The sequence below is a fragment of the Chiloscyllium punctatum genome, chromosome 36 (assembly GCF_047496795.1).
Source record: "Chiloscyllium punctatum isolate Juve2018m chromosome 36, sChiPun1.3, whole genome shotgun sequence".
Classification (NCBI taxonomy): Eukaryota; Metazoa; Chordata; class Chondrichthyes; order Orectolobiformes; family Hemiscylliidae; genus Chiloscyllium; species Chiloscyllium punctatum.
The window spans coordinates 71,296,460-71,368,548 of record NC_092774.1 but is presented as its reverse complement, the minus strand read 5'-3'; the positions used below and the strand labels follow the sequence as shown (position 1 = coordinate 71,368,548).

At 45.2% G+C, this 72,089-nt stretch overlaps 1 protein-coding gene, 1 long non-coding RNA gene and 1 other non-coding gene across 3 annotated transcripts; 1 reads left to right on the top strand and 2 right to left on the bottom strand.

Annotated features, from left to right (window-relative positions):
• Window positions 1-16,676: 16,676 nt before the first annotated feature.
• LOC140460694 (uncharacterized) lies at window positions 16,677-23,715 on the bottom strand. Its single transcript, XR_011954291.1, has 2 exons — window positions 23,335-23,715; window positions 16,677-18,621 (listed from the first exon to the last, which is right to left on the bottom strand). It is a non-coding gene; the product is annotated as an uncharacterized lncRNA (long non-coding RNA).
• Window positions 23,716-30,348: 6,633 nt separating this feature from the next.
• Window positions 30,349-41,481, bottom strand: LOC140460127 (uncharacterized). Its single transcript, XM_072554525.1, has 2 exons — window positions 40,579-41,481; window positions 30,349-31,734 (listed from the first exon to the last, which is right to left on the bottom strand). Exons 1-2 carry the CDS (start codon window positions 41,479-41,481, stop codon window positions 30,886-30,888), a joined length of 1,752 nt encoding a protein of 583 aa, XP_072410626.1. The 3' UTR covers window positions 30,349-30,885.
• Window positions 41,482-68,133: 26,652 nt separating this feature from the next.
• trnaw-cca (transfer RNA tryptophan (anticodon CCA)) lies at window positions 68,134-68,205 on the top strand. Its single transcript has one exon. It is a non-coding gene; the product is annotated as a tRNA-Trp (tRNA).
• Window positions 68,206-72,089: the final 3,884 nt, after the last annotated feature.

Sequence of the window (72,089 nt, the reverse complement as noted above, 5' to 3'; positions counted from 1 at the left end):
TTGGGTGAGTGTCTGTGTGAAGTTTGGCATGTTCTCCCCCTTGTGTCTGTGTTGGTTACCTCTGGGTGTTTTGGTTTCCTCCCACATTCCAAAGATCTGCACTTTAGGGTGGATCAGCTGTGCTAAGGTGTGCAGATGAGCTTGCCTCTTGGATGACCATGTTAGTTTTGGTTCCTTCATTTGTAAATCCCAGAACTTTTTTAAACTTACATTCTCAAGATAGCTTTTAACAATAGGTGTCATCTCAGCTCAGATAATGGATTGAAGGTGAGACATTGAAGTCTGTCTGTGTCCCAATGTTAGGTGAAACTGATTGTATTTCTTAAGTGGGAGCTACAGAATCTTACATGGATTTATGCAGTTTTTGAGTAATTCGGAATAAATGGACTTCTGCAAGGAAGTGTACAAACAACTGACCAGGAACACGACAGGAAACTACCAGCTGATCTGACCAAAGAGCACGATCGTGAACTGACAGCATTCATCAAGACTTCTGATCCAATCCTTCCAGAAGCTCAGCATCCATGGACTAGTTGAATCCGTGGATGTGTCAGTACTCTCCACCAGCATTCCTCATGATGATGGCATCACAGTAACAGCTTCAGTACTCAATACCAACAACTGACAATCTCTGAGCACTGTCCTACAACTCATCTGCTTCATTCTCAACCACATTTTCACCTTTGGCAACCAGTTCTTCATCCAGACACATAGAACAGCCATGGGGACCAAACCTTCACCCCAGTATGCCAACAGTTTCACGCAGGGGTTCGAACAAGGCTTCTTTTCTGCACAGGACCTCCAACCAACACTATACACCAGATATATTGATGACATTTCTTCCTCTGGACCCATGGTGAGGAGTCACTGAAACAACGATACTGTGATATTAACAAGTTTCATCCCACCATCACACTCGCCACACTCTTTAGTATCTGTCTCATTTTTGAACACATGCAGCTCTATCAAGGATGGATAGCTCAGCACTTCTCTGTACCGCAAACACACGGATAACCTGACAGTGCTACACTTCTCTACTGAAACATATTAAAACAGCCACCCCCTCTGGACAAGCCCTTCACATACATAGGATCTGTTCAGGTGAGGAGGAACATGGCAGACACTTGGAAGTACACAAGCATACTCTCATAAGAACGGGATACAATGTTCAACTCATCAACTGCCACTTCCAATGTGTCACAGCAAGAAACTGGAATGACTTCCTTTGGGAGACAGACACGAGCTGCAACCAAAATGTTACCATTTGTTGTCCAGTACTTCTCAGGAGCCGAAACACTACGCCATGTTCTTCACAACCTGCAACACATTATTGATGAGAATGAGCACCTCGCCAAGACCTTCCCCACGCCTCCACTTCTCGCCTTCAAACAACCGCCAAACTTTAAACAGATAATTGTTCTCAGAAAACTGCCTGGCCTTCAGGACAACACAATACAACTCTGTCACGGCAGATGATGAAAGACGTATCAGAGTGTTGACACGATTACCACCATTACACGTGGGGACACCACCCACCATGAGTGCAGCAGGTACTCATGTGACTCAGCCAACATTGTTTTATCTCATACGCTGCAGGCAATGATGCCCTGAGTCTTGGTATATTGGCGAGACCGAGCAGAGGCGACAGCAACAGATGAATGGACACTGCACAACAATCACCAGCCAGGAGTGTTCCCTCCTAGTCGGGGAACACTACAGCGGTCCGGGACATTCAGCCTTGGACCTTCGGATGACCATCCTTCAAGGTAGGCTTCAGGATAGGCAACAACGGAAAGTGGCTGGGCAGAGGCTGATAGCCAAGTTCAATACCCATGCAGATGGCCTCAACTAGGACCTTGTGTTCATGTCACACTACAGGTGACCCCACTATGCTATACATTTTCTCTCTCTCTCTCTCTCTCTCTCTCTCTGTCTGTCTGTCTGTGTGTCTCTCTCTCACACACACACACACACAAGCATGCATTCACACAAATACGTGCTCCTCCAAACCAACACACTCACACAGACTCTCTCTCATACACATGCGCTCTCTCAAATGCTCTCTCTCACACACACCCTCTCACAGACTTATACCCCATTACACTCTCTCACACACACATGATCACTCGGTTTCTCCTGCACACACTCACACACATAAGTTTGTGGGTTGAATTAGTACTTGCAGAATCGCATTGTATTTTGCTCAAAAACTCAGACACGTAAGATTCTGTAATATCACGATAGAAATAGAATCCGTCTGACCTAACATTGGGACACAGACAGACTTGAACTTAACACCTTCAATGCATTATCTGATTGAGATGACACCTATTGTTAAAAGCTATTTTGAGAACGTAACTTTTGAAAAGTTCTGGAATTTACATGTGAAGGAATCAAAACGAACATGGTCATTCTAAAAGATGGTAGAGGTCAGCTAAAGTTGTTTGATATTCCATTCCATGACACTGCAATTCTGTTGCTATAAAGTCTGTGTGTTATGATTCTGCTCCACAACCAACCGATGAAGGAGCAGCGCTTCGAAAAATAGTGATTCCAAATAAACCTGTTGGGCGACAACGTGGCATTGTGTGATTTTTAACTTTGAAAATCTGTCAGTAGTGCCAACATTTCCATACTGCGCATGCTACTTGGTGTCAGCAACGCAATGTGCATGTGCCAGGGTGTCAGCAAAACATTACGCATGCTCACGCAACAAGCGGAAACACTCCGTTACCTTGTTATGATGGACCAATGAGAAGCTCTGGAGGACTGGATGGAGACTGGTCCTCCTGCCAATCACAGCAAACCCATCGTCTGGATGCGGAAGTAGGACCATGAACTTCTGAAATTGCTGCTGCTGCTCCTCTCTCTCTGAATGACGATTGAGCTTTACCCCAGACTGCAACTTCCGTCCTCTGTCCAACATCTGTGAGTACAACACACTTTTGTCAACCCCTTTTCCATTCTGGGGTTGAGCTGTTGACTTGCAGGAACTGAAGGGAAACGGAGTGAATCCAGGGAGAGGACAGACTGTGGGAAAGTTATTCCAGGTCTTTTTTCAATGGCAAATACAGGAGAATTGACATTTCAGGCTCGAGCCTTTCATCAGTAATGATGTGTGGATGAACAAAGGGGCCTCTGCGTCCTTCTAATCCAGTCAGTGTAAATTGTCAGACAGGTGAAGCAAGTAGTGAGTAAAGCAAGTGGTATATTAGCAAGAGGAATTGAGTTCAGAAGTGGGGACGCCTTCCTGCAGTTAGGGCGTAACTGAATATATCCAAGGTTGAGTTCATCTGATTTTTGAACAAAGAAGTGATGGTTATGGGGGAAGGCAAGACCAATACAGATCAGTTATAGAAACAGACCCTTCAGTCCAACTAGTCCATGCTGAATATGTTCTCAAACTAAACTGGACCCACCTGCCTGTGTTTAACCTCTGAACCTTTTATATTGGAGTCCTAGAGATGTACAGCACAGAAACAGACCCTTCGGTCCAATTTGCCCATGCCTACCAGTTATCCCAATTTAGTGTATTTGCCAGTCCTGGGCCCATATCCCTCGAACCCCTTCTATTATAGACCAATCCAAATGCCTTTTAAATTCTGTAATTATACCAGTCTCCACCACTTCCTCTGGCTGGTCATTTCATACATGCACTACTCTGTGTGAAAAGGCTCCCCTTAGATCTCTTATGTCTCTCCCAGTTCGCCCAAAACCTTTAGTTCTGCACTCCCCCACCCCAGGAGAAGACTTTGTCTATTTACCCTATCCATGCCTCTCATGATTTTACAAACTCTAAGGTCATCCCTCAGCCTCCGACGCTCCAGCCCCAGCCTATTCAGCCTTTCCCGAGAGCTATTTTTTTTCAAATCTGGCAACATGCTGGTAAATCTTTTCTGAACCCTTTCAAGTTTCACACCGTCCTTCTGATGTGCAGGAGACCAGAGTTGCACGTAATATTCCAAATGTGGCCTCACCAATGTCCTGTAGAGCTGCAACATCACCTACCTCCCAACTCCTTTACTCAGTGCTGTAACCGATAAAGGAAAGCATACCAAATGCTACCTTCGCTATCCTATCTACCTGGAACTCTACCTTCAAGGAACGATGAACCTGCACTCCAAGGTCTCTTTGTTCAGCAACACTCCCCAGGACCTTACCATAAAGTGTATATGTCCTGCTTTGATTTGTTTTTCCAAAATCCAGCACTTCACACTTATTTAAATTAAACTTCATCATTCATGTACTAATACAAATGTCTTCTAAATGTTCTAACTGTATCTGCATCCACCCCTTTGTCTGGAAATTCATTCCACACGCAAACCGCATTCGGTGGGGGGCGGGGAATGGCGACCGTCATGTCCTTTCAAAATCTTTCTCCTCTCTCTTTCAAAATTTGGTCCGTAGTCTTGAACCCCCAGCCTAGAGAAAGGATTTTAGCTGTTCACCTCATCTATACCTCTCACTATTTTATAATCCTCCTCTGCTCCAGTGGAAAAATTTCGAGCCTATTAACCTGAATGTAGGTATATTCATGGCAGGTGAGGCAGCATCCGAGGAGCTCCCTGACCTGCAGTGCTTTTCCAGCACCACTCTAATCTAGACTCTGCAGTCCTTGTTTTTACCTTTTACGTCGGTATACTCAGATCTACTTATGATCTGGTCAATGCTGGTGCAAGCTCGACAGGCTAAATGGCCTATTCCTGCTCCCAATTTGCACACTCCTAGTCCAGGACAGCAAGAGACCATAAAACACAGGAGCAGAAATTAGGCCTCTCAGCCCATCAGGGCTGCTCCACTATTAAGTTCTGGCTGATAAGTTTCTCAATCCCATTCTCCCACTTTCTCCCTGTAACCCTCGATCCCCTTGATACTTAAGAACCTATCTATCTCCATCTTAAATCTACTCAGTGACCTGGCCTCCACAGCCTTCTGTAGCAATGAATTCCACATATTCACCACTCACCGGCTGAAAATGTTTCACCTTATCTTTGTTCTAAAAGATATTCCTTTTACTCTGATGCTGTGCCCTCGGGTCCTAGACTCTTCTACCAATAGGAACATCTTCCCCATGTGCACTCTGTCCAGGCCATTCAGAATTCTGTCTGTTTCAATTAAATCTCACCCCTCCCCGAGTGTGGGCCTGTTAATCAGCATGAACCACACCCTTCAGGATGAGTTACAGCAGGAATGAGGTTCAGCAAAGTCAGAATGGAGGAAGTGTGTGTGGGATGGAGATTCTCAGCTTTTAGGGGATGAGAGAGGAAACAAATTTCAATATAAATTAGAATTGATCGGATGGGCTGATGGGCCAAGGAGTGGCAAAATGAGTTTAATTCAGATAAATGTGAGGTGTTACGTTTTGTAAGGCAAATCAGGGCACGACTTACATAGTTAATGGGAAGTGTTGCTAAACAAAGTGTCCTTGCAGGTTCATAATTCCTTGAAAGTGGAATTGCAGGGAGACAGGATTGTGAAGAAGGCATTTGGTACGCTTTCCTTTATTGGTCAGAGCACTGAGGACAGGGGTTGGGAGGTCATGTTTGGCCACTTTTGGAAAATTGTGTGCAATTCCAGTTGCCCTCCTCTGGAAGAATGTTGTGAAACTTAAAAGGGTTCAGAAAAGATTAACAAAGTTGTAGGCAGAGTTGGAGGTTTTGAGCGATAGGATGATAGGATAATTTCCCTGGAGCATTGGAGGCTGATGGGTGACCTTACAGAGGTTTATAAGGGGTATAGATAGGTTGGACAGCCAAACTCTTTTCCCCATGGTAGGCGACTCCAAACCTAGAGCAGCACGGTGGCACAGTGGTTAGCACTGCTGCCTCACAGCTCCAGCGATCTGGGTTCATTTTCAGCCTCAGGCGACTGACTGTGTGGAGTTTGCACGTTCTCCCCGTGTCTGCGTGGATTTCCTCCGGGTGCTCCGGTTTCCTCCCACAGTCACAAAGATGTGCAGGTTAGGTGAATTTTCCATACTAAATTGCCTGTAGTGTTAGGTAATGGGTAAATGTAGGGGTAGGGGTAGGGGTATGGGTGGGTTGCGCTTCGGCGGGTCGGTGTGGACTTGTTGGGCCGAAGGGCCTGTTTCCACACTGTAATCTCATCTAGAGGGCATAGGTTTCACGTGAAAGGGGAAAGATTTAAAATGGACCTGAGGGGCAACTTTTTCACACAGAAGGGTAGTGCATATTTGGAATGAGCTGCCAGAGGAAGTAGTGGAGGCTACTACAATTAAAACATTTGAAAGGCATCTGGATGGTACGTGAATAAGAAGGATTTAGAGGGGTACAGGCCAAATGCTGGCAAATGGTATTAGATGAGTTTAGGATATCTGATCGGCATGGATGAGTTGGACCGAAGGCTGTGTTTCTGTGCTGTATGACTTTAATCATCTTGCGTGAAAGCAGAAGTGTTGTTGTGAAGACTGCACTTTCAGAGCAGCTTTCAAAGATGTTTTGCCTTTACTGGAAGCAGAAGAAGTGACAATGAAGTATTTCATTGGTGAGACAGCAACTGAGTACGTGCGTACATCTAGGATTTGGGTGGAAAGTGGGAATTCATTGCACTGTGGGGGTGAAGTGCTTTAAGGCTTCCCAGCAGGAAGGACAGTGTGCTGATTGGGGTGCCCAGTGAAGGGTTAGGTGGATTTTTGAGTTAAACTGCTCATTTCTGCCAGCCTCCAACATTGTATTTCCAATGCTGTCCATCAGAAGGAGCTGTGTATAAGTGGTATTTTTAGAAGCCTTTGGGTTTTCAGCCCTGCAGGAATGGCATTGTTTCATTAGCATTGTAAAGGTTACTGGCAGCAGCGGGAGGTGTGGGCTGTGTTCACTAGAAACGATTAAGCGTTCAGATAACATACGTACGAGAGGGCAGGGTGCGATTTGTCTTTCGATTTGCAGAAGATGGGAGATTCTGGGAGCTGTGATCTGAGGCAAACAACTGCGGTAAATCATAGAAGCCTTACAGTGTGGAAGCAGGCTATTCAGCCCATCAAGTCCATTCTGACCCCTCTGATGAGCATCCTGCCCATACACCCCTCCCACTCCCACCCCCAATTCTTAGGGAATCAGGGGTTCGGGATAATGCAAGTAAGAAGAGCTGAGATGATGGATAGATCAGCCACGATCTTAATAAATGGTGAAGCAGGCTCAACAGTACAAATGGCCTACTCCTGCTTCTATTACTATGAAACTATAACCCTGCATTTCCCATTGGCTAACCCACCTAACCTGTACATCCCTGGCCACTATGGGCAATTCAGCATGGCCAATCCAAATCAAGGCAGGTGAGCAATGTAGTGATGTGGAAAATGAATGTCAGAGAACAATAGAAAGGAACAAGGAGAATAAAATTACCAGAAATTAAAACTTGATTCAAAAGATTACAAACAATAAAACTAAAAGGTCAGTATCTGAATGTGTGCTTGTTATGAAGGGGTAGAGGTACTGTACCTTTAAGCGAGTTACAAATTCGAGCAGAACAAAGTGTTCTAAACAAGATGAGATTGTAATATTTGGTCAATACAAATACAGCAACTGGGTTGCCATGAGGCACAAACTAATTCACATTTGGCCAATCCGTTTAAATTTTGCCCCAAAATACCGAAGTCCAATCAAGTTTGAATTAAGTATTTTGATAATATTAACACCAATAAAATGATCCGATGTTTTGAACTATAAAACCAGGCATTTTTGTGAGTTTTAATACTCTGTGTTGGACATAAAGAGTAAAGTTGTTAATTTTTACTTTAAATATTTACCTCTGGGATAGTTCTTTGCCTCTCAAACTTTTACATATTACTGCATGGGGTGAATCATTTCTGTGTTGATGGTTTAATTTAGCAGAGGGGGTTACCCCGTGTCGTAACAGTGCTGCAACATAACAAAAGTGAATGAATTGACTGCACACATTGAAGAGAATGATTTTGATCTGGGACTCCTTACAGAGACATGGCTTCAGGATGACAAGGATTGGATCCTAAATATTGAGGGGAGATGTGGCATTCAAGTCGAATGGGAAGCTAGGTAAAGGTAGAGGGTTGACACTGCTAATCAAAGCACTGATCACAGGGTCGTCTAGTGTCAGCTCGGATTTCAGGTCCTGGTTTCTTTGTCCTCTATTGATCTCCCTGTTCCCACACAGTTGTTGTCTGTTCTCAGCTCTGCTTCATTTCTGCTGAAGCTTTAACCTCCTTTGACACCTTCTGGAACAATAAATCATTCAGTCAATCAAAGTCCAACCCACAGTCTCCCAGCCTGTCAACCATCCAGACACAGAGTATCATACCAGAAAATATAACAAAAAAGATGAAAAGTTAGAATTAAATAGGTGCTTGTGTCTGTTCATTGGCAAGTAAACTAGAAATAGGGTTCTGCCAGGATTCTTATAGTGTCCTAATTGAAGAATTTTCTCTCCCTGACATCTATGTATTAGTACCCAGCTATGATTTATAACAATATTTACATCAACAGAAATAAAGCATTTTGCTCACATTTTGCTCGAAAAATGCACAATCTGCAGGCAGAAAAGACATGGAATATTTTATAAATTCTACTTTGGAAATAGAACCAGTCTGACTCAAAAACTGGGATACAGACAGACTCTGGCCTCACACCTTTAATGCATTGTCTGAGCTGAGTTGTCATCTTTTCTAATAAAACCTTAAGTTATCTCGAGTAGGTGTCTTATAAGAAGTTCTGGGGTTTACATATTAATGATACCAGCAACTCATTCTAAAAGATGAAAGACTTTATAATCCAGGTTTCTTCAATGTATCATTTCAATGGCATGACTCTGTAATGTTTTGCTGTAAACTCAGTGTCTTATGATCTTATACTCCACAACCACCTGATGAAGGAGCAGCGCTCCGAAAGCTACTGCTTCCAAATAAACCTGTTGGACTGGCATCATGTGATTTTTATCTTTGCCCAGGTTAGGGTGGATTGGCCCTGCTAAATTACCCAAAGTGCTCAGGGTTTTGCAGGTGTGGGAGAATTGTTAGAAGCGATTTGATTCGACCTTCGCGTGACTGTGAGAACTTTGGCATGTTCTCCCTCTTCTGTAAGCATGGGTTACCTCTGGGTGCTCCGGTTTCCTCCCACAGTCAAAGGATCTGCAGTTTCAGATGGATCGGCTGTGCTAAAGATTCCAGGGATGTGCAGGTTAAAAGTGGGTTAGCCATGGGGAACTGCAGGACTGCAGAGTAAGTGGATGAGTCTGGGTGGGATGCCGTGTGGAAGGTCGGTGTGCCAATCGGATATCCTAAATTAATCTCGGCCCATTTGCCAGCTCTTGGCCCATATCCCTCCAAACCTTCCTGTTCATATACCAATCCAGATGCCTTTTGAATATTGTAATTGTACCAGCCTCCACCACTTCTTCTGGGAGCTCATTCAATCCACGCAGCACCCGCTGCGTGAAATAGTTGCCCTTTAGGTCCCTTTTAATCCTTTCCCCTCTCACCCTAATATAAATCAATTGATGCTTTTTCTGAACAGGCTCAGTGGCTGGCACTGCTGCCTTATAGCGCTAGGGACCCGGGTTTGATCTCAGTCTCTGGTAACTGTCTGAGTGGAGTTTGCACCTTCTCTGCGTGGGATTCCTTTGGATGCTCCGGTTTCTTCCCACAATCCAAAGATGTGCAGGTTTGGAGAGGGCACTTCTTGAGGGGAATTAACTTTCACACTTTTTTTCTACTCCTTAGGTCCCTTTTAAATCTTTCCCCTCTCATCCTCAACCTATGCCCTCCAGTTTGGGAGTCCCCTACCCTGAGGAAAAGAAGAGTAGTCAAATAAAATGCAAAAGGAATAAAATGTCGAGTCGCAGGATAAATATAAAATGTGGCTCCAGCCTTTTTTGTCTCCGATTGTCATTTGGGCACAAAACCTGTCAGTAACACCAGCAACTTCACAGAGCGTCTTGCGCATGCTCTTCGGTGACAATACACACTGCGCATGTTCGCCGGTGTCAGCAAAACCTGCGCGTGCTCCTGGTTGTCCGCGGAAATTGCGCGTGATCTTCTTTTGTTGGGCCAATAGGAAGCCCTGGAAGACCGGAAGGAGGGTGGTCCTCCTGCTAATCAGAGACACCCCTATTGTGTCTATCTCTCTCTCAGTCACAATTTATGGAGGGGACAGATTCTGGAAAAGTTGGAGCAGGTCTGTGTCTCAGTTGGCAAACTCATGGAAAATGCAGTACCACGATGTGAAGTGATAGCATTCCCTGTTGGGGGGTAAACAACAGAAAGGAGATGCATTGTTTAAATGGTGATATATTGGGATGTGGAGAAAGTGAGGACTGCAAATGTTGGAGATCAGAGTCAAAAAGTGTGGTGCTCGAAAAGCACAGCAGATGAGCAGCATCCGAGGAGCCGGAGAGTCAGCGTTACAGGCACGAGCCCTTCATCAGGAATGTGTATAAAGGGGCCTCAGCATCCTTCCATACCAGTCAATGCCAGTTGTCAGATAGGTAGGAGCAGCAAGCAATGAGCAAAGCAGGTGTTATATTAGCAAGAGGAATTGAGTCCAGAAGTGGGGATGTCTTCCTGCAGTTATGGGATCATTGAATATATTCAAGGCTGAGTTCATCTGAGTTTGGAACAACAAAGAAGTGGATGTTTATGGGGGAAGGCAAGAAAATGGTTTTCAGACCATTGCAGAACAGTTACCGAGTCAAACAACACAGAAACAGTCTCTTCAGTCCAACTACTCCATGCTATGTTCTCAAACTAATCTAATCCCACCTGCCAGTGTTTGGCCGATATCCCTCTGTCACAAAGCTGGTCCTTTTACTAAAAGCTGGTCCTTCTCAAGGATGCTGTGTCCTTAGTTTTTTTTATCAGAGGGGTGGTAAAAAGGCCCGGGCTCTGAAGCGACTGGTTTAGCACAGAGATGAAAAACGGTATTGGGAGGCATTTTTGGTTATATGTGAACAGATGAGACTTGAGGCCCAAGTTTTTGTTTTAGAAGTGACCTGTACAATGAAAGGGGAGTGGTCAGTCCTGAAAGCTGAAGTCTCGTTTGGGTGAGTTAAGCAGTGGTCTATGTGGAGAAAGGCTGCTAATACTGTCTCCTTCTGCCCTTCTAACTTCAACTGTAAGCCTCTGTTTCAGTTTTACTTTGTTTAAGGGGTTTTTGTTTGGTACTGTTGTGTACCAGCAATGCGAAGAGTATTAAGAGTTTCTCCACAGCTTGTACTGTACTTAATAAAGTTTGGTTGTTCACAGAAGTTGGCGTATTGCAGTGTCAGAAGCTCAAACAAAAGAACTTAACAAAGGAACCTAAGGGATAAGTCTTTCTTGCAGAAAGTGGCGTGATTAAGGAAAGAGCTGTCAGAGGAAGTGGTGGGTGCTGGTACAATTATGACATTAAAAGGCATCTGGATGGGTATACGATTAGGAAGGGTTTAGACGATATGGGCCAAATACTGGCAAATCGGCCGAGATTAGGTTAAGTTATCTAGTTGGCACGGATGAATTAGACTAAAGGGTCTGTTTCTGTGCCTAATATCTCTATCACTCTGGCTTGCCACAAACATTTGCCACATCTGTGCAGTTTCTCTCTGGTGTCAGTGTCAATGCCTTGATATCTCATTCTTAACCAGACTGGCAGTGATGACTTTTGCAATCTTTTCTTACAGACTATCTGAAGACAGAAGTTTCAAAGTCAACAGATAAAGGGCTTATGTCCAAAATGTTGATTCTCCTGCTTCTCTGATGCTGCTTGCTGTGCTGCACTTTTCCAGCGATGCAGTTTTTGACTGACTCTCCAGCATCTCCAGTCCTCCCTTTCACGTCAGTGTCTGACAGTTACTCAGTCCATCAGGACCACAACAATTTTCAACTATGATTCTGTGAGAAGGAGCAAAGCTTTCTTTTTGGTTCCTCTTTGAGTCCGGGGGCACTGGTTGAAAGACCCTACTGTTGCAGCGCACTGAGTGTGGAGCCTGAAACAACTCTACTGCCTGGAAAGAAGAATTCATGGCGGGGTTGTACACATGTGTGTGCAGCTGAAGCTTCGGCCATGGAGAAACCCGAGGAAACACAACCTGTTGAGAAACCATGGAAGTGTGGCGACTGTGGGAAGGGCTTCCGTGTCCCATCTGTCCTGGCGGCTCATCAGTGCAATCACACTGGGAAGAGGCCGTTCTCCTGCCCCGAGCGGGCGAAGGGCTTTACCTGCTCTGGTGTCCTGCTGGCCCACCAGCATATACACACTGGTGAGAGGACGTTTTACTGCTCAGTGTGTGGGAAAGGGTTCACTTGGGTGGACAACCTCCAGACCCACCAGCAATTCCACACAGGGGAGAGGATCTTCAGTTGCCACGAGTGCGGGAAAGCCTTCAGCAATTCCTCCGACCTGCTGAAGCACCGGCGAGTCCACACGGGGGAGAGGCCATTCAGCTGCCCCGAATGCGGGAAGGCCTTCAGCGACTCCTCCAACCTGCTGAGGCACCGGCGGGTCCACACTGGGGAGTGGCCCTTCAGCTGCCCAGAGTGCGGGAAGTCCTTTAGCAATTCCTCCGACCTGCTTAGACACTGGCGAATCCACACGGGGGAGAGGCCATTCACCTGCCCTGAGTGTGGTAAGGCCTTCAGCAATTCCTCTGACCTGTTGTCCCACCGGCGGGTCCACAGCAGGGAAAGGCCATTCAGCTTCCCCGAGTGTGGGAAGGGGTTCACCCACTCCTCCAAACTGCTGGCCCACCAATGGGTCCACACCGGGGAGAGGCCGTTTGCCTGCCCTGATTGTGGGCAGAGGTTCACATTATCCTGCAACTTGCGGAGGCACCAGCGGGGGCACCAGTGCATCCAACAATCAGATTCCACCAGTGACGCTGCAGTGGGTCACCCCCAGGGCTGAACCTCCTGCCAATTCTGACAGTGAGAGTAGTGGGCTTTTTTTTTGTTTTGTGCTGGACTCACAATCCCACCCCCACCCCCGCCCCGCCAAGCCCATCTATGTGGCTCAGGGGTGGCATTGTGACTCAGTAGTTAGTACCACTGCCTCACGATGCTGACCTGGGTTCAATTCCACCCTCGGGATGACAGTCTGTGTGTAGCTTTCACGATGCCCCCCCCCCCACGTCTGTATGGGTTACCTCTGAGTGCTCCGGTTTCCTTCCCCGGTCTAAAGATGTGCAGGTTAGGATGGATGGATTGGCCCATCTAAATTGTCCCATAGTGCTCAGGGATGTGTAGGTGTGGTGCATTAGTTGGGGTAAATGTAGAAGAATAGGGATAGGGGAATGGGTCTGGCTGGGTTACTCTGCGAGGGCCAGTTTGAACTTGTTGGGCCAAAGGATCTGTTTCCATACTGTCGGGAATCTAATCTTAAAAAAAAGATTTCCTCCAAACGATACTGATAAAATATGCCGAGTTGGACAAAGTATCCCATCAAGTTTGAGACAAACCCAGGGCTGAAAAAGTTGGAAGTCACATGACACCATGTTACAGTGCAACAAGTTTATTTGAAATCACAAGCTTTAGGAGCATTGCTCTTTCATGAGTGCTGCTCCTTCATCACTTCATCTGGTGCCGTGTGACTTCTGACCTTATCCACCCCAATTCAACACCAGCACCTCTGCATCAGAGTTGACGAATGAGATTGGATTTTATTCGGCCTGATTTAGTGAGATGTTCATTTGGAAACTCAAAACTGTTGGACCAACAAAGAGACGCGAATCATAGAGTCCTACAGCAGGAGACAGGCCCTTTGGCCCGACATGGTCCATGCTGACCAAACTGTCCATTAACACTAAGCCCATTTCCCTGCACTTGGCCCATTTCCTTCCATACCTTTCCTATCCACATATTTGTCCAAATGCCTTTTAAATGTTGTTCATGTACCCACCTCAACCACTTCCGCTGGCATTTCATTCCATATGTGTACCACCGTCTGCATAATAAAAAAAGTTGCCCCTCACATTCCCTTTTATTCTTTTTCCTCTAACCTTAAACTGATGCCCTTTAGCTCTCACTTCCCCAACCCTGGAGTAAAAGTCTGAGTGCATTCACCCTCTCACGATCTCTTCACTTCTCTAAGGGCCTTTCTCAGTCTCTAATGCTCTAAATAAAAATAACTTAGCTTGTCCAATCCCTCCCTTTTACACAGACCCTTGAGTCCTGGCAACATCCATGTGTATGTCTTCAGCACTCTTCCAAGTTTAATAACATTTTTGTTATAGACACTGCCCTGTCTACATATTTTATTGGAAATATAGGACCTAATCCAAACTGGATAATCTGGCTGATGGGACAGGAAACCACTTCCTTTCTTGAGACAAGTCTCCTGGAGAGAACTGGCTGGCTGACTGATCTACTGACCCTCACAGTGCCCCACTGCCCTCCGTTATCTGGATTGATTCCACACATTTGCCTCAGGTGGTGCTTGAAACCTTTATCATCTTTGGGATGGATCCCCATTCATTCCGTGCTATGGAGTCATGCAGCCTGGAAACAGACCCTTCAGACCAACCAGTCCATGATCCCCAACTAAACTAGTGCCACCCATCTGCTCCTGGCCTGTATCCAGTTTGTTAATAGTTTTGTTCATTTGTTCACCATGAGAGTTGGATAAATAAATTGCTGATTGTTGATTTTAAAGTGTTGGGGATTTATTCTTATCACGAGAGCAGGTTACACCACTTTTCATGCTAATTTTACAGATTATTGGGCGACATGATCCTTTGGGTGTTTCTGTTTGAGAAAGGTGGTGCTGTCAGCCTTCGTTTTATAAGAGTATTGACGTGATGTACTGCTGAATGCAATGGAGTCAACATGAATCCCAGCCTCTCACTGTGATTGTGGGTGAATCGCCTTAATTTGGCTCTGAACTCAGAAACTGCACACAATTAACTGCTGAAACAATGATTTACATTGTATTCTATGCAGCAACCAAAAATAATACTCCTCAAGAAACCACGTTCAACCTCACTCACAACTTGGTTATCTCCCAATTGATGGCAGAATTTAACTGAGTTTCCACCAACAGTTTATGTTTCTGGAAGTGTCAGGGATTCAATGCAGCAGTCTTCTTCCAAGTACTGCTGCTACATCATTCTGGAGTTGAATTCTGGTGGAGATTCCTCGCTTTCAAATCTGTGATGTGATGCTTCTTTCGATTCTAACACCACCTCCCCACACTTCCGGAGATCTCCGGTCTGTAGCTTACCTTCTTATCCTCGAGGTTTTGTGGTTTGTTTGATACAGCCTTTCCTGCAAAAAACCCCTTTAAGTCAGGGCCTTCCTTCCACAGACAAACTGAATTGTTCTTTTGTCATGAGGTTATTAAACACTTAGCTCATCTGTCCCAGGAAACAGCTTGTTGTTTTGCGTCCTCCTTCCCAAGGATGGTTAACTAGCAGAAATTAAGCCATTCCGTCTGCTCCACTATTCAATCATGGCTGATACGTTTCTCAACCCAATTCTCGCCGTAACCCTTGATACTTAAGAATGATTGAATGGTGGAGCAGACTCAATGAGCTGACTGGTCTAATTTCTGCCTCTGAGGTCTTCTGATGTAGCAGTTTCTCAGTGGCTCTTTTGTTTCTTAGTCCAGAAAGAGTTCCTGCTGACTCGGAATTTGGAAAGTTCTGCAGTTTATAGGACCACCCCACATTCCCCTCTGCCTGCTCCTGAGATAGTGGCAATTCCCAAGATCTTTTGGTATCCCTGAAAACAATCGAAGTGTCTGGAAATCTCGGCTGCTACTCTGGAACAGAAGGATTATGGGGAGAAAATTCAGAAATCTGATGTGCAAATGACTATGGAGTTCTACTCCAGGATTCTGTCAAGGTAAACTTGCAGATTGAGTCAGTGGTTAGGAAGACAAATGCAATGAAGGCATTTATTTTGATCAGACTTGAATATAAAAGCAGGGATGTACTTCTGAGGCTGTGTAAGGCTCTGGTCAGGCCACAATTGGAGTACTGCATGTAGATTTGGGCCCCATATCTCTGGAAGGATGTACTGGCCCTGGAACATGTTCAGAGGTGGTTCACAAGAATGGTCAAGGAATGAAAAATTTAACATATGAAGAACATTAGAGGACTCAAGGTTTATACTTCATGGAGTTCATAAGGAAGGCGGGGGGCGGGGGGGGGTTCTAATTGAAACCTACAGAATAATGAACGGTGTGGATGTTGTGAAGATGTTTCCATTGGTAGGACAGACCAGAACCTGAGGGCTCAGCTTTCCTGTCAAGGGAAGACCCTTTAGAACAGAGCGGAGAGAAACTTCTTCATCCAGAGTATGGTGAATCTATGGAATTCACCGCCACAGAAGGCTGCGGAGGCAGAGTTACTGAGTATATTTAAGACTGAGATAGGGTCTCGAGTATCAAGGGGATCAAGGATTACGGGGAGAATGGGGTTGAGAAACGTATCAGCCATGATTGAATGGCGAAGCAGACTCAATGGGCTGAATGGCCGAATTTCTGCTCCTCTGGTCTTATGATATGCTGATGTGTGGAGGGGTGAGGAGGGGGAAAAAGAGATGAAGAGAGAAAGACAGTTAAGGTGAAGCTCGATAGAGATGAAGGGAATATAAGAATTGTATGATTAATGGCAGAACACATAGGAGCACTGGCATACAGAGGGGTCTGGGCGTATAGATCCGTGGAAGTGGTAATGCAGGTGGGCACGGTGGTCAAGAAGGTACACAGCACGCTTCCTTGAGTGTAAGAGTTACATTACAGCTGTTTATTCTGGCCACATTCGGAATATTGTGTGCAGTTCTGGTCACTGTGCTACTGGAAGTATGTGGGTACTCTGGCTGAGGATACAGACAAGGTGCACCAGGACGTTGCCTAGTCTGGAGGGCTCTCGTTACGAGCAGAGGAGGCATAAACCTGGATTGTTTTCTTTGGAAAAACAGAGGCTGAGAAGAGATCTCGACAAAATGATGAGAGACACAGATTGGCTGGACAGGGGTGGCAGGGTAGCTCAGCGGTTCGCACTGACACCTCACAGTGCCAGGGACCTGCGTTCGATTTTAGTGTCAGGCAACTAGCTGTGTGGAGTTGGCACATTATCCCTGCACCCCACCTCCCGTGTCTGCGTGGGCTTCCTCTGGTTGCTCCGGCTTCCTCCTACAATCCAAACATGTTTCGGTTAGGGTGGATTAGTGATGCTAAATTACCCATAGTGTCCAGTGAGAGGCAGGTTAAGTTCGATTGTCTGTGTGTAAATTGCCCCAATGTTCAGGGATGTGTAAGTTCGGTGCATTAGTCAGGAGTAAATGTAGATAATAGGGGTAAGGGAACGGGTCTCCGTGTGTTAATCTTTAGAGGGCTGGTGTTGACTTTTTGGGCTGAATGGTCTGTTTCCACACTGGAGGGATTCTGTGATAGTCAGAGGCGTTTTTTCCCCCTCCAAAGTGGAAAGGTCAACTAAGAGGGCACAGGTTCAAGGTGAGAGGGGGACTGTTTGGGGGAGAAGTGGTGGGGATGGGGAATCACACAGAGGGGTGGTGGGGGTTCCTGGAACGCACTGTCAGTGGAGGTAGTGGAAGCAGGCACCTTAACAACGTTTAAGGTGTATCTTGATAGACACATGAACGGGAGGTGAACAGAGGAACAGAAACCACACGTGGGCAATAAATAGCAGATCTAAGTAAGGATTAATAATTAGCACAGGCTAATTGAGGGTGTGTGTGTGCCTAAACCAAGTGAGAAGGGTCTGAGACTGTGCTGTATTGTATTGATACAGCTTTCCCCCACTATTTGAAAGTAGAGAGTTCCTTTCATAAGCCGAATGGCCTAAATCAAAGAAGCAATCACCATGAATTAATTTATATTATGTCTTTCTTTGTAAAAACGACAATCCTCTTCAGATTTCTTTCGGTTTGTGAGAGCAGGTATTAATGTAGGTCTTTTGTAAAAGTGAAGTAGTGTAAAGTGAACTTTGGAAAAGTGGGGGATACCTTTATGCTGATGGAGGGGAGATGGGGGGCAATGACGAGGGGTGGATGGAGGCTCAGGTGGAGAATAAACACAGACCAATTGAGCAGCTTGGCCTGGCCCTGGCCCTGGAGACTCAATGGGACAGAGACAAATGTATCTATTTCAGGTATACCTTCAGAATGCTCCATTCAGGATAAAAAATGTCCTTCATCTGCTTCAGCATACAGGGCAGATGAGCAGTTTCTCCCTGGTGTGGACTAAGAGGTGATGCGACTGAGTGAAGCCTTTCCCGTGCTGAATGCAGGTGAATGGCCGCTGCCCGGTGTATAAATGCTGTTGAATATTGGGCAGGCGGGGAAAGGAAATCGTTCCTACACTCCCTGCATTTTCCTTGTATTTCTCCAGGTTCAACAATCAGTTGAAACTCGCTCACTCTTACAGCATGGGTGTGGTGTCACTGGTGAACCCTCTGATAATTGCAGGACTCTCATTCAGTCTGTAAAGCATGTTCCAGTCACTACTCTGGTGTGTGGGTATGTGAGACTCTGAGTTTCCAGTCACACCGACATTTAAAACCTAACTAAGTAGACAGACCTTCTCCCCTTTGTTTTCAAGGCCATCAATATCCAAGTCCTGGTGAATCAATCGACTGTCCGACTTCGATGTGATGTTTGGTCTGAGATTTCTGCCTCCAAATTCTTCTCTTGTAATATTCCTGTGGAAAGAGATTGCAAAGGTCATCGCTGTCAGTCCACAATAGAAAATCAGAACACACAATTCTAATTTCTGTGGATCATTCTTTCCTCTCTTAATACCCAAGATCTTTGTGCTGATCTATACGTAAATGTATACAGCAGAGTAATGTGGTAGATTGCATACTCCATGAAGAGTTCACTCAAGTTGCTGAATGAACATCTACTGTGTGGTATTGATGTTCTTACTGAAGAGAAACAATATTCTGCAGTACAATATTGAGAGTTATAAGGTAGCCCGGAAGGACCTGAAGAGAGAGCTAAGAGCAGCAAGGAGGGGACATGAAAGGTCCTTAGTTGGTAGGATTAGGGAAAACCCTAAGGCTTTCTATAGGTATGTTAGGAATAAAAGAATGACTAGGGAAGGAATAGGTCCAATCAAGGATAGTAATGGGAACTTGCGTGTGGAGGCTGAAGAGATTGGGGAGGCACTGAATGAATACTTTTCGTCAGTATTCACTCAGGAACAGGACATTGTTGTCGATATGAATACTGAGGCACGAATAAGTAGAATGGATGGCTTTGAGATATGTAGGGAAGAGGTGTTGGAAATTCTGGAAAGGGTGAAAATAGATAAGTCCCCTGGGCCTGATGGCATTTATCCTAGGATTCTCTGGGAAGCAAGGGAGGAGATTGCAGAGCCATTGGCCTTGATTTTTGTGTCCTCTTTGTCTACAGGAGTAGTGCCAGAGGACTGGAGGCTAGCAAACGTGGTTCCCTTGTTCAAGAAGGGGAGTAGGGATAATCCTAGTAACTATAGGCCAGTGAGTCTCACTTCTGTTGTGGGCAAAGTCTTAGAGAGAATTGTAAGGGATAGGATTTATGCACATCTGGATAAGAATGATGTGATCAAGGATAGTCAGCATGGTTTTGTGAAGGGCAGGTCGTGCCTCACAAACCTTATTGAATTCTTTGAGAAGGTGACTAAGGAGGTAGATGAGGGGAAAGCGGTAGATGTGGTATATATGGATTTTAGTAAGGCGTTTGATAAGGTCCCCCATGGTAGGCTACTGCAGAAAATACAGAGATATGGCATTGAGGGGGAGTTGGAGGTTTGGATTAGGAATTGGCTGGCTGGAAGAAGACAGAGGGTAGTAGTTGATGGCAAAGGCTCATCTTGGAGTGCCGTCACTAGCGGTGTTCCGCAAGGATCTGTTTTGGGACCATTGCTGTTTGTCATTTTTATAAATGACCTGGAGGAAGGGTTAGAAGGTTGGGTGAGCAAGTTTGCGGATGATACGAAAGTCGGAGGAGTTGTAGACAGTGAGGAAGGATATGGCAGGTTACAGCGGGATATAGAGAAGCTGCGGAGCTGGGCAGAAAGGTGGCAAATGGAGTTCAATGTAGCTAAGTGTGAGGTGATTCACTTTGGTAAGAGTAATAAAAAGATGGGGTACTGGGCTAATGGTCGGATACTTGGTAGTGTGGAAGAGCAGAGGGATCTTGGTGTCCATGTACACAGATCTCTGAAAGTTGCCACCCAGGTAAATAGTGCAGTGAAGAAGGCATATGGCGTACTGGCTTTTATTGGTAGAGGAATTGAGTTCCAGAGTCCTGAGGTCATGCTGCAGTTGTATAAGACTCTGGTGCGGCCGCATCTGGAATATTGTGTGCAGTTTTGGTCGCCATACTATAGGAAGGATGTGGAGGCACTGGAACGGGTGCAGAGGAAGTTTACCAGGATGTTGCCTGGTATGGTAGGAAGATCCTATGAGGAAAGGCTGAGGCACTTGGGGTTGTTTTCATTGGAGAAAAGAAGGTTTAGGGGTGACTTGATAGAGGTGTACAAGATGATTAGGGGGTTAGATAGGGTTGACAGTGAGAACCTTTTTCCACGTATGGAGTCAGCTATTACAAGGGGGCATAGATTTAAATTAAGGGGGGGTAGATATAGGACTGATGTTAGGGGTAGGTTCTTCACTCAGCGAGTCGTAAGTTCATGGAATGCCCTGCCAGTAGCAGTAGTGGACTCTCCCTCTTTATGGGCATTTAAACGGGCATTGGATAGGTATATGGAGGATAGTGGGTTAGTGTAGGTTAGGTGGGCTTTGATCGGCGCAACATCGAGGGCCGAAGGGCCTGTACTGCGCTGTATTCTTCTATGTTCTATGTTCTATAATATTATGAGCCCAGAAACAACTGCAAATCAGGCTTTTACAGCCATAAACATTCCATCAAATATGTAACATACACCCCAGACTTATCTGTCTTATATTAACGCACGGTTGTCTTACATTTCCAGAAGACTCAGATTTAAGTTTTAAGTGTGACTTTTTGTAAAAGAAGCCATCTTTTGGACTCCTTCCATGCTATACTGACTCTATTACCGGAAATACATCCATACAACCTGGATTCATGGATCAATGACGTGAGGCTTATCTTTACCCTCTTATAATTTTCTGTTGCATAAATGTTTTGACGAATGCCAACGCTTTTCACCAGTCATAGAGTCAGAGACATAAAGCACAGAAACAGATCCTTCGATCTAACTTGTCCATGTCGACCAGATATCCAAAATTAGTCTAGTTCCATTTGCCATCACTTGGTCCATATCACCCTAAACCCTTCCTATTCATATACCCATCCAGATGCCTCCACCACTTCCTCTGGCAGCTCATTCCATAGACTAATCATCCTCTGCAAAGAAAAGGTTGACTGCAAGGTCCCTTTTAAATTTTTCCCCTCTCGCCCTAAACCTATACCCTCTAGTTCTGCACTCCCCCTATCCCAGGGAAAAGACCTTGTCTCTTCACCCCATCCACACCTAAGTTTTTATAAGCCTCTTTAAAAAACACACACTCAGCCTGCGATGCTCTAGGGAAAATAGCCCCATCTTATTCAGCCTCTCCTTGTGGTTCCAACCCTCCTACCCGGGCAACAGCCTTGTGAATCTTTTCTGAATCCTTTCAAGTTTCACAACATCCTTCCGATAGGAGGGAGACCAGAATTGCACACAATTTTCCAGAAGAAGCCGACTGAAGCTGACTTTTGAAGAGTCTGCTCCCTGCTTGGATTCATACTTCTGCCTCCAGTTGCTGCAAGTGAACAGTGCTTCCACCCTTCTCTCTCCCTCCCAGGATAAGGAATGGAAAGGGGGAGACATTGCTTCACTCCCAGATTTTGCCCAGAAGAACCCCTCTATTGTCTGAATGCACAAGTTGGACCATGAGCTTCTGAAGCTACTGCTGCTCCTCTCTCTCTGAATGAAGATTGAGCTTCACCCCAGACTGGAACTCCCTTTCTCTGTCCAAACATCTGTGAGCACAGCACATTTTTGTTGAAGTAAGGCATCTTCCCTGAATGTTACAATTAAAGGGGTGTCTTCCCCCTGATATTCAAAGGGATGGTCAGTCAGAGAAGGACCATGCCTTGTGTTGTGTGACATGTGTGACAGTTGCAACAGGATGTCCCAACTCCTATGCTCAATTCAAAGTTTGTGAGAAGATTTGTAGCTCAGGTGCTCGTTGTTGTGGTTCTGTTCGCCGAGCTGGGAATTTGTGTTGCAGACGTTTCATCCCCTGTCTAGGTGATATCCTCGGTGTTTGGGAGCCTCCTGTGAAGTGCTTCTATATTGTTTCCTCTGGCATTTATAGTGGTTTGTCTCTGCTGCTTCCGGTGGTCAGTTCCAACTGTCCGCTGCAGTGGCTGGTATATTGGGTCCAGGTCAATGTGTTTGTTGATAGAATCTGTGGATGAGTGCCATGCCAGAGAACAGCCAGGGAATTCCTAGAAGTATGGCCTCCAGGCATTTTTTCAGCACCACATTTTTCAACTCTGGATCTGGGACAAGGTGTGTGGTGTGGGGGTGGGTGGGAGGGGAAATAAAAATACTGGTGAAATCTACATTGATCCTATGTAGTTAGTGGGTCCCAAGGCAGAAGACGAGGTGTTCTTCCTACAAGTGTCAGGTAGCTGGAGCTTGAAGGGGGAGGCAGCAGAGTACTTGCATGTCCTTGACGGATTGGGAGGGTGAGTTAAAGCGTTCAGCCACAAGGCGGTGGGGTTGTTGAGTTTTGGCGTCCCAGCGCTGTTCCCTGAAATGTTCTGCAAGTTGGCGTCCAGTCTACCCAATGTGGCAGAGACCACATCGAGAGCAATGGACGTATACATAAATCTTATAAACAAATTGTACAAATCTTAGATTGCCAGAGTTATTTTCTTTAATTAAGTTAAAGAAAATTTTAATTAAATTGAATGACTACATGAAACGGTTTGTTGGTCAGACTCAAGTCGTCATCCTTAAATAAGACAATGCCATTAATATCAGTGAACTGCTTTTTTTGTTAGAACCACAAGTTCTTGATTTATTTTCACAACTTACTGATATTCACATCTGCACATTCAATGTCAAACTCTGACAGCAGAAATGACATGACACCATTAATTTTTTCTTACAATAATCCAACAAACAAATTAATAACACACAGTTAATACCAAGACTCATTAATATGAAATTAAATTTGACCAAATAAAATGTAAAATAAATGTGAGATAACAAATGGGGGAAGGGCAGAAGGCAAGAAATGCAGCATCATAGAAGGTGCTCCTCCAGGGAGTGTATTTTACCAACTACAACTGTTAAATATAAACAAACACTCTGACATGATCCTCCGGTTTTAATGTAAACCATAGCCCCATACAGTAGGTACCATTTAAATAAGTTAATAGATACAAGCCTTGAGCAAATCCAGCCTCTAGCCGGACCCCCCGCTTCTTGGAGCTCGGACCTTCCTCCAGCTCCGGGGGGTTGTTGAGCTCCTGGGCTCCGGCCGCCGCCGAAGAAGCCGCGGGCGCCGGCTCTCTCTCCTCCACCGCCGACATTTTTAATTTGTTTTCTCGTTCACCCGGTAACCGTCACCTCCCCCTTCCCGGGCCCCGGAAATTATACAAAAATAAACAATAAACCCCACCGGGGACTGTCTCCTTTTCTTCACAACTTTTGTTTGAAAAGTTCCGTCTTTAATTTGAAATGTGTTTTAAAGGTATTTTCTGAGGTAAACGATGCCTGTCTGCCCCCCTCCCTCCGTCAGAAACCGCCCGCTGAGTCGATGAGAAAACCGCAGCCTCGCGCCGCCATTTTTGTTTTTCTTCTTCTTTCCGTCTCCTCCTTCGGTGACGCGCGTCATCCACGCCCCCTCCAATCAGAGCGCACCTTACTCCGTCTGACCAATGGCGGCCAACTTTGAGATCTTTAGTGGACCCACAATCCGGAATGTCACTCTACGATTAGTCCGCACCGACCGCAGGCTTTCGAATTGGTGGAGCGGTTCACAGGCCCTTCACTGTCCCCGCCCCTTTACTACAATGGACTCAGGAGGAAGGTGTTCTCACCCACTCTTTCAACAGGAGATGGGCTCAATTTACTATAATGGGCTCTGGGAATACAGTGGTCGTGTCTCATGTCGAGGGGGGGAAGGTGTTTCCATTCATTCAACAGACCCATTTACCAGAGAGACTTTTTTGTGGTGCAGTGGTAGTGTCTCTACCTCTGAGCCCTGAGGTCCAGGTTCAAATCCCACTGTTTCAGTGATGTGGATAACTTCCTCAATCCAATTTTTTTAGTCATATGTCACACAACACGAAATTATAGTCCAATAGGTTTATTTAAAATCGCAAGCACTTGGAGTGTAGCCACTTCATCAGGTGAAGTCATCGGAAAGAAATGTGCAGGAAAGGGAATTCAGATAAATGATCAGCCATGGATGGTGATGAAAGGCAGAGCATCTCAACGTCAATTGCCTATTCCCATTCCTATTTCTGATCTTCTTAATACGTGACAGGTTGTGTGCTTTCCAAACATTAATTTTATTTGCATGGTTTAGAAATGAATATTTAAAGATGGTCAGGTTGATCTTTCTCACTTGGGCATATTGGGACCCAGAACAATTTATATACCACTGTTAATATCAGAAACCCTCTCATGAGATATCACAGGAGCAATTCATAACCAAAATTTGACACGGAGACACTCAAGTAGATACTAAAGCAGAGAAAGCACCCTTCAGATATTTTGGAATCTAAACATTATTGATGTGAAATGTTGACAAGAGCAGTTGAACACCCCCAATAAAGGAACTCACCTGACTGACCTAATTATAAGGCGAAAGTGAGGACTGCAGATGCTGGAGATCAGACTCAAGATTAGAGTGGTCCTGGAAAAGCACAGCATCCGAGGAACAGGGGAAAAAACGATCAACATTTCGGGCAAAACCATAGCTGATTAAGGACTTTTGCCTGAAACGTCGATTTTCCTGCTCCTCGGATGCTGCCTGACCTGCTGTGCTTTTCCAGCACCACTCTAATCTTGACTCTGACCTAATTATAATCACCACAGTACCCAGTACTACTTTTCACCGAACACTGTGATTACTCTTTTTTTTGGTTTAACGATCCAACTCTCTTTTGAATGCCATAATTGAATCTGACTTCACACTCTCTCTTGTGGACCATTCCAAAGGTTGAAGGTTTTCAATCATTAACAAAATAAGTTCTGAATTTCTCCCAAAGCACAATCCGTATGGATTCTTGCTTTGAGTCATTTGCAGTAACTTCTCCACATGGACAAATTTGCACCTTAGTGCATTTGTTCAAACTTGATATCATATTGGGGTGGCACAGTGCTTGGCATTGCTACCTCACAGCACTAGGGACCCAGGTTCAATTCCAGGCTCAGGTGAGTGTCTGTGTGGAGTTTGCATGTTCTCCCTATCTGCATGGGTTTCCTTCCACAGTCCAAAGATGTGCGGGTTAGGTGGATTGACCATGCTAAATTGCTCTGTGATGTGGATGATAGGTGGATTAGCCATGGTGAATGCAGGAGAATGGGATGATTCTGGGTGGGATGCTCTTGATGGGTCAATGCAGGCTCAATGGGACAAATGGCCACTTTCTGCACTGTAGGGATTTTATGTATCTCTGTCTGATTTCTTGCACATGCTCCTTTATAAAAGGGGCATTTTACTGTCATGTTCAGTACTGCAGTCTCTATATTTTCACGCATACCTCTAAATTAGGTCTGAATGAAATCCCCCGATTTAACTCTATTTTATCCAGCATTTCCCCCCACCCCTTCCATTACTTATCCATTTTTCCATTACCTTGTGTTCTGATCCCTCCCTCTTTATATATTATTGTAGACAGTCTAAATGTAGTTACCATGTCTCCAAAGTATGAGATGAAAATCCTTTTTTCCTGATCCAATACTTTGGTGAGTCCATTACTACAGCTTGTTAAGGTCTCTTGCCAAAGAGGACTCTTAATCTTGCATCCTTTAGTAGGATTAAATTAGGTCAGCATGAATGAGTTGGATTAAATGGTTTGTTTCCATCCTGTGCATCTCTATGACTATGACTATGACTATCGGATAAGGACCAGGAGCAGGCAGGTGGGACTAGTTTAATTGGATATCATGGACTGGTTGGACTGAAGGATTGGTTTCTGGGCTGTATGACTGCACAGCCTCGAATGAATGGGAATCAATCCCAACGAGATGTTAACGGTCTCGAGCACTACCATAGGCATGTGTGTGGACTCCTTCCAGATAACTGAGAGCAGTGGGGCACTGTGAAGTTCAGTAGATCAGTCAGCCAGCAAGTTCTCGTCGGGAAACTTGTCTCAAGACAGGAAGTGGTTTCCTGTCCCATCAACTGGACTGTGGATCAGTTTGGAGCAGGTCCTATATCTCTGACAACATCGGTGGACAGAGTTGAGAGTGTGGTGCTCGAAAAACACAGCTGGTCTGGCAGCATCCAATGAGCAGGGGAATTGACGTTTCGGGCATAAACCCATCAGCAATGAGGCTTGTGGACCAAAAGGGCTGAGAGATAAATGGAAGGAGGGTGGGGTTGGGGGAAAGTCGCTGAGAATGTGATAGGCAGATGAAGGTGATAGGTCGGAGAGGAGGGTGTGGCGGATAGATGGGAAAGGTGATGGACAGGTCAGGAGGGCAGTGCCCAGTGGAGGCTGAAATGATCCGCACAAACCTCAGATGGCAGCCAAACCAATGTACCAAGCTAAAGGGGAAGCCATGGGCAGCCGCATGGGACCCAGCTATGCCTGCCTCTTTGTCGGGTATGTGGAACATTCCATTTTCCTCAGGTACACCGGTACCATCCCTTGCCTGTTCCTCAGTCCTCCCCCGAGAAGTTTATAAACTCCCCAGTCTCCCTCCTCCCGCGGTTCCCAATCCTACCCTGTCTCACTGTCTCCTCTCCCCGGGGGCAGGAGCCAGGTCTTGGCGCTCGGGCCTGGCCACCTCCCCGGGATGTTTCTGAAACCTGGTCCTGTTCTGAAGAAGGATCACCGGGACCCGAAACCCGTCCTCACATTTCTCCCGACACGAGCTGCCGGACCTGCTCAGCTTTTCCAGCGGCTCCTGTTCTTGTTCCTTCAGCCGCCGGCGCCATTCCTCTCCCACACTCAGTAACACGGTCTTTGTCCGGCCGCGGGACCTACACTGCACATGCGCCAACACACAGGGGGAGTGGTCCAAACAATGTCGTCACCAACTGAGGGGGCGTGGTTGGGGGCGTCCTCTAACCAATAGGGGACAATGGGGGTTGGTTTTTCCCCGCCCCCAGCCCCTGAAAGGTGGGTTTCATTTAAATGTGAATGTGGTTTTCTTTTTAATTTTCAGCCTGTTCAGGAATGTTACTCCAGACCTTTGGAAGGCTGAAACATCGGGAAACTTCCAGACACAAACAAAGGGGTTTTAAAAAATGAATAGAAATAGGTCAGGTAAATTACAAAAGAAGCCTAATATAAAATATCAAAAGCTTCTGTTGTTGTGCCAAAGGGAACAGAGTCGCTAAAGTAAATGTTGGTTCCTTGGAAGATGAAACAGGTGAGTTAATAAGGGGAACACTGAAATGACAGAGCTGCTAAATCAATACTTTTCCTCAGTTTTCACGTTGGAGGACAGCAGTAAAATTCGGATTGGAACGAGCAAGTCAAAGTCACATCAACGTCGATAGGTACACTATTAGGATTGAGGGCAAACAACTCCCCTAGTCCTGATGGCCTACATCTTAGGGTACTAAAGGAAGTGGCAGTGGAGATTGTGGATACATTAGTTACAATATTTCAAAATTCCCTGGACATGAGAAAGATTCATTGAGTTTATTTAATAGAGAGATAGGTAGGTTCTTGATTGTCACATTTTGGCCCACTCTCCTAACCTATCTCGATCCATTTGAATGGTTCATGTTTCCTCATTGCAATTTACCATCACGCCTATTTATGTGTCATCCACAAATTTAGCAAATGAGCCTTTTATACGTGTATCCAAGTCACTAATGTAGATTGTAAATAGTTGAGGTCCAAGGACCCAACCCTGTGGCACCTGACTAGTTACATCTTGCCATTCAGAAAAAAAGCCATCAATTCGGACTGTCTGTCTTCTGCCCATCAGCCAGTTACCTATTCTCGTTGTCATGGAAAGGCTACCAACCTCAAAGACCCCTCCCACCCTGGGAATGATCTCCTGCACCATCTTCTGTCAGGCAGAAGATACAGAAGCTTGAACACATGTACCAACAGGTTCAAGAATAGCTTCTTCCCTGCTATTATTAGACTGCTGAATGGAGCTCTCCAATGCGAAATCGAATGTTGCTTCTGCGCACCTCCTGTGCAGCTGTAACTCTGTATGCTTCACTCTGTCTAAGCGCAGTATGACCTGCATGTCCTTGTTTGCTCGGATCTGACTGTACTGCTGATAAAACAACATTTTTGACTCTACTTAGGTACATAGCACAGTACAGGCCCTTTATCCTACTCTAAGATCAGACTGACCTACATACCATTTATTGTACTAACTTTCATGTACCTATCCAAGAGTCAATTAAAAGTCCTTAACGTTTCTGACTCTACTAACACTGTTGACAATGCATTTCACACAGCCACCACTATCTGAGTAGAGAACCTACGCTGATATCTCCCAGAAACCTTCCTCCAATTACCTTAAAATTATGCCGAGAGTGTGATGCTGGAAAACCATAGCAGGTCAGGCAGCAGCCAAGGAGCAGGAGAATTGACATTTTGGGCATAAGCCCTTCATCAGGAATGAGGCTTGTGGGCTGGGGGTGCTGAGAGATAAATGGGAAGAGGGTGAGATTGGGGGAGAAGGTAGCTGTCAATGCCATAGGTAGATGAAGGTAGGTAGGTGTGTGTGAGTGTGTGAGAGGTGGGGTGGCAAGATGATAGGTCAGAGGGGGTTATGGTGCAGATAGATAGGAAAATATGATGGACAGGTCAGAAGGGGCAGCGCCAAGTTGGAGGCTTGGGACTGGAATAAAGTGGGGGGAGGTGAGGAAACTGTTGAAATCTACATTTGTCCTGTGTGGTTGCAGGGTCGCAAGGCAGAATGAGGTGTTCCTCCTCCAGGCATCGGGAAATAATGGTTTGGCGATGGATAGGTTGGAGAAGTGGGTGGAGCTGATAGATTGAAAAGTTGATGGAAAAGGTCAAGAGGGCGTACTGAGTTGAAGTCACGGGACTGGGATAAAGTGGGGTGGGGGGGTGGAAAATGATGTCTCGCATCCGCAGTCCTCATTTTCCCCTCCTTAAAATTATAGACACTTGTCAGGGGCATGGATAGAGTGAATACCCAAGGTCTTTCCCAAAGGTCCAGTACGAAAGGGGCATAGGTTGAAGGTGAGTGGGGAAAGATTAGATTACTTAGTGTGGAAACAGGCCCTTCGGCCCAACAAGTCCACACCGACCCGCCGAAGCGTAACCCACCCAGACCCATTCTCCTACATTTACCCCTTCACCTAACACTATAGGCAATTTCGCACGGCCAAATCACCTAACCTGCACATTTTTGGACTGTGGGAAGAAACCGGAGCAAACCCACGCAGACACGGGGAGAATGTGCAAACTCCACACAGCGAGTCGCCTGAGGCGGGAATTGAACCCGGGTCTCAGGCACTGTGAGGTAGTAGTGCTAACCACTGTGCCACCATGCCACCCACTTTTTTTTAAAGACCACCACAAACTCACTCCATTTTTTTAAGATTAGAAAACCTGAGGGGCAACATTTTCACGCAGAGGGTGGTGCGTGTATGGAAGGAAGTGGTGGAGGCTGGTACAATTGCAACATTTAAAAGGCAGCTGGATGGTGATATGAATAGGAAGGGTACAAATGAACATAGGCCAAATGCTGGCAAATGGGTCACTGGATTCATTTAAGATATGGACTGAAGGGTTTGTTTCCAGCTCTACAACTCTATGACTATGTCTACATAGTTGAAACCAATTTCACAAAATGAGGAATAGGTCATTCACCCTTACAGCCTGACCTGAGCTGTGGCCTAACTGCACATATTCCAGTGCAATTTTCAGAAAGATTTCAGCAGCTCTTTTAAAAAATTGAAATGCGTTTAGACTTCAAGGATGTTTCTGAATATATCATTTTAGCTATTCTCAATTTTAAAGATAAGAGTTTCGAGCGAACACAGCCCACACCTCCCAGTGCTGCCAGTAACCTTTACAATGTTGATGAAACGATGCAGTACCTGTACTCCTTAAAAATTTACAATTTCTAACGATACTAGCTACTCATTCACTGCTGCATCTGATACACGACATTAGAAACTTAGTGCAGGAGGCTGGAAGAAATGAGCAGCTTTAAAACAAAAAAAAAATCTGAAGCTCAAAGCTTTCAATGAGTCTGAGCCCAGCAGTAAGTTCAGGTAATCTTTATTGTGACCCAACTTTGTTACAGCTTCAGATCTCCCCCAGCAAAAAGATGGAGAGAAAGTAGCTGCTTTTTAAACAGCTCAAGGTCAAAGCGTACACACTCCCCCTCCCCCCACCCCACCTCACCTCACCTCACTTTCTTTACTATCGGTCAGCAAAGAGTTGTCCCTTTGTAATTGGATCCTTGGTACAGCCTTAACGTGTGGGGCTGGGAACGGGGGGAGTGGGAAGTGAAACAGACTGCTGTGAGTCTGGAGTCACGTGTAGGCCAGAACGGGTAAAGGATGCAGCTGGGACTACTGAGTGAATCCTTTCCCACAACGGCAGTTTCCTTCCCTAGAACGGGCGTGAGTGAATCAGATTGGGGTTTTCTCTCCCCTCCCCTCCCCTCCCCCCCAACAGAAAATGGTTTCATCTTTAGCTTCTGACCGTATTCTAATTCCACCATCTGCCGCGGTGGTATTCAAACCCAACAGATCCCAGAACTGGGTTGAGAGTCCAGTCGATAACGGCACTCGGCAGTCGCTTTCTCAGTCCCCCTGCGATGGCACGTGAAATCGCTGGTGGCACCGGAGGTGGGAGGAGCGGGTGAAAGCCTTCCCACACTCAGGGCAGCTGAAGGGCCTCTCCCCCGTATGGACTCGCCGGTGGGTCAGCAGGGAGGAGGAATCGCTGAAGGCCTTCCCGCACTCGGGACAGCAGAAGGGCTTCTCCCCCGTGTGGACCCGCCGGTGGGTCAGCAGGGAGGAGGAATAGCTGAAGGACTTCCCACACTCAGGGCAGCTGAAGGGCTTCTCCCCCGTGTGGACCCGCTGGTGCCTCAGCAGGGAGTAGGAATAGCTGAAGGCCTTCCCGCAATCAGGACAGCTGAAGGGCCTCTCCCCTGTGTGGACCTGCTGGTGGGTCAGCAAATTGGAGGAACGGCTGAAGGCCTTCCCGCACTCGGGGCAGCTGAAGGGAGTCTCCCCCGTGTGGACCCGCTGGTGCCTCAGCAGGGTGGAGGAATCGCTGAAGGCCTTCCCGCACTCGGGACAGCTGAAGGGCCTCTCTCCCGTATGGACACGCCGGTGGATCAGTAGGGAGGATGAATCGCTGAAGGCCTTCCCACACTCAGGGCAGGTGAAAGGCCTCTCCCCCGTGTGGATCCGCTGGTGCCTAAGCAGGGCAGAGACCTGGGTAAAGCCCTTCCCGCACTTGGGACAGGAGAACGGCCTCTCCCCGGTGTGGATGCGTCGATGAATCTCCAGGTCAGACGGAGTACGGAAGCCTTTCCCACAGTTACCACACTTCCACGGTTTCTCCATGTCCCAAGCTTCAGCCACAAGCAAATGCGTGTACTGCCCCTCACTCCTGTGAATTCCTCTTTCCAGGCCGTATAACAGTTTCAGGCTCCACACTCAGTGCGCAGCAACAGTAGGGTCTCTCATCCAGTCCCACTGATCATGAAAATGTACTGAAATAGGAACCAAAAAGCTTTGCTCCTTCTCACAGAATTGTAATCAAAAATTGTGGCTGTCCCAATCGATTGAGTGACTGTCAGATATTGATGTGAAAGTGAGGACCGCAGATGCGGGAGAGTCAGTGTTGAAAAGTGCGGCGCTGGAAAAGCACAACAGGTCAGGCAACATCCAAGGAGCAGGAGAGTCAACATTTCGGGCAAAAGGCCTTCATTTGTTCATTTTGAAATTTCTGCCTTCGGATCTTCAAATACTCTAGAAAAAGACATTACAAAAGTCAACACTGTCAGTGCAGGGTAGAAATTCAGAACAAGCTATTCTACTTTCTGAGAGCATTCTTTTCTTTTGTTATTCCACAAAATTGAAAGCAACATCCTTCTCTGTTTCTTTCTCTCTCTCTCTCTCCCCTCCCCCTCCTCTGTTCTCACTCCGCTCTAAGTAATTCTCCTGAAGGTGCTGATTCAAGATCAGAACAGCAAAAACGTCAAGAAATATATATTGGATAACTCCACCTGAAAGTTAATATCTTTCACAACAGTGGGATGCTGCTGAGAGTGAGCAGGTCTGATTTTGGGAAGCAAAACAAAATGTGTCAATTCAGGATGAATCGGGAATGCATCTTGAGGAATAACCAGATACATCAAGGTATTAACACAGACACTAGAGAGAAACTGAACAGAAGAGACGTGGCAAACGTTAGAAGAAAGCCAGAGTCATTAAGATATACCACACAGTAACAGACCTTTTGGTCCAAATCGTCTATGCTGACCAGATATTGTAAATCAATTTAGTCCCATTTGCCAGCACTTGGCCCATATCCCTTGGCCAATCCACCCTACCTTGCACATCCCTGGACACTATGTGTAAGTTAGCACGGCTAACCCACACAAACCTGCACCTCCTTGGGCATGATGGGTACTTTAGCACGGCCAATCCACCCTCACCTGCACATCCCTGGGCACTATGCATAATTTAGCGTGATCAATCCACCCTAACCTGGGCACAGTTAAAAATCACACAAACGCGGGTTATAGTCCAACAGGTTTATTTGGAAGAACAATCGTTCGGAGCACTGCTCCTTCATCAGGTGGTTGTGGAGAATAAGACCATAAGGCACAGAATTTATGGAAAGACATTTGTGGCCTGCCACTGAAATGATATATTGAACAAATCTGGATTGTTCAGTCTTTCATCTTTTAGAATGGATTGCAGGTATCATTAATATGGAAATCCCAGAACTTCCTGTAAGGCACCCTCTCAAGATAACATAAGGCTTTACAACAAAAGGTGGCATCTCAGCTCAGACATTGCATTAAAGGTATGAGGTCAGAGTTTGCCTGTATCTCAGTCTTGACTCAGACTGTTTCTATTTCCAAGGCAGGAATTTATAAAATATTATCTGGATTGACTGCCTGCATGAAGTGCCGAGTCTCATCCACCAGCTGAAATGACTGGATAGTGAGGGCTTGATCCCCACAGTGCAATGAATTCCCGCTTTCCACCAAAATCCCAAATGTCCACACTCACTCAGTTGCTCTCTCATAAATCAAATATTTCATTGTAACTTCTTCTGCTCCCAGCCTCCAGTCTTCACAACCACACTTGTGCTTTCACCGAAGACAATTAGTCATACAGCACGGAAACAGACCCTTTGGTCAAACTCGTCTGTGCCAAACAGATATCCGAAATTAATCTAGTCCCATTTGCCAGCATGTGGCTCTTATGGTTCTATACCATTCCTATTCATGTACCCAGCCAGAGGCATTTTAAATATAATTGTACCAGCCTCACCACTTCCTCTGGCAGCTCATTCCATACATCCACAACCCTCTGCGTGAAAAAGTTGCCCCTCAGGGCCCTTTTAAATCATTCCCCTCTCACCTCAAACATATGCCCTGTAGTTTTGGACTCTCCTACCTTGGGGAAAAGACCTTGGATATTCACCCTATCCATGCCCGTTATAAACCTCTATAAGGCTGCCCCTCAGCTTCCGATGCTCCAGGGAAAATATCCTGGATCTACTCAGCCTTTCCCTGTAGTTCAAACCCTCCAAGTTTAGCAACATCCTCGCAAATCTTTTCCGATCCCTCTCAAAGTTTCAGAAGTTCTTTCCGAAAGCAGGGAGACCAGAACTGGACGCACTATTCCAAAAGTCGCCTTACCAATGGACAGCCACAACATGATCTCCCAATGCCTATACACAATGCTCTGACCAATAAAGGAAAGCATACCAAACACATTCTTCACTATCCTGTCTACCTGCAACTCCACTTTCAAGGAGCTATGAACCTGCACTCCAAGGTCACTTTGTTCTGCAACACTCCCCTTCACTGTACCAGTCCTGCCTGCATTGCTTGACCAAAATGCAAAACCTCACATTTCTCTAAATTAAACTCCATCTGCCACTCCTTGGCCCATAAGTCCATCCGATCAATTCTAATTTCTAGTGAATTCTGCTTCCTCTCTTACTCTCTAGAAGCTGAAAATCTCCATCCCACACACTCTCCCTCTCTTCTCACTTTGTAGAACCTAATCCCTGCTGTATCTCATCGTGAAGGGTCTGGTTCATGCTGTTTAACAGGCCCACACTCAGGGGAGATCTAATTGAAACATAGAGAATACTGAACGACCTGGACAGAGTGGACGTTGGGAAGATCTATCCATTGGGAGGAGAGACTAGGGCTCGAGGCACAGTCTGAGAGTAAAGGGAAGACCCTTTACGTTGGAGATAAGGAGAAACATCTTCAGCCAGAGAGTAATGAATCTATGGAATTAACTGCCACAGAAAGCTGTGGAGGCCAGGTCACTGAGGATATTTAAGACTGAGATAGATAGGTTCTTGAGTATCAAGGGGATCGAGGGTTACGGGGAAAAAGCAGGAGAACGTGGATAAGAAACTTAACAGCCACGATTGAATGGTATGAGCAAACCCAATGGGCTGAATGGCCTAATTGCTGCTCCTATATCTGATGGTCTCTTGCTGTCCTGGACACAAACTGCATGAATCCAAGTAAGAGTCTGTTAATCCATTTTTTAAGATTAGAATCAGTCTAACCATTGTGGTACAGACAGCCTCACACAGGGAAACTCACACCTTCAATACATTATCTGAGACGACATGACACCAATTGGGAATGTAACGTTTAAAAATGGTTTTGCTATTTACATATGAAAGAACTGAAACCAACATGGTTATTCTAAAAGAGGAGAGACTTAACAATAACCCAGGTCTTTTTCAATATATAATTTCAGTTACATCCCACTGTAAACTTTTGCTATAAATTCAATGTCTTACAACCTTATTCTTCACAACCACCTGATGAAGGAGCAGCAGTCTGAAAGCTAGTGATTCCAAATAAACCTGTTGGACCATAATCCTGTGTTGTTGATTTTTAACTTTGGACACAGAGCGTGAGAATTGGGAGCAGGAGTTGGCCATTTGGTCTTTGGAGCCTGAATCAGCATTGAACAGACCATAACTGGATATGAATCTTCCTACAGCTCGGTGGATAGGCTGGGACTTTCTTCACTGGAGCACAGGAGGTTGAGAAGTGACCTTATAGGAGGTTTATAAAATCATGAGAAGTATATATGAGGTGAATGGCAGGTGTCATTTCCCTCAGGTGGGGGTTTCAGGATTAGGCAACAAATTTTGAAAGGAGAGAGGAGAAAGGTTTTGAAAAGACTTGAGGCAGCTTTTTTTAAAATACGGTAGTTCATGTGTGGAATGAATGTCCAGAGGAAGTGACGTTACTTTCAAAAGACATTTGGTTAATTACATGAATAGGAAAGGTTCGGAGGGATATGGGCCAAACACTGGCAGGTGGGACTAGATTAGTTTGTGAATATATTCAACGTGGACTAGTTGGATTGAATGGTCTGTTTCTTTGCTGTATGACTCTGTAACTGTTCTGTACTTGTCTTAAAAAGATTTTCTTGCTTTCTCCCATAAACATCCACTTTATTGTTGCTCAAAACTCAGATGAACTCAGCCTTGAATATATTCAATGACCCCTAACTGCAGGAAGACATCCACAATTCTGAACTCAATTCCTCTTGTTAATATACCACTTGCTTTGCTGATTGCTTGCTGCAACTGTCTGTCAACTGGCAGTGACTGGTGTAGAAAGACACTGAACCCCCGTTCTACATCCACATATCATTCCCTATTCCCTTTTGCCTGAAACATCAACTGTCCTGCCCCTCAGATGCTGTCTGACCTGCTGTGCTTTTCCAGCACCACACTTACTGACTCTAATCACTAGTATCTGCAGATCTCACATTCTCCACATCTCAGTATATCACCATTTAAATAATACAGTTCCTTTCTGCTCTTTTTCACAACTTCACATTGTTGTACTCTTTTTCTCATGTTTCCAATTGTGGTCTTCTCTACATTGGGGAGACTGAGCATACACTTGGGAACGGTTTGCTGAGCAATGCAGGCAGGTCCACAGTCACTACCCACTTTAATTCCCCTTCCCACTCCCTTTCTGAAAAGACTACCTTAGGCCTTCTCCATTGCCACAATGAACCAAACAGCAAATTGGAGGAACAACACCTCATCTTCCGCCTGGGCAGCCTATAGCCCAGCGGACTCAACATTAAGTTCTCCAGTCTCAAATAACCTCACTTCCCATCTCTTCCTCCCCCCAACAACGACTCCCTTCTCAGCCCCTCCCCCTCATTTCCACTCCTCCTTGTCACTAACCAGATTTATTTCTCCCATTCACCAACCAGGTCAGACCTTTCACGTGTCCCCACTTCACCACCCTGCCCCCAGGACACCCTTTATCTGCACCCATCCCCAATCCTGAAGAAGGGTTACACCTGAAACGTCGACTTCTCCACCTCCTGATGCTACCTGGCTTCTTCTGTTCTTCCAGCCTCCTACCTGTCTATTTTGCCAATTGTGACACAGACGTAGAGCAACGTTTCCAGAGTCTGTCCCCACCCCGATTCACTCCCTTTCCTTTCATTGCTGCAAGTCAACAACTGAACCCCAGAATGAAAAAAAAATGGAAAAGGTGGTGAGAAAAGAGAGTGCGGTACTCACAGATGTTGGACAGAGGAAGGAGATTGCAGTCTGGGGTGAAGCTCAATCTTCATTCAGAGAAACAGGAGCAGCAGCATCTTCAGAAACTCATGGTCCAACTTCCGCATTCAGACAATGGGGTATCTTTGATTAGCAGGAGGACTAGACTCCTTCCGGTCCTCCAGTACTCCCTATTGGTCACTCAAACGAAGATCGCGCGCCATTTTGTGCGAACTGCGATGAGCATGCCCAGTATTTTGCTGACACCCGGCGAGCATGCGCACGACGTTGCTGACACCGGCAAACATGCGCTGTATGCTCTATCGGGATACTGGTGTTACTAACAGATTTTAAGTGTCCAAATGCCAATAGGAAAAAAAGGGGTAGAGCCACAATATTTTTTCTCCGTGGTTCGACATTTGATTGTTTTTGCATTTTGTCTCGCTGCTCAACTTTTGTATGTCTTTTCCCCTTGTTGATAGAGTCTCCCCGTGAGCTGACTTTGGGCAGCGCTTTAACCAGTTACACAGACTGAAGAAACATTACACTATTCGCAGGAGGGAGTGACTGTACACGTTTCCTGAGTGTGATCCCAGTTTCAAATTGTTCATCGGAAACACAGAACCAAAAGGACACCAGAACTGCGGAGAATTTGGGGAAATGTGGGGACTGAGGGAAGGGATTCCATTCCCTGGGGGCACTGGAGATTCATCAGCTCAGTCGCAGTGCGGACAGGCCGTTCTTCAAAAAGTTATTACAACATTATTGCCCATCGACAAAAACACATTCACGCTGCCTGATTACCTTGAACTTATACAAGTGCTCTGTCATAATATCTTTGATAATAGCTTTGAACATTTTCCCCATTACATATGTTAAGTTAAATGGTCTCCCTTTTTGAAGAAAGGATTTGTCCAATCTAAAAAAAAACCACCCCTGAAACTAATGAGGTTTGGAAAATTAAAACCAATACATTAACTCTTACGGGGAGAATGTGGGGAAGTGGAGTTGAAATGCCTATTAGCCATGATTGAATGGCGGAGTGGACTCGATAGGCCGAATGGCCTTACTTCCACTCCTACGTCTTATGGTCTTATTTCACGCCCTAATTTCTCTTTAAGAGTCTAGGATGAATTCCTTCAAATACCCGGGATTTATCAGCTCAGAGTTCCAACAGTTTACTCAGTACTAGTTCCCTGGTGATTGTAATTTTCTTCAGTTCCTCCCTCCCTTTCAATTACTGGTTTACAGCTAGTTCTAGGGTGTTACTTGTATCCTCTCAAGTGAAGTCAGATTCAAACTCTTTTCAATTCATCTGCCATCTCTTTATCCTCTGTTACTAAATCCCCAGACTCATTTTCTGCAGAACCAACACTTATTTTGTTAACTATTTTTAAGAAAAGCTGACAAAACTTTCCACCCTTTTTTTATAATTTCTTTAGCTAACTTTCTAACCCTAAATTGCCGTGCTAGTGCCTGCATTATTTCTGATATTTTGCCATAGCTCTCAACTCTAGTATCAACTTGTCTGCGTATTCTATTGAACTGACCTTGATTAAGTGTTGCAAAACACACAAGGGCAAATCTTTCCTCTCCAGAAAGTCTTAGTACTTAACACGATAAAATTCACTTTGAAATATTGTTCATCCAAATTTTACCAAGCACATACTACAGATTCAACATCCCACAAAGACACCCAGTTTTGTTATTATCTTTAATTCTGAAGAGAAATTTGAATACCCAGTGATTAACTGGAAGAACTCTTCATTAAGATTTCACATTTTTAAACAAATAAAAATTACCAATTAACTGGTGTAACTTAGCAGAATGGGATGTATGGCCTTAAATTGTAAATCTAGTTTTCTTTACATCCCTGCAAGAGTTCCCACGAATCTTTACAAGAGTCTTGATAGTTCATTCACTTGCTGGGAATAGTCCAAGGGATACAACATCTCTGGAGGATTCACTTAAATCCTTCTCACGATTCCAAGTATTCCTGGTAATTGTATGTGGGAAAAGATCTGCCACCCTGGCAACCCACAATAGGCCCACAAAAGCAAAATTGGCCAAACTGTACCAAAACACCCAGAATGCCTTAGCAGGGACCAAGCAGGCTGACAAGTGAAACTCGACAGCACTTTCAGACAAGGGAATACCTGTACACCTCAAGTACCCACTAACAATGACAGAATACCACAGCTATCCCAAAGCCCTGAGGGCAGTTTCACAACCCAGCAATACCAAAGCCACACAAAGGACAAGGTCAGACAGAGAGGCACCAGCAAGAGCATTGGTCCCAGAACAGGACAATGGAAGCACCTCACCGTTTCAGAGGAGACATTAGCACCTACGCAAACAGACACACGCGCTCTCATGCACACACACTCTCTCATGCATGCACACACAGGTCTATGGGGTGAATTTGCATTTGCATTTGCAGATACATTCAATTTTGATCAAAAAGCACACAACCTGCAGGCAGTTGATACATGTGATATTTGTAAATTCCTCCTTTGGAAATAGAACCAGTCTGATTCAAGATTGGGATACAGACAGACTCGAACCTCACACATTTCATTGTTGTCTGAACTGAGATGAAACCTATTTATATAAAACCTTAAGTCATCTCGAGAATCTGACTTCAAAGACTTTCTAGGATTTACACATTAATGAACTAAAACTTGCAACCTATTCTAAAAGACAAAAGACTTCACAACAATCGAGGTTTGTTCAATATATCCGATCAGTTGCACTATACTGTGATCTTTTGCTATAAATTCTGTCTTATGATCCTGCTCCACAGCTTCCTGATGAAGGAGCAGTGCTCCGAAAGCTAGTGGTTCCAAATAAACCACGATAACCTGATGTGTGATTTTTGAACTTGATCCAACCCAGTCCATCTCTGGCTTCTCCATATCATTTCGAATGAAGGCAGCCCCCACCTCCCGGTGCTGCCAGGAAACTTTACAATGCTGAGGAAATGATGCAGGACCTGCACTCATGACAAATTTACAATTCCTAACGATACTAGCTACTCATTCACTGCTCCATCTGATACATGACATTGGAAACTTAGTGAAGGAGGCTGAAAGAAATGAGCAGCTTTAAAACAAAAACCTCTTGGAGCTCAAAGCTTTCAATGAAAGTCTGAGCCCAGCGGTAAGTTCCGGTAACCTTTATCAAGACCCAATTTTATTACAGCTTCAGATCCCCGCCAGCAAAAAGGCGTAGAAAAAGTAGCTTTTTTTTCAAAAAAACAGCTCAAGGTCAAAGAGTACACAGTCCTCCCACCCCCAACTTTCTTTACTATTAGTCAGCACCAAGTTATCCCTTTGTAATTGGATCCTTGGTACAGCCTTAACCCGTAGGAAGTTTTGCCTCACTCAGCAATTTCAACCCAGACCCTGTATCCAAGTAAGTTTCTCCCTGTTCATTTCCACAGGTGGGGGTGTCAACCACACTGCTGTGGGTCTGGAGTCACATGTAGGCCAGCCCGGGAAAAGGATGGGACGACTGAATGAACCCTTTCCCACACGGCAGTTTCCTTTCCTAAAAAGGACATGAGTGAATCAGATGGGGGTTCTCATGCCCCCACCCCCAAAAATGGTTTCATCGTTAGATTTCGAACTCCAGACTTCTGACCGAAATCCAATTCCACAATCTGCCACGATGGGATTCAAACCCAGGGGTCCAGTCAATAATGGGACTCTGCCATTGCTCCTTCAATCCCCCTGCCATGGCATGTGAACTCGCTGGTGCCTCTGCAGGTGGGAAGAGCGGGTGAATCCCTTCCCACACTGAGAGCAGGTGAATGGCCACTCCCCAGTGTGGACCCGCTGGTGGGCCAGCAGGGTGGAGGCCTGTGTAAAGCCCTTCCCACACTCAGGGCAGCTGAAGGGTCTCTCCCCTGTGTGGACCCGCTGGTGTTTCAGTCTGTCGGACGAATTGCTGAAGGCTTTCCCGCACTCGGGGCAGGTGAAGGGCCTCTCCCTGGTGTGGACCCGCCGGTGGGTCAGCAAGGTGGAGGAGTGGGTAAAGCCCTTCCCACACTCGGGGCAGCTGAAGGGTCTCTCCCCAGTGTGGACCCGCTGGTGGTTCAGTCTGTCGGACGAATTGCTGAAGGCTTTCCCGCACTCGGGGCAGCTGAAGGGCCTCTCCCCCGTGTGGACCCGCTGGTGCCTCAGCCGGGCGGAGGAATTGCTAAATTCCTTCCCACACTCAGGGCAGCTGAAGGGCCTCTCCCCAGTGTGTACCCGCTGATGCCTCAGCAGGGCTGAGGAATTGCTGAAGGCCTTCCCGCACTTGGTGCAAAGGAACGGCCTTTCCCCGGTGTGGACCTGCTCGTGGGTGAGCAGACTGGAGGCCTGGGTAAAGCCCTTCCCGCATTTGGGACAGCTGAAGGGTCTCTCCCCTGTGTGGACTCGTCGGTGCTTCAGCAGGTCAGAGGAATTGCTGAAGGCCTTACCGCACTCTGTGCAGGGGAACGGCCTCTCCCTGGTGTGAGTGCGCCGATGAGTCTCCAGGGCAGACGGGAAATGGAAACTTTTCCCACAGTCACCACACTTACATGGTTTCTCTACGGGACAGGATCCCTCAGGTTTCTCCACGGGACAGGATCCCTCAGGTTTCTCCATGGCCAAAACTTCAGCTGCGCACAAACATGTGTAGAGCCCCTCCCCGGTCTGAATTCCTCTTTCCAGGTCATACAACTATTTCTGGCTCCACACTCAGTGCACTGCAACCATACGGTCTCTCATCCAGTCCCACTGATTCTGAAAACATATAGAAGCAGGAACCAAAAAGCTTTGCTCCTTTTCACAGAATCACAGTCGAAAATTGTTGTGTTCCCAATGGATTGAGTGACTGTAAGGCATTGACATCAAAGTGAGGACTGCAGACACTGGACATTCAGTGTTGAAAAGTGCGGTGCAGGAAAAGCACAGCAGGTCAGGCAGCATCCAAAGAGCAGGAGAGTCGATGTTTCAAGCATAAGGCCTTCATCTGTTGATTTTGAAACTTCTGTCTTCAGATCTTCAAATACTCTGTAAAAAAAATTACAAAAGTCATCACTGTCAGTCCAGGGTAGAAATTCAGAACAAGCAACTCTACTTTCTGCAGAACATTCTTTTCTTTTGTTATTCCACAAAATTGAAAGCATCATCCCACTCTCACTCTCACTCCCCCTTCTGTTCTCACTCCACTCTAATTCTCCTGAAGGTGCTGATTCAGGATCTTACAGGGGCAGAAAAGCAAAAATGTCAAGACTGACATCTCTCTGAATTTTGGATAGCTCCACCTGAAAGTTAGTTTCTTTCCCAACACTGGAATACTGCGGAGAGTGAGAAGATCTGATTTTGGGAAGCAAAAACCATCAATTCAGGGTGAACCTGCAATGCAGCTTCTTGACGAACAATGAGACATGAAATGGTTAACGTCCCCAGGAAGGGGGAGAAAACAAAACATCAAGGTACTGACACCGACACCAGAGAGAAAGTGAACATGCCGACCAGATATCCAGAATCAATCTAGGCCTATTTGCCAGCACTTGGTCTATACTCCTATAACCCCTTCCTATTCATATACCCATCCAGATGCCTTTTAAATGTTGTGATTGTACCAGCCCCCACCACTTCCTGTAGCAGCTTGTTCCTTACACACACCACCCACTGAATGAAAAAGTTGCCCCTTATTTCCCTTTTAAACCTTCCCTTTCCCACCCCACCCTTAACCTATTACCCTTACATTCTGGAGTATCCCATCTCAAGGAAAAGACCTTGACTATTTACCCTATCCATGCCTCTCATGATTTTATCAACTTCAGCCTCCAGCGCACAAGGGGGAAACAGCCCCAGTCTGCTTGGCCTCTCCCTATCACTCAAACCCTCCAACCCTGGCAACATCCTTGTAAATTCTTTCTGAACCCTTTCAAGTTTCACAACATCCTTCTGATAGGACTGAGACCAGAACAGCACACAACATTCCAAAAGTGGCTATGGTTCTGCTGAACAATGGCAATTTAATTCCAAAATATTAATTTCTTCATGAGAAGGGAATAATTGGCATTGTAGCTGTAAGAGGTCTCTTGCAGAAGAGTGAAGAACCAAGTGAGAGAACTTTCCATTAAAATGGAGAGGAACAGAGGTGATTCTGAGACTGGGGACTTATATCTAAAGCAAGGAAATTACAATGGCAGAGGCACAAACAGGCCACAACAAATGAGGGAACATTATTGAAAGAAATGACAAACATTTAAAGAGCACCTGGAGGAACTGTAACAGTTGTCTATTCCCGTCTGAAAAAATAAAACACATAAGGTGGCGCAGCCACGGCTAACAAGGGACATGATGGATAGGACGAGATCCAAAGGAGTGGCGTACAAATTGGCTAAAAATAAAGTACCAGATCTGAAGACTGCGAGCAGTTCAGGTTTCTACAAAAGGATTGATCAAAAGGGGACAATGGGTATGTGAAGATAAAAAAAGATTAGAGAAAACAATAACAACTAGAACAAGCAAAGTTCTCATGTGGAACAAAGGGATGGCAGACCAATTAACCACATATGTTGCTTCTATCATCACAAAGGAGGACACAGGTAACATCCCCAAAATGTTGGGGAACACATGGTCCACTGAGAGGAGAACTGAAGGAAATGAGTAGTTGTGGGGAAATGGTGTTGGGGCAATTGATGGGATTAAAAGTTTACAAATCCCGGTGCTGGTAACCCACACCCCAAACTATGGTCCGAGGTCATGCAATTGGCAAATCTTGGGCTGATCTTAGCAGAACTATTTAATGGTAAGGTCTTACGGAGTGTTGCTGAACAAAGTGACCTTGGAGTGCAGGTTCATAGCTCCTTGAAAGTAGAGTTGCAGATAGATAGGATAGTGAAGAAGGTGTTTGGTATGCTTTCCTTTACCGGTCAGAGTATTGAGTACAGGAGTTGGGAGGTCATGTTGCAGCTGTACATGACATTGGTTCCGTCATTTTTGGAAGATTGCATGCAATTCTGGTCTCCTTCCAATCAGAAGGATGTATGAACCTTGAAAGGGTTCAGAAAAGATTTACAAGGATGATGCCAGGGTTGAGGGATTTGAGCTATAGGGAGAAGTTAAACAGTCTGGCGGTTTTCCATGGAGAGTCGAACACTAAGGGGTGACTTTATAAAGGTTTATAAAATGATGAGGTGCACAGATAGAATAAATAGACAAAGTCTTCTCTCTGGCGTGGGGAAGTCGATAACTACAGAACATAGGTTTAGGATGAGAGGGAAAAGATTTAAAGGAGACCTAAGGGGCAACTTTTTCATGCAGAGAGTGGTAAGTGTATGGAATGAGCTGCTGGAGGAAGTGGAGGAGGCTAGTGTAATTCCAACATTTAAAAGGCATCTGGATGGGTATATGAATAGGAAGGGTTCGGAGGGATATGGGCCGGTGCTGGCTCAAGTTAACCCTCCTCCTGTATTGAATTTCAAATCTATCTTCATCATGTCTTTCCTCCACTCCTGGCGTTCTCTTTTCTCCAGTCTACAAACTGAAAATAACATCAACACATCAATGCTCTCCTGGTCACTGCGATCTTGGAAGTACCCAGCGCCACAAATGATCAGATTCATTCACCTCAAATTCACAGTCCGCCTTCGTGTCATTCTAGATCTCTCTCCCTCCCTCCCTCCCACTCCCTTTTCCTGTCTGAAGGACACACAGACCAAGCTCAGGGCCAGGTCTCTGAGTGAAATGAGGAAATTCTAGTTCAATGACACCAACTGTCATTTCTCTCCCGGAAATGACGACTGATGGTGCCCTCACCAAGATGGCCGCCCGCGCTCCCCGCCCCAAGTCAAAATGCGCCTTATCCTTACAATGATGGCGCCCTGTTGCCCGGGCAACACGAGAGCTCCTCCGGTGGTGAAGTGGGCCTGGGGAGGTTTTATTCACGGCCTCAGGCCTCCCCCTAGGAGTATATAAACTCCCCAGTCTCCCTCCTCCCGCGGTTTCCAATCCGACCCTGTCTCACTGTCTCCTCTCCCCGGGATGTTTCTGAAACCTGTTCCTGTTTTGAAGAAGGATCACTGGACCCAAAACGCCTCCTCGATTTCTCTCGACAGGCGCTGCCGGACCTGCTCAGCTTTTCCAGCGATTTCTGTTCTTGTTCCTTCAGCCGCCGGCGCCATTTCGCTCACACTCACCGCACGCATGCGCAGTGCCAGGACCCCATAGAGAGGTTTCTCGATCGCATGGGATCATGGGAATTGAAGGCGCCATTAATGTCATGAAATCTAGTATCCCATATGCCTTCTTAATTGTCCTATTCATGTGTTAATGAAGTACACGTCAGAGACAATTCTTTCAGCGATTTTAGATTTATGCATTGAGTGCAACACTGCAGGTGTTTAACTCTAAACTCTAGTTCCAATTCAGTGTCAGTATAATCGCTCTTGATCTGTTCTCAAATAAGCACCGAATCAATGCTCTCCATCTGACCCTTCTTAACGTTGATTTTCTTTAGTTTGCAGATTCCAACCCGCTGTCAATAATTTATTAAAATCTACTTCTGGTACATGGGCGTCGCTGGCTGGCCAGCATTTGGATCTCCTTGAGAATTTGATGGTGAGCTGCCTTCTTGAACCTTTGCAGTCCACATCCTGTACGATGACCCACAATGTCTTGAGGGAAGGAATTCCAGGATTTGGACCAGTGACACTGAAGGAACAGTAATACGTTTCCAAGTCAAGATAGTGAGTGGCTTAGAGGAGTACTTGCAAGAGGTTGTGTTCCCCTGTACCTGTTTTCCTGGTCCTTCTAGATGGAAGTGGTTGTTAGTTTGAAAGGCAATTTGTAAGGTGCTTTGGTAAATTTTTGCAGTGCCTCTTGTAGATACTACACACTACTGCTTCTGAACAGTGGATATGGTACCAATCAAGCAGGCAACATTGACCTAGATGGTATGAAGCGTTTCAAATACAGTTAAAGCTACAACCCCATCCAAGCTAGTGGGGAGTATTCCATTACACTGCTGACTTGTGGCTTGTAGAAGTTGGAACACATTTTGGAGAGTCAGGAGGTGAGTTACTCACTGCAGTATTTCTGGCCTCTGACCTGCTCTTGTAGCCACTGTGTTTATATGGTTCATCTAGTTGAGTTTCTGTTCAATGGTAGACCCCAAGGATGTTGATCGTGGGGTATTTAATGACAGTAACATTGTTGATATCACAGGTCAGTGGTCAGATTATCTATTTTGGGGATGAGTCATTGTGTGACATTTGCGTGGCATTCATGTTACTTGCCACTCATCAGCCCATTGGATATGGTTAAGATCTTGTAGCATTTCAAACTGAACTGCTTCAGTTTATGAGGAGTTGTTTATAGTGCTGCACATCTGCAATTATTGCAACATCTCAACTTCTGAACTTATGATGGAGGAAGGTCATTGATGAAGATGGTTTGGCCTATGAACTCCTGCAGAGTTGTCCTGAAGCCGAGATGACTGACCTCCACAAACCATAGCCATCTATCCATGTGCTAGGTATGACTTAACAATTAAGACATACAAAACTAATTGAAGGAACAGGTATGAGACAACCCTCTTCAGGGTGTCTCCAGTGCAGGTTTTTCTGTTCCCGAAACAATCTGATAAATGTTGACATTCGTCAGCCTTTTGATCTTGGCAGTTTCCTTACTCTCCAACATTTGTTTCACATTAGCAAGTTGAATTCTTCTGCAGTTTTCAGGAAAATGTTTTACAGAAGGTAACATTCTTAATATCTGTGTAATGTTCTGTGGGAAAACTGTCTATAGTCCACCAGTTGGAGGAAATTTCTCTGAAAAGGTTTGTCAAATGCCCTGCTTCCACAAGACCCAGTGTTCCCAAGGTTGAAGTACTTTTAACAGCCCTTTTATATTTTCCAGAATTCCCATGATAGGAGACATGTGCCACTTATACCCACCACAAATCTCCTACAACTGGGTGCACTACAAAAGTCCGGCAGGAGGATTATCAGTAGAATGGTCTGGTTTCATTCATAGAGTTATAGACATCTAGAGACACGCTGCACGGAAACAGACCCTTTGGTTGAACTCATCCATGCTGACCAGATGTCCCAAGCTGACCCAGTCCCAGGTTCCGGCCTTTGGCCCATATCCCTCCCAGGTGCCTTTTCAATATTGTACTTGTACCCACCTCCACCACTTCCCTGTACTATCACCAGCACCACCACCACCACCACCACAAGAAGACTGTCCTTGAGGTCACTTATTCCCTTCTTGCTACCCACAGTACCTCCTTTCCATTCCCCCCCCCCTCAGCACCCCCTGTCCATCCACAGCTCCTCCTGTCCATTTCCACTCTGCCACCCACAGTGCCCCATGTCCATTTCCCTCTCCCCGCCCTCTGACCCCATCTATCCTCCCTCTCTCCCCTCACCCTCTGCTCTCCATCTCTCTGTTCCCTGTCTATTCTCTCTCCACCAACTCTCTGCTGCCCATTCTTCCACCGCCCCCACCCTCTCCTTGCCACTCATTCTCTCTCTCCATCCATCCTCTTCCCCCGTCCATTCTCTGTGTCTCCTCACATTCTGCACCCCACACCATTCTCTCTCCTGCCCCCCCAACACTCTAGCCCCACATTCTCCCTCTCAGACCCTTCCCCCCCCATTCTCTGGGTCCCCCATGCTCTGCCCTGCAGGCCTTTCTCTCCCCCCCCCCCCCCAAGTCCTTCTCCTCTCCCTCACCCTCTGCTCCCCCGTCCATTCTCTCTCTCTGTTCTCCACAGCTCCACCCAGCCCCCGTCCATTCTCTCTATTCTCCCAGCCCCCGTCCATTCTCTTTCTGTTCTCCCTAGCCCCACCCTCTAGCCCCCATCAATGAGAGGAAGGAATCTGGTTGATGGCAGGGAGGAGGAGGAGCTCGAAAGATAGGGAGCTTATTTGAAATTGAGTTCCCCAATGTTGAGTCCTCCCAACTCTACGCAGCCCGGGCGGAAGATGAAATGTTGTTCCCAATTTTACAGTTTGATTCATTGTGGTAAGGGAGGAGGCCAAAGATGGTTATGTCAGAAAGGGAGTGGGAAGGGGAATTAAAATGGCTGGTGACTGGGAGGTCCGGTCGGCCTCTGCGGGCCCAGGCACGATGCTGTTCTCCAAGTCTCCCCGATGTAGAGAAGTCCACAATTGGCAAACACATGGCAAATGCAGTACCACAATGTAAAATTATAGCCTCTGCTGTGAAAAAAAAGCAGAAAGGAGGTGTATTGTTTAAATGGTGATGTATTGGGGTGTGGAGAAAGTGAGGACTGCAGATGCTGGAGATCAGAGTCGAAAAGTGTGTCACTGGAAAAGCACAGCAGGTCAGGCAGCATTCAAGGAGTAGGAGAGTTGACGTTTTGGGCATGAGTCCTTCACCAGGAATGATGTGTGAATGTAATTGAAACCAGTCAATACCAGTTGTCAGACAGGGGCAGCAAGCAATCAGCAAGGCAAGTAGTATTTTAACAAGAGGAATTGAGTTCAGAAGTGGGATGTCTTCCTGCAGTTAGGGGGTCATTGAGTGTATTCAAGTCTGTGTTTGTCTGATTTTTGAACAACAAATAAGTGGATGTTTATGGGGGAAGGCAAGGAAATGGTTTTAGAACAGTTTCAGTCCAACTAGTCCATGCTGACTATGTTTTCAAACTAAATTAGTCCCAGTGCCTGTGTTTGGCCCATATCCCTCCAAACATTTCCTATTCATGTACTTGTCCAAATTTCTTTGAAACGTTGTTACGGTACCTGCATCCTTCCTCTGGACATTTATTCCACACACAAACCATGCTGTGTGTTTTTTTTAAAACAAACTGGTGCCCCTCATGTCTTTTTAAAATCTTTCTCCACTCACTGTCAAACTTTGCTCCCTAATCTTGAAACCACCCTAGAGAAAGAAGACCCACCATTCACCTCATCTATATCCTTCATGATTTTATAAACCTCTATAAGGTCACCTCGCAGCCTGCTGTGCTCCAGTGAAAAAGTCCCAGCCTATCCACTTAGATGTAGTTAGATTCATATCCATTATGATCTGTTCAATGCTTATGCAGGCTCAAAAAACCAAATGGCTGACTCCTGTTCCCAGTTCTCACTCTGTGTCCAGGACAGCAAGAGACTATAAGACATAGGAGCAGAGAGTAGGCCATTCAGCCCATCAAGTCTGCTCATACCATTCAATTGTGGCTCATAGGTTTCTCAATCCCATTCTCTTGCTTTCTCTCCATAACCTTCTATCCCCTTGGCACTCAAGAACATATGTCTCAGTCTTAAATATACTCAGTGACCTAGCCTCTGTAACCTTCTGTGGCAATGAATTTCATAGATTCACCACTATCTGACTGAAGAGTTTTATGTTTATCTATGTTCTAAAAGGCCTTCTCTTTACTCTGAGGCTGTGCCCTCGGGTCCGAGTCTCTCCTACCAACGGAAACATCTTCCCAACGTCCACTGTATCCAGGCCATTCAGTATTCTCTGTGTTTCAATTAGATCTCTCCTGAATGTGGGCTGTTAGTCAGCATGAAGCAGACCCTTCAGGATGAGGTACAGCAGGGATTAGTTTCGGCAAATGGAAAGAGAGTATGTGGGATGGAGATTTTCAGCTTCTAGGGAATAAGAGAGGAAAGAGAGTTCATTATAAATTAGATTTGTTCAGGTGGGCCAATGGGCCGATGAGTGGCAGATGGAGTTTAATTTAGAAAAATGAGAGGTGCTGCATTTTGCAGTTGTATAAGACATTGTTTAGGCCACTTTTAGAATACTGTGTTCAGTTCTGGTCTCCCCCTGCTATAGCAAAGAGATTGTGAAACTTTGGAAGTGGTTGGAGAAGATATACAAGGCTGTTGCCATGCTTGTGACCTATAGTGAGAGGCTGAAGAGGCCAGGGATATTTTCCCTGGAGAATTGGAGGCTATGGGGTGATCTTATAGATGTTTAAGAGGGGCATGGATAGGGTAAATACCCAAGCACTTTTCCCCAGGGTAGGGGAGTCCAAATCTAGAGAGCATATGTTTGAGGTGAGAGGGGAATGTTTTAAAAGGGACGTGACCGGCAAGGTTTTCGTGCAGAGGATGGTGCACGTGTGTAACAAACTACCAGATAATGACAACATTTAAAAGGCATCTGGATAGGTACATAAATAGGAAGGATTTAGAGGGATTTGGGCCAAATGCGACTAGGTTAATTTAGAATATTTGGTTGGCATGACAAGCTGGGCCGAAGGGTTTGTTTTCATGCTTTGTAACTCTAATCAGCTTTGCTGAAAGCAGTAGAGTCAGAGCACTTTCAGAGCACATTTCAAAGATGTTTTGCCCTTACTGGGAGCAATAGTCAATAGATGCATGAGTAGGCCATTCTGCCCTTCGAGCCTGCACCACCTTTCAATATGATCATAGCCGATCATCCTTAATCAGTATCCTGTTCCTGCCTTAGCTCCATAAAACTCGATTCCACTATCCTTGAGAGCTCTATCCAACTCTTTCTTAAATGAATCCAGAGACTGGGCCTCCACTGCCCCCTGGGGCAGAGCATTCCACAAAGCCACCACTCTCTGGGTGAAGACGTTTCTCCTCATCTCTGTCCTAAATGGTCTACCCCGTATTTTTAAGCTGTGTCCTCTGGTTCGGCACTCACCCATCAGCGGAAACATGTTCCCTGCCTCCAGAGTGTCCAATCGTTTAATAATCTTATATGTCTCAATCAGATCCCTTCTAAACTCAAGGGTATACAAGCCCAGTTGCTCCAATCTTTCAGTGTAAGGTAGTCCCGCCATTCAAGGAATTGACCTAGTGAACCTATGCTGCACTCCCTCAATAGCCAGAATGTTTTTCCTCAAATTTGGAGACCAGAACTGCACACAATACTCCAGGTGTGGTCTCACCAGGGCCCTGTACAGCTGCAGAAAAACCTCTTTGCTTCTATATTCAATCCCTCTTGTTAGAAGGCCAGCATGCTATTAGCCTTCTTCACTACCTGCTGTACCTGCATGCTTACCTTCATTGACTGGTGTACAAGAACACCCAGATCTCTTTGTACTGCCCCTTTACCTAAGTTGATTCCATTTAGGTAGTAATCTGCTTCCTGTTCTTGCCACCAAAGTGGATAACCATACATTTATCCACATTAAACTGCATCTGCCATGCTTCTGACTACTCACCTAACCCTGTCCAGGTCACCCTGTAATCTCCTAACATCCTCCTCACAATTCACCCTGCCACCCAGCTTTGTATCATCAGCAAATTTGCTAATGTTATTACTAATACCATCTTCTATATCATTAATATATATTGTAAAAAGCTGCAGTCGCAGCACTGGTCCCTGCGGTACCCCACTGGTCACTGCCTGCCATTCCGAAATGGAGCCATTTGTCACTACTCTTTGTTTCCTGTCAGCCAACCTACTAACTTTCAATCCAAGTTAGTACTTTTCCCCCAATAGCATGTGCCCTAATTCTGCTCACTAACCTCCTATGTGGCACTTTATCAAAAGCTTTCTGAAAGTCCAGGTACACTACATCTACTGGATCTACCTCATCCTTCTTCAAAGTTACATCCTTAAAAAATTCCAGAAGATTAGTCAAGCATGACTTCCCCTTCATAAATCCATGCTGACTCTGACCTATTCTGTTACTACTATCCAGATGTGTCGTAATTTCATCCCCTCTAATAGACTCAAGCATCTTTCCCACCACTGAGGTCAGACTAACTGCTCTATATTTTCCTGTTTTCTCTCTCCCACCTTTCTTAAAAAGTGGTACAACATTAGCCACCCTCCAATCCGCAGGAACTGATCCCGAATCTATCGAACTCTGGAATATAATCACCAATGCATCCACGATTTCTGGAGCCACCTCCTTCAGTACCCTGGGATGTAGACCATCAGACCCAGGGGACTTATCAACCTTCAGACCTAACAGTCTCTCCAACACCAATTCCTGGCAAATATAAATTCTCTTAAGTTCAGGTCCTTCAGCCACTGTTACTTCAGGGAGATTGCTTGTGTCTTCCCCAGTGAACACAGATCTGAAGTACCAATTCAATTCTTCTGCCATTTCTTTGTTCCCCGTAATATATTCCCCTGTTTCTGTCTTCAAGGGCCCAATTTTAGTCTTAACCATTTCTTTGCCTTTCAAATACCTAAAAAAGCTTTTACTATCCTCCTTTATATTTTTGGCCAGTTTACCTTCGTACCTCATTTTTTCTCTGCGTATTTCCTTCTTAGTAATCCTCTGTTGTTCTTTAAAAGCTTCCCAGTTCTCCCTTTTCCCACTTATCTTTGCTATGTTATACTTTTTCTCTTTTAACTTTATATGTTTCTTAACTTCCCTCGTGAGCCACAGCCACCCATGCCTCCTCCTAGGATCTTTCTTCCTTTTTGGAATGAACTGCTCCTGCATCTTCTGCATTATACACAGAAATATCTGCCATTGTTCCTCCACTGTCATCCCTGCCAAGGTATTGCACTATTGAACTTTGGCCAGCTCCTCGCTCATAGCTCCATGGTTCCCTTTATTCAACAGAAATATCGTCACTTCCGATTGTACCCTCTCCCTCTCAAATTGAAGCGTATTGTACTATGGTCACTACTTCTCAATGGCTCCTTCACTTCGAGGTCCCTGATCAATTCTGGTTCGTTGCACAGAACAAGTTTAAGTAAAATCTTTAATTTGTGGGACAGCAACTGAGTGAATGAGTACATCCAGAATTTTAGTGGAAAGTGGGAATCCATTGCACTGTGGGGATGAAGTGCTTTAAGGTTTACCGGCAGTAAGTACAGTGTGCTGAGTGGGGTGCTAAGTGAAGGGTTAGGTGGGTTCTTGTTTTAAACTGCTAATTTCTTTCAGTCTCCAACATTGTATTTCTACTGCTGTACATCAGAAGGAGTGAATCAGTCACTGTTATCATTAGACACCTTACGGTTTTCAATACCGCAGGTATTACATTGTTTCCTGAGCATTTTAAAGTTTACTGACAGCAACGGGGTTTGGGCCGTATTCACTGGAAACGATTAAGCAGACAGATAACACACATACCAGAGGGCAGAGGGGAGTTGTCTTTTGATTTGGTGGAAGGTGGGAGGTTCTGCGCGCTGTGATCCGGGGCAAACACGACTGCAATAAATCATTCAATCTCTACAGTGTGGAAGTAGGCCATTCAACTCCTGTGAAGAGCATACCATCCAGACCCACGCCCACCAGCTCCCTGCCTAGTTTCTGCTGGTGGATGAGACACGGTCATAAAATTAGGGGGAGTAGATTTAAGGTAGAGATGAGGAGGAGCTGTTTTTATCCCGGAGAGTAGTTAATCTGTGAAGGGTGAGGGTGGATTGGCCATGCTAAATTGCCCCATATGGTCCAGGGTTGTACAGATTAGGGTGGATTCGCCATGTTAAATTACCCATAGTGCCCAGGTACGTGCAGGTGAGGTCTATTCGGAGGGTAAATATCGGGCAGGAGAGGAAAGGGAATGGATGTGGGTGGGTTACCCTTCGGAGGGTCGGTGTGGTCTCATTGGGCCGGGTGACCTGCTTCTACATTGTGCGGATTCTGTGAAGGGAAAAGATTTTTGAAAACTGTGCAGAACAATGTGGCCTGTCAATCCGGAGCAGGCGCAGTGCAGAGCAGCCGTTCGCCCCGCCCCTTTGACTCGTCACGCCCTGTCTCGTAGGCCGTCCCTCGACACTTGCTCCTCCCACTGTCCCGGCCGCACTCCGCCTCCGTACCCGCCTCTCGCTCCACCCAATCGCCCCGCCCCTGACCCCAATCGTTTCTCTGCCCTGTCGCTCCGCCCCCTCCCCGCTGTTCGCTCCTCCCCTTCCTGTCTCTCCTTCTCCCGCATCGACACATCGATGCCGTCACAACGCGGAAGTGGCTCTGCTCGTTTCAGAGTAAAACCCTTTCGCTGAGCAACTGTTCAATCTAAGAGGGAGAAAATCTGTTCACTGGTAGGAACTGGAGTGAATCCAGGGAGGGAGCAGACTCTGCAAACTCAGGTATGTGCCTTAATTGCCCGGGTGAGGGAGGGACGGAAGGATAGGGTGGGGCTGTTTTCCCCAGCCCGCGCCAGAATCTTAGGGGTAACCTTATAGACTTTTATAAAGTCATAAGGAGCATGGATAGGGTAAATAGACATGGTCTTTTCCTTGGGGTGGGGGAGTCCAGAACTAGAGGGTGATTCGTTTAGGGTGAGGGCGGCGGGGGAGGGGGCGTGGAGATTTAAAAGAGACCTAAGGAAGCAACTTTTTCACAAGGTTTGGGCGGGTGTGAATGTGTGTCCGGAATGACCTGCCAGAGAAAGTAGTGGAGGCTGGTACAATTACACCCGTCCAGATGCCTTTTAAATGCTGTATCAAAACGAACGGTTCAGAGGGCCAGGGAGCACGTGCTGGCAAATGTGACTAGATTAATTTAGGATATCTGGTCAGCACAGAATAGTTTGACTGAAATGCCTGTGTCTGTTTCTGTGTGTATATCTCTATGATTCTGGCTTTCCACTAACATTTGCCACGTCTGTATGTTCAGTTACTCTCTCTCTGGTGTCGGTGTTAATACCTTGAAGTCTCATTATGCTCCCCTTCCCGGGGACATTAACCATTTCTTGAGGTTGTTCCTCAAGAAGCTGCATTGCAGGCTCAACCTGAATTGGCACACTTGATTTTGCTTTCCAAATCAGACCTGCTCACTCTCAGCATTATGCCAATGACGTGAAAGACATTAGCTTTCAGGTGGAGTTTCAGAGAGATAAGCCTTGACGTTTTTGCTTTTCTGCACCTGTAAAATCCTGAATCAGCACCTTCAGGAGAATTAGTTAAAGTGGAGTCAGAACACGGGGAGAGAGAGAGAAAATGGGATGACGCTTTCAGTTTTGTGGAATAATAAAAGAAAAGAATGTTCTGCAGAAAGCAGAACTGACAGTGATGGCTTTATATTCTCTTTTTACAGTATTTGAAGATCTGAAGACAGAAGTTTCAAAATTAACTGTAATGTCAACTCTCCTCCTCGGATGCTGCCTGACCTGCTGTGCTTTTCCAGTGCCATACGTTTTGACAGTGACTCACCAGAGTCAGCAGTCCTCACTTTGGTGTCAATGTCTGATGGTCACTCAATCCATCAGGACCACAACGATTTTTGACTGAGATTCTGTGAGAAGCTTTTTGGTTCCTGTTTGAGGACATTTCCAGTATCAGTGGGACTGGATAGACCTACTGTTGCAGTGCACTGAGTGTGGAGCGTGTAACAGCTATACCGCCTGTTAAGAGGAAATCATGGTGCGAAGGGGCTCTACATGCGTTTGTGTGTGGCTGAGGCTTCGGTCATGGAGAAATCTGAGGAATCCAGCCGTGTGGAGAAACCATGGAAGTGTGGTGACTGCGGGAAGGTCTTCTGTGTCCCATCTGCCCTGGAGACTCATCGGCGCAGTCACACCAGAGAGAGGCCCTTCAGCTGCCCTGACTGTGGGAAGGGCTTTACGCAGGCCTCTGCCCTGCAGACTCACCAGCGGGTCCACACAGGGGAGAGGCTGTTCCGTGTCCCGAGTGCGGGAAGGCCTTCAGCAATTCTTTCAACCTCCAGACCCACAAGCGACTCCACACTGGTGAGAGGCCATTTTCTTGCTCCGAGTGCAAGAAGGCGTTCTGACATTCCTCTGACCTGCTGACCCACTGGCGGGTCCACACGGGGGAGAGGCCCGACAGCTGCCCCGAGTGTGGGAAGGGATTTAGTCAGGTGAGCAACTTGTGGAAGCACCAGTGTCTCCACACTGGGGAGAAGCCCTTCAGCTGCCCCAAGTGCAGGAAGGCCTTCAGCAATTCCACCACTCTGCTGACCCACCAGCAGATCCATATGGGAGAGAGGCCATTCCCCTGCACCGAGTGCGGGAAGGCCTTCAGCAATTCCTCCATCCTGCTGAGACACCAGAGGGTTCACACAGGGGAGTGGCCTTTCAGCTGCCCTGAGTGCAGAAAGGGGTTCAGCGATTCCTCCAATCTCCAGACCCAGAGTGGGTGGGTGTGATGATTATGTGTGCTTTGACCTTGAGGTGTTTAAAAAGCAGCTACTTTTTCTACACCTTTTTACTGGAGGATCTGAAGCTTGAACAAAGTTGGGTCACAATAAAGATTACCTGAACTCACCGCGGGCTCAGACTCTCATTCAAAGTTTTGAGCTCCAAGAGGATTTTTGTTTTGAAGCTGTTCATTTCTTTCAGCCTCCTGCACTAAGTTTGCAATGTTGTGTATCAGATGGAGCAGTGAATGGGTAGCTAGTAGCATTAGAAATTGTAAATTTTTCAGGAGTGCAGGTACTGTGTTGTTTCATTGGCATTGTAAAGTTTACTGGGAGGTATGGGCTGTGTTCACTAGAAACCACTGGGGTGGATAAAGTTAAAAATCACACAAAACCAGGTTATAGTCCCAACAGGTTTATTCGGAAGCACTCGCTTTCGGAGTGCTGCTCCTTCCACAGGTAGCTGTGGAGCAGGATCATAAGACATAGATCTTATAGCAAGATTCACAGTGTCATGCAACTGATATCTTTTAGAATGGGTTGTAGGTTTCGGTTCATTAATATGTTACTCCAAGAACAACATCTAAGTCATGTTCTTGAGATGACTTATGGTTTTATATTTTTTAAAAAAAGTGACATCTCAGCTCACACAATACATTAAAGTTGTGAGGTTCGAGTCTGTCAGTATCCCAATCTTGAATCAGACTAGTTCTGTTTTTAAAGTAGGAATATATAAAATATTACATGCATTGACTGCCTGTAGATTGTGTGCTTTGTGTGCAAAATTGAAAGTATCTGCAAATATCCTGCCAATAAAAATTCACTCTATGGAGTTGTGTGTGTGTGTGTGTGTGTGTGTGTGTGCATGTGAGTTTGTATGTGAGAGTGCATGTAAGAGTGTGTGCATGCTTGGTTGAGTGTGATGGAGTATAAATCTGTGAGTGTGTGAGAGTGTTAGGGTGTGCGTATATGAGAGAGGTATGAATAAAAGCAAGGGGTTGCATTTTGCTAAAACAAGGAAGGGACAGGGCTTGTATAGTTAAAACAGAGACATAAGAGGGTTCAGATACATAGTGATGCAACCTGCAAAGAACTGGTAGACTGGATGGTTAAGAAGGCATTTAGCACCATTGCCACCCAGACCCACTCCCTTACTTCATATTTCTCATATCTAATCCCCCCTACCTTGCATATCCTGAACAATAAGGGGAATTTAGCATGGCCAATCCAGCCTAATCTACACCCTAATCTAAAAACTACCTTCTCAAGAATGTAATTTAAATGCACAACATTTCTAAGAAAAATGTCTGTCTGACTCAACACTGGGACCCAGACAGAATTCACACCTATTGTTAGAAAAGCTCTGCATTTGAATGACTTTTTGAGAAGGTAATTAAAAACCAGTTCTGGAATTAACATGCTAAAGAGCAGAAACCCATTCTAAAAAGTTGAAAGATTTAATCTAAAATTGTTTAATATATGACATCTCCATGACACTGGACTCCTTTGGCTATAAATTCCACGAACATGATCTCATTCTCCACAACCAACCTGATAAAAGAGCGGTGCTCCAAACGTTAGTGTTTCCAAATAAATCTGTTGGTTTATAACCTGGTGTTGTGAGATTTTTAACTTTGTCCATGGGAAACACGTGTTGTGGGACTGGTAACAGTTATTTTGTGATCTGTTCCACCTGAAATTTCTCCTCTATGCAGACAGGGGTGAGCAGTCTGTTTTTGTGCTTTTGTGAGAGATCAGGCTAGCAGCTTTTAAATCCTTATGTTCAGCAGCACAAGAAAACTGTAGGTCAGTAATTGTATTTCGAGAGTGGTACTTCCAGCTCTGGTAGTCCTGTTGGGTCACCAGAGAGGGAGGGAGAGAAGATGTCACATCTAAAAAGCAAACCGAGAAGTTTTTGTTTGTTCCGTCAGTTGAGTTGGTTCTGCACTCAGATGAGACTGGATTCTGATTTTAATGGATCAGAATTGAACACTACAATGGAACACCGTACATTTCAAGAACGTTGAAAGGGCAAATCAAACTGTAACCTTGAAGAGATATGCTTCCATTTCTAACCTTGGGTGATCCAAATGAGACATTTTTACTGATCACTCCATTTCAGAGTGTTGGTCTTTCATCAGGTGGTCAGGGACAATAAGATCGTGATCACAGAATTTATAGCCAAAGGAGTCCACGGTCATGGAGATGTCCTTCACTAAACAATTTTAGATTAAATCTTTCATATTTCAGAATGGGCTTCTGTTCGTTGGGACATTAATCCCAGAACTTGTTTTAAATTACCTTCAAGAATGTCATTTAAATGCAGAGCTTTTCGAACAACAATGTCAGTCTGACTCGATATTGGGACACAGACAGACTTCACACCTATTGTTAGAAAAGCTCTACATTTAAATTACTTTCTGAAATGGCTGATCTTTAACATTGAGAATAGTTACATTGATACTTTCAGACTTTAACAATGTTTCTGAATATATGTTCACTTTTTGAAAAGAACTGCTGAAATCTTTCTGAAACTTGCATCGAAACGTGCGCAGTTAGGCCACAGCCCAAGACAGGCTGTAAAGGATGAATGGCCTAATCCTAGTTTTGTGAAATTGATTCTGACTATGTAGAAATAGAGTCATAGCATTGTAGAGCACAGAAGCAAACCCTTCAGTCCAGACAACCAAATATCCTAAATTAATCTCGGGATACATTTGATCCATATCCCTCTGATTCTTTTCTATTCATGTCTCCAACCAGATGCATTTTTTTTCTTCTTCAGCTAATTGAAGCTGGAGAAGCCTGAAATCTTTAAAGGATTTCCTGAAAAAAACTTTTCTGCAAGATTTGGCTCAGTGGTGGATTTTCTAAAGCTTTGCTATTGTAGTTGTCAATTTGTTAAAAAACTTTCAGTTGTTGTTGTCCAAGGGAGAGTAAATATTCATTTAAGATATAATTGAGATATATACATTCTTTACAATGTTTGTCCATCAGTTAGTACATTGAGCATCATCTTTTTGTGATTCAACAGATATGATTTGAAGTGAATTCTGCAAGATACTTTTGTATTTTATCTAACTTTTGCTTTGTGTTAAAGATTTCCTTTGTGACATTTTAATTAAAATATCTCAATGTATAATAATGAAACAGCTAATTTATTCTGAAATTATTTCAATTAGTTGGTCGATTGCCAAATAAAGCTGCTTAACTGCTGTAAATATTGACACCCAGGAAAGCTATTTTGTTTAATATATTTCCTTTGTAAGAAATTTATAAAACAATTGTATTTTCATATGAAATATAATTTGCAGTGTTTTATTAAATGGTTGAAAGTAACTTTGCACTTAATTGCTCCATTTGGGATTAAACATAGATTATTTATCAAATTACACTCACCATAAATTGTGAATATATTAACAAACAAATGTTGCCATTTGCCATTGAATTGCCTCAAACACAATTTGAAGTTCTTGAATGAGTTGAATAAGGGGTACACTGAATATTTATTGTGCATTTCTGAAATTCTCTGCTCTGCCATTGTGCTTGATTAAACAAGATATGTATCCCTCCTCATAACTTTGTATTTCTTTGATATTTCATTTGCTATTGCCCAAATAACTTCATCAAATGCCAAAACATTTTTTAGGCTGTGAATTTTCAGTCTGGTAATGTCATTCAGTTGTGAACAATCTGAAGATTAATTTAAATACATATCACAATCTCTTTAATTTTTTTATAATAGAAAGTCAACATGTAGAATTGCCAATGAAACGTAAACCAAGGCTGCTCTTAATTTGGTACAGACTAAATCGCAATCAAAATAAGTAGAAATAACAGCATTGTGCACAAACTGTTTGTAGTGAGTTCAGAATTTTTCTGATCATTTAATTCTGACCCATGCAGTGATGGCAGCACCATGATCTGTTTTATTTGTTCATGGAACGTGAGCATCACTGGCAAAACCAGTATTTTTCATCGTCCCCTCTTTCCCTTGACTGCTTAGCACACAGATATGAATATTGGGTGAGGACACAATGAGGTTGAGTTGCAAGTCCTACTGTGGCATAACAAATTGTGCTGGCTTACACTGCACCCCGACAAGACAGATTTTGGGAGGAGAACAAAAATTGGAATTCCTATTTAAATATTGATGCTCCCATTTATATCTCTCAAAAGGATTTTGTTTGCTCCATAAATTTGTAATGGCTCTTTTGTTGAATTATTTCCCTGCATCCGCATATATCTGGAAACATTTTCTTTTCAAGAATTTTGTATTAACGTTTGCCACTTACTGGTGCCATCACCCCTTCAAGATCATTCCAAATCGTAATAACTTGCTTACTTTCTTAAAAATTAAATCTTCCCCCGCGCCCCAACCCAAATCCCTTTTCTTATAAAGTGGCTGCATTATTTCAAACATGGTCATGCTTTCTAAATATTACCATGTACTTTTAATTATGAGATTTCAATGTGTCTTTTTAAATATAAAAATGCCCCTTCAAATGTAGTTACGTCCTTTCAATGTGTTGTGTTCCTCTAAATGCAATCTTGCCTCTCGATAATGTATATTTACCCCTTGAGATATGACTGTCTCTTAAAGGGTCATTTCTACTTATAAATAGGGTAACATCTCTTCGAAATGTAGATTCATTTAGATATGACTGCGTCATTTTGCATATTAAGATATCCCTTTGAATGTGCCTACATCCCTTTGAAATGTAATCTTGTCCATTTCAATCTATTTGCAGAAATAGCCCGTTAAATGGCCTTTTAAAATGCAGATTTCCCGCTTCAGGGAGCAGCAGTTGTAGCGCGAGGTGGCTGTTACTTGGTGACGGTGAGGCTCCCCCGGCCCCGCCCATCCCCCTGAGCTGACGTCACGCGGGGGTGAAGGCGGTTGGGAGGAGAAGTCGCTCGAGCGGGGAAGGGGCGGCCGTTAGGAAAATGGCGCCGTGCGGCCCCGGGGGCAGACACCCGTCACTGGGCACCGCCGCCTTCCTGGTGCAGCTGCTGTGTCACGGCCACACCGCCCGGCTGTACAGCAGGCAGGAGCCGGTGACCATTCTGGAGGCGGATGTTCCTCAGTCATTGAAGGGGTAGGACCTGTTGAGAATGGTTAGTGAAGTGTGTGGTGTACTAAGCCTTATTAACATGGATATAGTTTGTAATTTATCAAAGTATACATTTTATTATTTAGAATGGTAGAGATGTACAGCACGGAAACAGACCCTTCGGTCCAACCCGTCCATGCCAACCAGATATCCTAAATTAATCCAGTCCCACTTGCCAGCACTTGGCTGATCTGTCTCTAAACCCTTCCTACACGTAGACCCATCCAGAGACCTTTTAAGGGCTTTAACTGTAGCAGCCTCCACCACTTCCTCTGGCAGCTCATCCCATTCACGCACCACCCTCTGCATGGAAACGTTGCCCCCTGAGGTACCTTTTATATCCTTCTGCTCTCACCCTGAACCGAGCCTCTTTAGTGCAGACCTTCACCCCCTACACTAGGGAAAAGACATAAGAAAGTTCTACCTTTTTTTTTCTCCTATTGGCATTTGGACACTTCAGAATCTGTCAATAATACCAGCATCGCCACTGAGCATATTGCATACGTTCCTCTGTGTCAATGAGCATTGCACAAGTTCCTTGCTTTGGGTGTCACCCTTGTTCAGGACTGGGGGGTGGGTGTTGGGAGAGCTGCAGAACAAGGGTGTGCTGGGAGCAGGGTGGTGAATTGGGGATAGGTGGAGACAGGTAGAGAGTACAAACTGGTCACTGGGAGGAAGGAATCTGGTTGGTGGCAGGGAGGGGTGGGGATGAGCCTGGGAAGGGATTTGAGGAGTGGGGAAGGAGGTTATTTGAAATTGGAGAACTCAGTGTTGAGTCCTCCAGGCTGTAGGCTGCCCAGGTGGAAGATGTGGTGGTGTTCCTCCAATTTGTAGTTTGGTTTGTTGTGGCAATGGAGGCGGCCTAAGATGGTCATGTCAGAAAGGGAGTGGGAAGGGGAATTAAAATGGGTGTTGATTGGGAGGTCAGGTCGGCCTCTGCAGACCCAGCTGTGACTCTCGGCGAACCATTCCCCATGTTTACCCTCTGTCCCCCGAAGACTACAATTGGCAAACACATGGCAAATACAATACCCCAATGTGAAGTTAGAGCCTTTGCGGTGTTAAAAAAATGCAGAAAAGAGGTGCATTGTTTAAATGGTGACATATTGGGATATGGAGAAAGTGAGGACAGCAGATGCTGGAGATCAGAGTTGAAAAGTGTAGTGCTGGAAATGCTCAGTCAACATTCGACGAGCAGGAGAGTTGACGTTTCGGGCACGGGCCCTTCATCAGGAATGACGTGTGGATGTACAAAGGAGCCTCAGCGTCCTTCCACAACAGTCAATGCCAGTTGTCAGGTGCAGCGAGCAATGCAAGTGGTATATTCGCAAGTGGAATTGAGTTCAGAAGTGGGGATGCCTGCATACAGTTAGGGAATTATTGAATATATTCAAGGTAGAGTTCATCTGATTTTTGAACTACAAAGAGGAGGATGTTTATGGGGGAAGGTGAGAAAATGGCTTTTAAGACCAGTACAGAACAGTTATAGAGTCATATAGCATAGAAACAGACCCTTCAGTCCAACTAATCCATGCTGACTATGTTCTCAAACTGAACTAGTCACACCTGCCTGTGTTTGGCCCATATCCCTCTGAACCTTTCCTATTCATGTACTTATCCAAATGTCTTTTAAATGTTGTTACTTTACCTGCATCCACTACTGTGTCGGGATGTTCATCCCACACACAAACCACTCTCTTTTTTAAAAAAATGCTGCCCCTCAAGTCTTTTTAAAATCTTTCTCCTCTCACCTTCAAAGTTTGCTCTCTAATCTTAAAATCCCCACATGTGGGGAATGACACCCACCATTCACCTCATCTACCCCCCTCATGATTTTATAAATCTCTAAGGTTACCTCTCAACCTCCTGTGCTGCAGTGAGAAAAGTCCCAGTCTATCCACCTAGATGTAGGTAGATTTAATATCCAGTTATGTAGGGGACTTTGGTGGAAACTGGGAATTCATTGCACTGTAGGGATGAAACCCTACACTATCCAGACATTTCTGCTGGTGGATGAGACTAGGCCACATAATTTGGAGGACTGGATTTTGGACAGAGATGAGGAGGAACTATTTTTCCTGGATAGTAGTCAATCTATGGAATTCTCTGCCCTAGGAAGCAGTAGAGACAGCCTCATTAAGTATATTGAAGACACAGTTGGTTAGGTTTTTACATGGTAGGTTAATTAAGAATAGTTGGATAATGCAGGGAGGAGGAGCTGAGACGATAGATAGTTTTACCATTATCTTAATGAATGGCGGATCAGGCTGGATGGGCCAAATGGCTTACTCCTGCTTGTATTACTATGAAACTATAACCCTGCCTTTCCCATGACTAACCCAGCTAACCTGCACATCCCTGGACATGATGGGCAATTTAGCCTGGTCAATCCAAATCAAGACTGGTGAGCAATGTATTGATGTGGGAAATTAACATCAGAGAATGATAGAAAGGGACAAGGAGAGTAAATATACCAGCAATCAAAACTGGATTCTGAATGATCACAAAAATGGAAACAAAAAGTGGTGTTTCAACATGTGTGCTGCACTGTAACAAAAGTAAATGAATTGTCTGCACACATTGAAGAGAATAATTATGATCTGAGGCTCCTCACAGAAACATGGCTTCAGGATGACAAGGATTGGATCCTGAATATCGAGGGGGTAGTCAAATGGGAAGCTCGGTAAAGGTAGAGGGTTGCCATGGCTAATCAAAGCACTGACCACAGGGTAGTCTGGTGTCTGCTCTGATTTCAGGTCCTCATTTCTCTGTCCTCTGATCTCCCTGTTCCCACAGAATAAGATGTCAATCTGTTCTCAGCTCTACTGGATTTCTGCTGAAGCTTTTACCCCCACCCCCTCTTTTTTTACACCTTCTGGAACAATAAATTATTCAGTCAGTCAATCAAAGTCCAATGCACAATCTCCCAGTCTCTCAACCAACCAGATACAAAAGTATAGTCATAGCAGGGAATCAGACAAGAAAAAATGAAACAACAACAACATGAGAAATAAATAGGTGCTAGTGCTTAATGTCTGTTCATTAGGAAGCAAACCAGAAATAGGGCTCTCCCAGGATTCTGATTGTGCCCAACTTGAGGATCCTCTCTCCCTTACATCTAACTGTTAGTACCCAGCTATGATTGACAATATTTTCACCAGAAATGAAGCATCTTATCAAATAGAGATAGACATGTACTGCACGGAAGCAGACTTTCTTTCTCTCATGCGCGCATACACACAGAAGTCCATGGGGATGAATTTTTATTTGCAGATACATCCTATTTTGCTTAAAAATGCACAATCTGCTGGCAGTCAATACATATAATATTTTGTAAATTTGACTTTGGAAATAGAATCAGTTTGATTCAAGGTTTGGACTCTGACCTCACACATTGTATGCATTGTCTGAGCTGAGATGTCATCTTTTGTTACAAAACCTTAAGTTATGTTGAGAAGTGCCTTACAGGAAGTTGGAGATTTACATATTAATGATGCCTGCAACCCATTTGAAAACATGAAAGACTTAATAATCCAGGTTTGTTCAATATATCATTGCAGTGTCCTACCACTGAAATGTTTTTCCATAAATTCTGACCCTTATGATCTTATTCTTCACAACCACTTGATGAAAGAGTTTCGTGCCGAAAGCCAGTGCTTCCAAATAGCTTGGTGTTATGTGATTTTTAACTTTGTCCAGGTTAGGGTGGATTGGCCATGCTCAAATTACCCATAGTGCCCAGGGATGTCCAGGTAAGGTGCATTAGTCAGGTATGAATGTAGAGAAATGGGGGTAGGGAAGTTACTTTCTGGAGGGTTGGGTGGACTCATTGGGTCGAGTAACCTGCTTCCACACTCTGGGGATTCTCTGAAGAGAAGAGAGATTTCTGCAAACTATGCAGGGCAGCACAGGTGTCTGCATGTGAGTTTGTGCATGAGTGTGTTTTTGCATGTGTGCTTGCTTGGTGAAGTGAGTGTTATGGAGTATCAGCCTGTGCGAGGGGGAGTATTGGGGATGTGTATGTGTCAGAGAGTATGTGCATAAGAGAGGTGTGGATAAAAGTCAGGGGTTGCATTTTGCGAAAACAAGGAAGGGCAAGAGGGTCTGTCGAGGCTGACCAGATGTCCCAGTCACCACCCATTTTAATTCCTCTTCCCTCTCCCTTTCTGACATGACCAGCTTTGGCCTCCTTCATTACCACAACGATCCAATCCACAACACCTCATCTTCCACATGGAGTTCTCCATCCCCCAACTCCCTTCACGGCCTCTGCCCCTCCCATTCACTCTTCCCTGCCACCAACCAGATTCCTTCCTCCCATCGACCATCAGGTTGTACCCTCTGTCTTCACCAATTCCCACTTCAACACCTTGCTACCGGCACCCCTTTATCTGCATCTTGTCCTACACCCATCCCCCTTCCTGAAGAAACACTTGAAACGTAGACTTCTCCACCTCCTGATGCTGCCTGGCTTGCTGTTTTCTTCCAGCCTTCTGACTGTCTACATTGTCAATCGAGACACAGTCTGTCCCCTCCCTGGATTCACTCGCTTTCCATTCAGTTGCTGCAAGTCAACAATTGAACCCCAGAATGAAAAAAAATTGAAAACGTGGTTGATAAAAGAGAGTATTGTACTCAGATATTGGACAGAGGAAGAAAGTTACAGTCTGGAGTGACGCTCAATCTTCATTCAGAGAGAGGAGCAGCATCTGTAATCAAATAGAGTCATAGATGTATAACTTAGAAAAAGATCCTTCACTCGAACCTGTCCATGCGGAGCAGATATCCTAATCCAATCTAGTCCCACTTGCCAGCACCTGACCCATATCCCTCCAAACCCTTCCTATTCATAAACCCATCCAGATGCCTTTTAAATGTTGCAATTGTATGAGTGTCCACCACTTCCTCTGGCAGCTTACTCCTTAAATGCACCACACTCTGCGTGGGAAAGTTGCCCCTCAGAACTCTTATATGTTTCCCCTCTCACTGAAAACCTATGTCTCTAGTCTCCAGTCTCTTCCCCCGCACCCCCCCCCCCCCCCCCACTGACTCTCCAGGGAAACAACCTTGTCTATTTATCCTATCCATGACCTTCATAATTTTATAAATCTCTATAAGGTCACCCCTCAACCTCTGACCCTCCAGAGAAAAAATATCCCTGGCTTACTCAGCCTCTCCTTGGAGCTGAAAGGGGCAGTACAGAGAGATCTGGGTGTTGTTGTACACCAGTCAATGAAGGCAAGCATGCAGGTACAGCAGGTAGTGAAGAAGGCTAATAGTATGCTGGCCTTCATAATAAGAGGGATTGTGTATAGAAGCAAAGAGGTGCTTCTGCAGCTGTACAGGGTCATGGTGAGACCACACCTGGAGTACTGTGTGCAGTTCTGGTCTCCAAATTTGAGGAAAGACATTCTGGCTATTGAGGGAGTGCAGCGTAGGTTCACGAGGTCAATTCCTGGAATGGCGGGATTACCTCACACTGAACGACTGGAGCGACTGGTCTTGTTTACCCTTGAGTTTAGAAGCCTGAGAGGGGATCTGATTGAGACATATAAGATTATGAAAGGATTGGACACTGGCAGCAGGAAACATGTTTCCGTTGATGGGTGAGTGCCGAACCAGAGGACACAGCTTAAAAATATGGGGTAGACCATTTAGGACAGAGATGAGGAGAAACGTCTTCACCCAGAGAGTGGTGGCTGTGTGGAATGCTCTGCCCCAGAGGGCAGTAGAGGCCCAGTCTCTGGATTCATTTAAGGAAGAGTTGGAGAGAGCTCTCAGAGATAGTGGAATCAAGGGTTATGGAGATAAGGCAGGAAGAGGATACTGATTAGGAATGATCAGCCATGATCATATTGAATGGCGGTGCAGGCTCGAAGGGCTAAATGGCCTACTCCTGCGTCTATTGTCTATTGAAACCCTCCAACTCTGGCAACAGCCTTGTAAATCTTTTCTGATCCTTTTCAAAGTTTCACAACATCTTTCCGATAGAAAGGAGACAAGAAGTGGATGCAGCATTTCAAATGTGGCTTAACCAATGTCCTGCACAGCCAACTCCCAAACTCCCAACTCCCATACTCAATGCTGCGACCAATAATGGAAAGCATACCAAACACTGCCTTCACTATTCTGTCTACCTGAGGCTCCATTTTCAATGAAGTATGAACCTGCACTCCAAGGTCTCTTTATTCTGCAACACTCCCCAGTCAGTCCTGCCTGGATTGCTTGACCAAAATGTATTTCTCTAAATTAAACTCCATCTCCCATTGGCCTATCTGATCAATGCTAATTTATAATGAACTCTTTCTCTCATTCCACAGAAGCTGAAAGTCTCTGTTCCTTCATACCCTCCTTTGATGCTGCCTGACCTGTTGTGCTTTTCCAACACCACACTCTCGACTCTGATCTTCAGCATCTGCAGTAGTAATTTCTCCAACATTTCCAGAGTCTGCCCCGCCCCCCGGATTCACTCTTCCGTTTCAGTTGCTGAAAGTCAATAACTGAAGCCCCGAATGAAAAATAAATGGACAAAGATGGTGAGAAAAGAGTGCCATACTCACAGATGTTGGACAAAGGAAGGAAGTTACAGTTTGGGGTGAAGCTCAATCTTCATTTACAGAGAGAGGAACAGCAGCAGCTTCAGAATGACATGGTCCACCTTCCACATTCAGACAGTAAGGGGGCTCTGATTGGCAGGAGGATAAGTTTCCTTCCAGTCCGACAATGCTCTCCATTGGTCTATGAAGGTCGCGAGCCATTTCCGGGGACAGCGCCGAGCATGCAGTTTTTGCAGACACCGGCTAACCTGCATAGACCTTGCTGGCACCGAGGAGCATGTGCAGTATGCTCTAGAGATGCTGCTGTTATTGACAGATTTTAAGTGGTCAAATGCCAGTAGGGAAAAAAAAGAGTAGAGCCACAATTTTGTTCTCCTGTAGCTTGACATAACCGTACATGCTCGTCACTATTTCTAAGCCGAAGGTCCTCCAGCCTGTGTTTGCCCTGGATCACAGCATCCAGAGCATCTCAACTTCTGCAAATCGAAAGACAATCCCAACCCTTGGAAGAGAAGGGGGAGAAACAGAACAGACTTGAACGTAAAATTATTGTAGTGCGATCACTTCCCTTCAGCATGAATAGAGGGTACCAACCGTCCGTGAGCTTGTGGCGCAACGGTAGCGCGTCTGACTCCAGATCAGAAGGTTGCGTGTTCAAATCACGTCCGGCTCACTACAGTCAACGTCTAACATTTCAAATCAAAAAAGGAGTACCTTTTTTCCGTATATCGGTCGTGTCAAATCTTCTTTGCGGAAACTTTCGATCACACGTGAATCTTTGCTGTCAGTTTGATTTGTGAACACTGTGTCAGGGAGGTGGTGTGCCCATTGTTTGGGTAAATGCTCAGCTCCCCGCAATGTGAGAAGTCGAACACAAACTGTTCATTACGGTATTTAAACGCACAGCCGCTTCGTTTAGTTGGTGACAGTGCAGTGTGAATAAAATTATACCGATATTTTTACAACATAATCTAGAGATTGCCATCCAGGTTTGAGTCACATCAAACTGCCCCGTAATGCTGTTATAGCCTCAGTAAACTATAATAACGTGAAGATTGCTGGGATGATGTTCTACATCCGACTGCAATATAAACACAGATCATTGTTTCCAGTTTTGGTGGAACAAAAGACGTCGTATTGGTGGATAATTACAGTTAGTGCAAACACAGCTAGCCATCGATAAATATTAATCCTGTTCACTTCAATGGCCAAATTTCAATTCAGAAACCAAGTGCACTCGGCTGTTTGTAACATAGACAACAGGACAAAATGGCTCATAGGAGGAGAAATGGGGCATTGAGGAGAAGTGAAATGTTTGCTTTTGGTCACCTCCACAATTGTTAGAAAAACAGGTTGAAAGGATTCTTAAAAGGTGTTTGAAGTAGTGGTGAGGGATAACACTTCAGACAGCGCAAAGGGGAAGACCACTTTCTCGTGGAAGAAAAAGACATTCCTTATTTCTGAAAGAACTGGGAAACAGAAGAGGGAATGAAATCTGACTTGGGAGCAATTTCCTATTTGTTGAGGATGTTGCTTCATCACAGTCTTGGTTTAGAGCATAAGCTCTTCATCAGGAATAAAGGGTGGCCCATGGGGGCTGAGAGATAAATGGGAAGGAAGTGGGGCTGGAGGGAAGGCAGCTGGGAGTGCAATAGGTAGATGGAGGTAGGGATTGATGGTAAAAGGTCAGAGATGAGGGTGAAGTAAATAGGTGGACAGGTATGACAGGTCAAGAGGTTGGTGTCGAATTGGAAGGTTGGATCTGGGACAAGGTGGGGGAGAGGAAATAAGGAAACTGATGAAATCTGCATTGATACCATGTGGTTGGAGGGTACTGAAGCAGAAGTTGAGGTGTTTTCCTACAAGTGTCGGGTAGCATGAATTTGGCAGTGGAGGAGGCCCAGGACTTGCATGTCCTTGGTGGAATGGGAGGGGAAGTTAAAGTGTTCCGCCACAGGACGGTGTGTCGTTTAGATTTAGAGTCCCAGAGTTGTTCCCTGAAATGTTCCGCTAGTTGGCGTCCAGTTTCCCCAATGTGGATGGGACCATATTGCGAGCAATGGACATTATCTTATAAATAGATTGCATAAATCTTAGCCTGCCAGAGTTATTTTCTTTAATTAAATTAAAGAATTTTTTTATTCAATTGGATGACTGCATGAAACGGCTTGTTGGTCAGATTTGAATCATCACACCCAAATGAGATGATGCCATGAATATCAGTGAACTGCTCTTTTTGTTAAAAACCACAAGTTCTTGATTTATTTTCACAACGTACTGGTATTCACACCTGCACATTCAATGTCAAACTCTGACATCAGAAATTAAAATACAGCATTAATTTTGACTTACAATATTCGAACAAACAAATTAATACCACACAGTGAATAAATACCAAGTCTGATTAATATGAAATTAATTTTGACCAAAAAATATAAAATCAAGATGGGAGATAACAAATGGGGGAAGGGCAGAAGGCAAGAAATGCAGCATCATAGAAAGTGCTCCTCCAGAGAGTGCATTTTACCAACCACCACTGCTAAATATAAACACTCTGATATGATCCTCCGGTTTTAATGTAAACCATAGCCCCATACAGTAGGTACCATTTAAATGAGTTAAAAATACAAGCCTTGAGCAAATCCAGCTTCCAGCCTTACTCCCCCGCTTATTGGAGCTTGGACCTTCCTCCAGCTCCGGGGGATTGTTGAACTCCTGGGCTCCAGCGGCCACGCCTCCACTGAAGCGTTGGCAAGCAGATGCAAAGGCAAGATACAGAACAGAGAACCTTTGTATATGAAAGTTTCTTACAGAGACATTGAGCAATAGCATCACACGGTTTTTACCCATCGACCTCTGGGTTATCTACCCAGCACACGCACGCAGCACTACTCTACTTCTGTGCTCCCAGCAGCTGGATTGTGGATCAGTTTAAAGTAGGTCCTATATCTCTGATTACATCGGTCCACAAGGCAGTGAAGAAAGGTTTCAGCAAACTGGCCTTCATCAGTTAGGGAATTGAGCATAGATGTTGGCAAGTTATGTTGTTGTTATACAGGACATTGATGAGGCTGCACCTGGAATATTGTGATCAGTTTTGGTCCCCTTGATGTTCTGACTTCTGACTTCTCCAACTCTGGGTTTGTGTTGAACTTGATGGGATACTTTGTCCAACTCAGCATGTTTAAACAGTATCTCTCAGAGGGATTCATCTGAAACTTTTCAGGAGGTGAGCTCAACAAGATTGAACTATTCAAAGTTACTTGGACTCTATTTTAAAGTTACATTAGGACCAGTCGTCAGAGACACATACAGCATGGAAACAGACCCTTCGTTCCAACTTGTCCATGCTGACCTGATATCCTATATTAATCTACTCCCATTTGACAGATTAATCTACTGCCATTTGACAGCACCTGACCGATATACTCTGGCAGCTCATTTCATATATGTACCACCCTCTGATTGAAGAAGTTGTCCCTTTAATATATTTCGCCTCTTACCCTAAACTTATGCCCTCTAGTTCTGGACTCCCCCACCCCAAGGAAAGGACATTGTCTATTACACTGTCCATGCCCCTCATGATTTTATAACCGCTATTAGGTCCCTTCACTGCCTCCGATGCTCCAATGAAAACAGCCCCACGCTATTCAGCCTCTCCCTGTAGCTCAAACCCTCCAACCCCCAGCAACATTCCTGGAAATCGTTTCTCATGGAGAAGTCAACGTTTCAGTCCTGAAGAAGGGTTAATACCCAAAACGCTGACTACTCCACATCCTGGTGCTGCCTGGCTTGCTGTATTCTCCCAACCTCCTGCTTGCCGACTTCGGGTTGTAATGTGTAGTGGCTCAGTGTTTACCACTGCAGCCTCACAGCGCCGGGGTCCCAGGTTTGATTCCAGCCTTGGGTGACTGTCTGTGAGGAGTTTGCATATTCTCCCAATGTCTGCGTGGGTTTTCTCTGGGTGGTCCTGTTTCCTTCCATAGTCCAAAGATGTGCAGCTCATGTGGATTGGCCATGCTTAATTGCCCATAGAGTTAGGTACATTAGTCAGAGGGAAATGGGTCTGGATGGGTTACTCTTCGGGGGGTCAGTGTGGACGTTTTGGGGCGAATGGCCTGTTTCCACACTGTAGCTAATCTCATTTGCACTACTTCTGTCTCTAACTAATGGCAGAGTAGACTCGACGGACCCATTGGCCGAACTTCTGCTCTGATGGTCTTGCAGTCTTAGATTTCTCTGGATCTTTTCATTGGCAATGTTCCGTCCCGAGCTCGATGAGCAGCAGTGTCCACTGAAAGCAAAGCTCATAGGATCGTAGAACTCCTACAATGCGGAAACAGGTCCTTCATCCCAACATATCTGCACTGATCTTCCGAAGACTAACCCACTCAGATCCATTTTCCTACCTTCCATAAATTGCACACAGAGCCCCAAGAGTGGAATTATTCCTGGGTTCCTGGTGCCATGAGGCAGCAGTGCTAACCCTGAGCTACCATGGGGTTGTGGTTATGGGGTGTAGGGGAGGCAATTGCAGTCCAGCAGAAAACAAAAACA

Bases quoted from the DNA above. Each gene is read 5' to 3' on its own strand.
- LOC140460127 (XM_072554525.1), bottom strand. From the start codon at position 41,481: ATGGAGAAACCTGAGGGATCCTGTCCCGTGGAGAAACCTGAGGGATCC. The intron at 31,735-40,578 runs GGGGATTGAAGG...AGCCTGAAACTG, and splicing joins GAGTTCACATGCCATGGCAG to TTATACGGCCTGGAAAGAGG.